Genomic DNA, 72,089 nt, shown 5'->3' on the forward strand with positions numbered 1-72,089 from the left:
GATGGGTTACGACCGGTATCTAAAAAACAACAACAAAATATGGTATGAGAACCTCCGGTTCTCAGTATGGTAACAGTGCCCAGTAATACAAGATATAAGGTTCCAAGAAGCCAAAGGCAATCCTAGAACTTCACATCAAGCATAAGATTCAAGCTTATAAAACAATTTAATAAAGTCCTTAAATGGGTCATCTATCTTAGGAAATTTCAAAACTAGCATTAACACCGCTGTCCCACAGCCTTCGCCAGCCTAACCTCCATGCAATCCCATCGCCACCGCCTACCGAGCCTCCTAGATCCCAGTAGAATACACAGATATATGCAAACAAGTAATACACAAATAATATTCATATATAGCAAGTAAATCAGGAAGCAAGTAAGCATGTTATACACTTAGGCAATATAGGCAAGTAAACAAAGCAAGCAACCGTATAGAAAATGCACATGATAAATGCCTGTCCTATTGGATGTGATATCACATTATCGGTTGAACTATCAATTTGACACATTCCCATGGGATTATTGCCTTTCGGTCATGAATATAAATGGGTACCCACAAGGATATCGTGACCGACACGTAGTGTCCGGCACACTCTTATGATTCTGAAAGGATGCAAGCAGAATACTCAGCCACAGACCTCATATTACCTAGGGATATAGTACCCAGCACACTTTCCAGGGATATAGTGTCTGGCAAACTCTTACCACTTACAGATCGCCTCTCAATCAGAACTAAACTTAAGTCATCAGTCTCATTAACCATACTCATTTCTCTCCGAGTCCAAGACTCGTCATAACCATCATTGGTCCTTGATTTCACAAGTTAACCATCAACTCTCAAGTTCTCAAAGCCATCACCAATATAGCACTTCACCCGTTGACCCACAACTTCAGAAACCTAAGTCTCCATCTTCTAAACCCATACAGAACTCACCAATTTAATTCACTAACATATCTCTATTAGTCACAGGGCCTAATTACTAGTTAGTAATCTTAAACAGTAATTAAAAAAATTTAGAAAGTTAGAGAACCCTTGAAAAGTGAAAAAAATAATTTTTTAGCAAAACAAGGGTCTCACGTACGTGAACCCCTGTCCCGTGTATGCACCTAGTTGAAAAAGAGTAGTTGCGTACGCGACAGCTGCTCGCGTACGCGAGTATCCTAAACATAATGGAATACTCGTGTCACGTGTTAAATTTTCGGGTATGCATGACTCAAAGTACATGCTCGCATATGCATGCTAGTGCCCGCGTACGTAAGAGCACTTGGCAGTGGCCAATGCTCGCGTCGCGTGCACTGGTCCGCGTACGCGTGCCTTATCAGACTTAGAAAATTTTTAAAGTTGCAGAAATCATATTTTTATACCAAACTTCAAACGAGCATAACTTTTTCGTTTCAAATCATTTTCCATCCATTATTTGAATGTCTTAAAGATCTCGGACCCAACTTTCATAAAAATCAAGTTTCATAAAAAATGGGAGTCCGAAGTCCAAGTTATTCCTCGCCAAAGTTTGTCAAAAATCAAGTTTTATAAAAATTAGCAAAGTTCTCTAATTCAAACAACTCCAAAACCAAACCAAATTATCCATACCCAAAAATAACACAAAACCTCATACCGAACGTTATCAACTATCCCTCATTCATTCACTATTAAAACTACTTAGTCCTCACTTACTTAAATTCTTATTAATATCCTCATCATAAAACATCATCAATACAAGCCAAACCCATCCATATCCTCATTACCTCAACTCAATCAAAATCAAAGCTCACCATTACCACCAATTGTTAACAATATCAACCACAATATTCAATACACATTATTATCCTCAATATTCATAATCAAACACCATCATAGTTCATCAAAACATCACAATCATCAATAATCATCATACAACATCAACAATTCAACTTATCCTAAAGGCCACTAGTTTATGTTTCACGAAACATTACATATTACATAGAGAAAATCGAAACTATACCTTGGCCGATTTTCAATATGCACAAATTCACCAAATCTTGAATTCAACAAGCTTTTAACCACCAACACCACTTCCAATATTCACCAAATATCAAGCTATACATACCAATATCACCACAATCAATACTAGAGTTCAAAATTACACTAAATCAAAAGGGTTAAAGGTAATTTTACCTTACCCACTATAATTTGGGGTGAGACCCAACAATTTCTCACTAATGGTTGGCACCTAAACAACCAAAATCACAAAATCTATTCAACATCTATACCCAAAAACACAAATTTTATTAGGGGCAAAGGAAGGAGTATAAATTTCAAGTTCTTACCAGAAATACCTTATTAGAACTGATGGGCTTGGCGAGAGCTTCACATGGCCGCAAACAGGACGCGAATTGAAGCAATGTAGCTCAAGTTACAAGAGAAAGAAGATGCAGATGAATAGTGTTTCTTCTTCTTCTTCTTCTTCTTCTTCTTCTTCTTCTTCTTCTTCTTCTTCTTCTTCTTCTTCTTCTTCTCTCTCAATTCTCAGCTGCTAGGGTTTATTTTTGAGTGTGTAATGAGCTGATTTTGTTAATTTAACACTCTTATATATGTTGAGCTCGGGTCCAACTTGGACCTAGTCTAACCCGTTACTGTTTTTGTCCCATTTGGCCCAAACTTTTAAAATTAGCGTTCGATTTTTAATTCTAAATATTTTTTTAAGTTTTTCTATTATTTTTATTATTCTCACACAGTACCGGACAGACTTAAGCCGGTACTGCTGGCAAAATTACCGGTACGCATTTTTATGCAATTTTCTGTAAAAAATTACATTTTTCCACTAAAAAAATTCACTGAATTTAAATCTCACCTTAAATTTTCAAATTAAGACTTCTAAATTTTAAACCTATTTTGCACAATTAATTTATTATTTTATATTATCTAAACGGTCAATTTTTAATTACAAGCTAAATCTAATATGGTTAATGCATCATTTGATCCCAAAAAATGCATAAAAACAAAAGTAACATCCATTAAGCTTTTTTGATTTGTCATTCACATGGCTTTTGTTAAAGTAACATCCATTTAGTATGAAAAAGAAACATCCTAATACTTAACAAAAGTAACATCCACTTAAATCTTTGCAAAAATAATCAGCTACTTACACGGAGAAACATGCCGAGTAGGATTTTAAAAAAAAAGGCCATGCAATTCTTAAAGAAATATAGGTATCCACAACTGCGACACAAGAAAACTCAAAAAATGTATAAAGTAACATCCATTTAGTATACAAAAGGAACATCCCGATACTTAACAGAAGTAACGTCCACTTAAATCTTTGCAAAAATAATCAGGTACCTACACGAAAAAACATGCCGAGTAGGATTTAAAAAAAAAAAAGAAAAATGTACCCAAAGTGTAACTGAATAAACACAATAAAATAAGGAAAATGTATCAAAAGTGTCTCACTCGATGACGGCATCCCATGTATATATTATCATGAATTTTCTAGGCATCTTTCTTCTATTGTCTTTCTCCCTTGCAAGGCTTTTTTGTAGGTAACCCCGCCTGCTGGAGCATGGTCTTCATACTCGGTGTTGTGAAGGGAGTTCTCACCTCTTTAAACTTGTTTCTGGATTGGTTGCGGCGTATAGGATGGTCGTTCAATGCCTTCAAAGCTTGTTCAATGAATGAATTCTTAGGACCCAGAACTATTTCGAGCATTATTTTCTTTTGGAACTCCTTTAGGATGACCTGAATGGCAAAATTGGTTGTTAGCGAGAGATTTAGAAGCGATAAAGTAATTAGTTTGAACAAAATATAAGTTAATTATAATAGTATTGTTAAATTGACCCGGTCCTAATATAGCAGATCCTAGCCTTCAGTCTAAAACTCCAAATAAATTGACTCTTGGACCATGATTATGACCAAATTTAAAATTGACCGAAAATTAAACTAAATTTAATATAATTTTAGCATTGAAGTCCCAAACCCCCTTTAAAAACAACAACATCCAATCTCTAATCACATACAATTCAGCAAAATCCAAACCCTAATAACATCAAGTAAAACCGCAGTTCCTAAACCCTAGCACAGATTAGCAATATCCACTATTAAATGAAAATAAAGAATATTCGAAACATATGCATTCCCAACAAAATAAACATCCAACAATTAAAGACATCGACAAATCCATTAATCAATCCAACAAAAATCAGAAGATCATCACATAAGAACCACTATACCAAGAATCTGAACCTTGAAACAGAGCAGAAACATCTTATTTTACTTGAAATCCTAACAATATACTAACCAATTGGAGAACACCTGAGTGATTAAAGCAGCAGCGGCGTGTGATGGTTGGCTACGAGACGCGGCGGGGCGGCGAGGCAATGTTGGCACAGAGGCACTTGCTAGGTGGCCTGGAGGTGGGCGTACAGCGTCGATGCCTTTCGACGAGAAGGGCTCCACGCGGTGACATTGACCTCAATGAGAAGCTACAGCGTCGGCACTTCGGCGATGTGGACCTCTATGAGAAGCAGCAGCGGCGAGGCTGTGTTGTGGTGGATAAGACGGCGGCTTCCTTGCGAGTGGGGGATAACTCGGTTGCGCAGGTTGTAGCAAATGTGGCTCTGAGGATGCCTGTCGGACGGTGGCATAGACTGTGGGTAACGGAGGCTCGGCAATGAAGATGGTGTCGTTGACGCCTGGAAGAATAAGAACGTAGTGAAAAGGGGATAAGTGAAAAGGTATCAGGTCAAATTTGAATTAAGGTAAATGGGATGATCTTTTTTTAGTAGGCTTTGGGGTCCAGCCCAATAGGAGTTGGTAGGAGTTGGCTGGACCCCTGTTAGTTATCTAGCGAAATTATTTTCATTTAATTTTTTAGCTAATCACTAGCTTTTTTTTTCATTGGAATGAAAAATCCAGTTCCTGGAGAGGAGCAGGCAACACTTGATGATGTGAAGGCAAAAAGCAGGCAGAGAAGAGGGAGACCATGCATGGTGAAGCAGAGACTGGATAGGGGGAGGCAACAGACAAGACAAAAGACAGTGACTATGCAGAGACTGACGATGGCGAAAGATGAAGAGGAAGGCGCAAAACTGAAGATGATTGAGAAACACACACGAGACAACGAGACAATGAGCAGAGAGACTGACGAGACAACGAGCAGAGAGACGTAGTGAAAGCGCAAGAGCTGGCGGACGTAGAGGAGCCAGCGATAGGACGATATCAACGACAATGGCTCTGTGACAGCGGCTTGAAAGATGCACACCAGCAACGAGACATAGAGAAGGTGTAGGAGCGGGCGGACGTAGAAGATCCGGCGATGAGACGATATCAGCGACAACGGCTCTATGAGAGGGAAAAGGTTGAGGGGAGGCGTCATTTCAGTTTCAGAGTGAGATAGTGAAAAAATGGGTTGGGGAGGGAATCAGAGGATGGGAGGTTTTTTTTTTAAGTTGAACATTTGAATCGGTCCAAGTTTCCCAAACCCGCACAAGGAATACAGCATAAAAGAGCATCATATATGCCAATCCATCAAATGCTGAAACACTACATTGGTTCCTTCTGACATGTATTTATGGAATATTCTAGTTGTTAATGTTACAAGTGTGGGGAGTATATGAAATTAGTCTCACATCAAAGAAAATAAGAAAGAATGAGAAATTTATAAGATGAGAGACCCATTAATTTAATATTTTCAAATTTTGAGTTGGATATGGTATTTTTTTTATCATACGTTCTCTCAATTAATTCTTTTCCATAATAGATTGTTAATATTACAAGTGTGTTTGACACCTTAAAATTTTGAAAATAAGAGAGAACTTGAAAAATGAAATAACATTAATTCACTTTCTAAAGATCAATCAATTAAGTAATTTTGACTGATAATTTTCTTTCAAATTAGAGCCCTTATAAAAGGAAGTCAAAATAATAAAAGTTTATTATCATCATTTTCTTCTAATAAGAATAATGTTCCTTCCTCTTGACATTTGAATCATGCATGTGAAAATAGACATTTTATTTTATTGGTTCTTTGATATGACATTTACTTTAAAAAAGTGAAATATTAAGAAAGTGGGAGAAAATGGTGATGATATTTTCCAAAGGCAACATTAAATTTTTCATAGGATATGATGTTCTTTGAACCGTGAATTCTCTCATTTTTATGTTTCACTAAAAAATATGCATTATTTTAGTCATTATTGTAATCATATATTATCATTTTGGTCTTTTAGATTTTTTTTTTAGTCCAAATTCTCGTATTTTTTTAGCCTTGCTCAAATTCTCTTTATTTATTTTTTTTGGTCATGAGCTCAGATTTTTTTTTGTGTTTATATTTGTGGTGGTCTGGGCAAAATTTTTATTGGTTTACATCATCTTAATTATGGTTGGATTATTTTTAAAGATTCTCTATTTGTTAAAAAAAAATTGAAGTGCTTTTATTGATGGAGCTTGCAGTGGCCTTAACAAAAAAAAATTGCAGTAATAATTTTGTAATATTATAATGTCTAAAATTATTGACAACAAAAATAAATAAATAAAATAAAATCTTGCAGTAGCGATGGATTGGGAATTTAGACTAACAATGGATTGAGAATTTAGACTAACATGTAATTTTTTGGATTTGAATGTTTCATCCTCAATTGCAATTTGAGAGTCTTCTAACTGTTATGATTTTGGGTGTGTTTAGGGTTCACGTTGAAGAAGAGAGAAGTCTGTTTAAGTGTTTTGAACGTCCCATTTTTATGTTTGGCAATTTGTTGAAACTCTGAACCGAGAAGTGTTTCCACGTCTGAAACGTACGTTTACGTGAAGCTAAAATTTTTAACTTCTGCGTTCACGTTGAGAAAGTTGACTACCGTTAGAATTAAGTGAAAAATTTATTTCTTTTCTACCAACCCTACCCTCCATTCTCTTCTATAAAAAGGATGCAAATAACCATAACTTTCACAGTAGTTTTTTGTTCATTTGTTGTGTATATTCTTTGTTCTGAATTTTTTTTCTATCAAAATTTTTCAGATATGTTTCGATTACTGCCAAGGTAAAAAATTTAATTTTTTTTATTATTTTTAGTACTCTCTTTTATATTTTGATTTTATATTTTTTATTGTATATTTTTATTTATACACTAAATATTTTTATATTATTTTTTTAGTATTTTGATGTTATTTTTTTAGTATTCTATTATATTTTTATTGTACTTTTTTATTCATATGACAACTATTGTTGATATAAATTTTTATTTTTATTAATTTTTATAATATTTTTATTATGTTTTGTTTATATAAATTCTTTTTTTTATCCTTTATTGTACTATATTTATGTTGTGTATAAATTTTTTTATTTTTTTATTTTATTTTATTCATATACTTCTTATTGTAATTTTTTTGTTTATATGATACATGTTGTTGGTTGTAATTATTATATACTATGTTTGATATAAATTTTTTTTGTTTTTATTGTATTTTTTACTTATTTTATTTTAGTTTTTATTATATACTAATGATAAGTAACAAAAGAGTCATAAATAATAAAACTGTATATTCCAAAATGATATAAATTAAAGAATAATAACGTACTAAAAAGATTATAGAACATTTTCTTTTTGTTTGACATTATAGAATGTATAGTACGTACTCTCTTTTATAATTTTATTTTTTATTGTATTTATTTTTTATTCTCAAAGATAGATATTATTTTATTATTATAAAATAATAATATTTATTTATATGATAAATATTTATATTATAAAATAAAATATTAAGATCTATTCAAATATCTAAAGTAAAATGATAGGATAATATAAAAAATTATTTAAATTCATGTCTCTTTTAGTAATTTTTCCTCTAAAAGTGATTTTAAGTAGCATAATCCAAACAACATTTATTTTATTATAATCCATTTTAATATAAAAATTGCCAAACTTACTTTTTATCAAAATCAGGTTTGCAAAATTAATTTTATACAAACTCTCTTTTACAAATGGTAATTCAAACACACATTTTATGTAATTAAACAAAACAGTTAGATTGTAGCTAAATAATTAGAAGACGAGACAAAAAGAGAAGGGTAATATTGTAATTAGTGGTTATATTGGGATTATCCTGTTTAGACAAATAAATTTTAGTTAGTACATCCATTTGGTTATAATATTTGTTTTGCCATGTATAATTAATCTTATTACTTTTAAGTATCTAAACTTTTACTTAGTGAAATGTAATATTTTTATTGAAAAAGGTGGCACAAAAACAACGTATATAATATATATTTTCTTAAAAAAAATTTAGTATCTCGGTTTTTAATAATTATTTTAAAGGATTATGAGGTCTTCAATAAAAAAATATTCTTTTTGAATTTTTGATATTTAATTTTATGAGATTGATTATTTCTTTTTTCAATGATCTCTCTAGAATATATTTACGTGATATGTTAATTACTCATATATTTTTTATTTAATTTTTATAAAAAAATAATTTAAAAATTACTAATATTTTTATAAATAAATTTAATTAATATATTTAAAAATAATTAAAAAAACTAAACAGCTATAACAATTATTCCCAAACGACAACGAAACTCTAAATAAAAAAAATATGTCAATCCTAATTAGCTCTAAATAGATAAATCAACAGTTTAATGTCACGTAAGTTTATTTCGTTAATACAAAAAAAAAAAAGAAAATATTAACTGAAAGATTAATCAATCTCATGGAAACAGGGACGGATATAAGGGGGGCGAGTGGTGGCCTCGGCCCCCAACTTTTTTTAATAGTAATAAGTTATTATGTATAATTTAATTTTTTTAAAAAATATTTAGTATTTAGTCTAATATAAATAAAAGTTCAGTCTAATTTAAATATTAATAATTTTTAATATCTAAAAAATAAGTAACAATATTAAAAAAATCTGAAAAAGATATTATTACTAATATTTTTTAATTAAATAAAAAATTTTAAATCTCATAAAATGAATTCTTTTTCTTCTTGTGGCTGTTTTTTTATTCGTTTGGTATTAATTCTCTCTGTTTCAATTGCTATAATTAAGAGATCTTTTTCAACTATGAATATTGTGAAAAATAACTTAGAAACAAAATAAAAGATGAATTTCTTGCTAATTGTCTTTTAATTATATTGAAAAGAAAATTGTTGAAAATTTTGACACAAATTCTATTATCGGTAAATTTTATGATACGAAGAATCGATCACTTCGTTAGTAAAAAGTATACACATATTTTTTTTACTTTAAAATATATTCTCTATCCGTATATTTTTATAATACATCTTATATTATATAATTTTTTACATAATTTTTAATATTATATGTGTTATTGCCCCCCCATAATATCATTTCTGGATCCGTCCCTGCATGGAAATAAATATCAAAGATCGAAAAGAGTTTTTTTCCCTCTCTTTAAGGATCTCGTTCCGAAGTTGTTTTATGTGGTAATTTTCTTCCAAAGTTAGAGTCCCATAAAAGGAGGGCAAAATAATAAAAGTTTACTATCATAATTTTCTTGGCTAAAGAATTTTAATATGGAATTTAAAGGTGAGCATTACCTGAAAATGGACGTTTTTTGTGTATTTACAGGTGGGTGGATGTCGCAGAGATGCAGGAACAACACACAGGTACGTGCTGACTCAGCACGTAGCTAACATGTTGGACACGTGTCACAATCGCAAGCAACACGCATCATGCGTGTTGACACATGGCGCTCATCCGCTCAACACGCAGGTAACGTGATTCACATGTGGCAGCATGTCAAGCAGCACGCATCTTGCGTGTTGCACACGTGGCAAACGCTGGTTGGATGGTGTTGCAACACGTAGCCTACGAGATGAGTCTTCTGCCTATAAAAACTAAAGCTCGTAACCATTTTGCTTCATTGTGAGAGAAGTGTTTTCCTCCAATGTCAGTATGATGGAAGGCACTGCAAATATAGTAGTTTACCACAACGGTGAGGTCGTACGAAATACGTATAAGGGGGTGAGCTCTGTGTGTGAGAATATGTTTTTGTTTGTGGTTTCATGCCCTATAACATTCGCGGAACTATGCTCTGTCAAAGCATAGAAGCTGATATTTGAAAGAATGTGACCAACATTCTCTACAGGAGTCTGGTTGTTGTATTTGGCGTGCCACTGGTATCTCAGTCGGCGCAAGCTGGTGTCGGGGAATGAGCGCCAGCCACAGCATACGCTCCCACACCAAAGCAAACAATAAATCAAGTGGCTCATCTATCTCCTTACAATTGTACCGTGATGCACGACATAGTGACCTATAAAGATGCACGAGACAAGCTAACCCCCAACTGTAATTCCCGATCTGATCAAAATTTTGGAGCAGTGGTAGATACTTCGCGTGGGCATATGCCGTCGACTTATCCACGAAGAGGGTGGTACCCAGCAGAAGATGTTGTGTGTATGGTGAACCCATGAAAGATTTATGTAGCTCTTGGAGGAACTACTCAATTGAGGTTCGCTGCCAAATATCGCGAGGCTCTCGGCGACCAAGAAGTTATGACTGCTATTGGTCTAATCAGTCACACCCTCTCTGTCGATCGGTAGGCCGAATAAGTGTAACACGTCCTCTAGTGTCACTGTAATCTTACCCACCAGCATTACAAACGTATGTGTCTTCGGCCGTCACCTTTCTACAAGAGCAGCTAGCATCGCGGAATGCCCTCTGATCACTCCAACTCTCGAGAGCTGGTAGAATCCGGTGGTTCGTAAGGCTTGGTTAACCGCCGGATGCCATGTCCCTGGCTGGTCAAGCTTATTGGACAATAAATTCCTATTAGCATGTAAAGTTCAACCACAAAAGAAATTAATTTAATAAATAGCAAAAAGAATAAATTAATAAATTTTTTTAACAGAAAATAAAATAAATAATAACTAAACAAATTCGAATTTCTTATTATTCCTATTTATAACATCATTTTATTAATTAAAACAGGAAATGAAATAAAAATAATATTAAAACACAAAACAACATATAATTATATATTATTGGCTAGCAAAATATATGTTTATAATTCTAATACTGATGTTGAAACAAAAAAAAAAAAACTACATGAAATTCGAATTTTTATGTATAAATATTTTTATTATTTTTCAATCTAATCATTAAAATTTAAATAACATAACAATAACCACAATATTATACCAGAAAATTTAAAAAAATACGAATCTTATTTATTAATTTAAAAATTAACAAAAATATCATATTCTAATAAAGAATAAAAAGAATAATATTCATTAATTTTAATAATCATTAAAAATATTAAATATCATATTCTAATAAATAATAAAAAATATATATACATACTAACAACACAAAAATAAAAAATAAAAACTAGCATAAGATTAATTTCGAACAAAAATTATTATTAATTATATTATTTATTTATATTAATATTTAACAGTAAATTTAGAATAATATTATCCAAATAAATAATAACAAATTATTAAACTAATGTTAACTAAGTAAATACTAATAAATTAATAAAAAATAACAAACTTATATAATTAGAATGTCCCAAATAATTGATAACATGATTTTTAGGAGACGTATAATTACGTACCATTTTAAATGTTCTAATCTCACTCTCAACCTTAAAAGTAATTCAAAACATTCAACCCAATGAATGAAACCCCAAGCCCCAACACTCCATTACCCCACCACTCTCTACAATGGAATGAAACGAAGCCCCAGCCCCACCACTCTTTTATATACCCGCGACACCAACCTTCAACCTTCACTATAAATGACGCCTGTTCCCGGAGGGGGCTTGCCTCTTGTGTCGAGACACGGGGCAACACGCATGTTCCGTGCTGCTACATGGATGACACGTGGCGCAGCGAGGTTAACATGTTACCTGCGTGTTGCTTGGATGAAGACACGTGACCTTCGCGTGTTTGGAGCCATTGATAAATGCACCTTGGCTTGATGAGCTGAGAATGTACGGTGCATGGTGATAATGAAGAGGAATGAAAATGATATGCAGCTCAGCCCCACTCCTCTTTTGTTTTTTATACACCAAGAGTGGGTCTAAAGTCATAAATGTCACATATTTTCGGAGTAAGGTTACGTCTTTGCATGGAGACAACAGACAACACGTTACTTGCGTGTTGAGCAACATGTAACCTGTGTGTTAGATTGCGTTTTTGACATCTCCACAATTCTGTAAAACATCCAAAACACAAATATTTAAATAAAACACCATTCTTTTTTTCATATCTAAAATAATTTTTGAATTCTCTTCATATGAGAATAATGTTCCTTCTTTTTGACATTTGAATAACGTACGTGGAAATAGACATTTTATTTTATTAATTCTTTAACATGACATTTACCTTGAAAAAATGGAAATATAATAGTGATGATGTTTCCAAAAGGCAACATAAAGTTTTCATAAGATATGATGTTTTTTGAAGCATAAATTCTTTCATTTTTATGTTTCAAGTAAAAAAGTATGCATTGTTGAAAAAGTGGGAAAAAAATGGTGATGATGTTTCCAAAAGACAACATTAAAATTTTCATAGGATATGATGTTTTTTGAACCATAAATTCTCTCATTTTTATGTTTCAGTAAAAAAGTATACATTATTTTAGTCATTATTGTAATCATATATTTTATTTTGGTATTAGAGATGGCAAAACTCCTCAAGACGCGGGGATCTCTGCGGGGACTACTCGGAATGGGGATCCGATTGTGAGGAATTTTTTCTGCGGGGATGGGGATGGGAGACAAAATTCTCCCGAAGCAGGCGCGGGGACCCGAACAGGGATTCCCGTCCCGTCCCCGCTATTCCCCGAAATTTATGAATTTCTTGAATTATCCTTAATAATTTATTTCTCATATATGTTTTTAGTCATTTCTCACACACACATACACATATATATAGAAACCCAAAATTTCTAATCTTTATTTGCATAACCCTTCTTCAATTCAGAGATCCCTAACGCTGTTCATACTCCGTGGTGTCCATTCTCATCTCTGTTGCTGCGTCTCCCACCTCGTCCATTGCTTTGTCCTTTGACTCCTCGTTGCGTCCCCCCATTGCGTTATTTCGAAAGAAGTCACCATCGTGTCATTTAGATTTTTTGTATAAAATCTTGCAGTTTTTGTATAAGATAGATACTTGTAACTCTATTTATATGAAAATTAATAATTAATTAGAACTATTATGTAGATGGGGAATTGAGTCCTCACAGAGAATGGGGATGGGGAGCAATATTTTCCTACAGCAAAAAATGAGAATGGAGATAGGAAGCAAAACTGAGGGCGGAGATGGGGAACAGGGAGGCATCCCCCGCCCCGCCCTGTCCCATTGACATCCCTATTTGGTATTTTATATTTTTAATTTTGGTGCAAATTCTCGTTTTTGTTTTTGTCTTGTTCGAATTCTGTTTATTTATTTTTAGTCGTGGGCTCAGATTCTCTTGTGTTTATATTTGTGGTGGTTTGGGTAAAATTCTTGTTGGTTTATAGCATTCTAATTATGGTTGAATTATTTTGTAAGCCCGAATAGCTCTAAGGCTGATTTTTGACCTGAAAACAATTTGAGAGTTGATATAAGAGAAAAATTTAAAACAGTTCCTGACAATTATTTCGAAAGACAATGAGATTCTTGACAAAAAAAAAATCCAATTCGATCTCTGACAATTATCTCGAAAGGACAACGAAGTTCCTATGCCAAAAAAAGTTAATATTATTTTTTTTATATAGGGACTAATCAGTTCCAAAAAAAAAGATTAGTGGCCGAATTGGGTGTTTTTTTTTTGAATTTCGTTGTCCTTTCGAGATAATTGTCAGGGGTCGGATAGAGTATTCACTCTTGATATAATAATATTACATTCATATTTATTTGGCCCAAAATAAAACATTTACAAAAAAAAATAGACAAAATTATTTTTTAAGATTCTCTATTTGATAAAAAAAATTTGAAGCGCTTTTATTGATAAAGCTTGCAGCCATGATAATTTTGTAATATTATAATGTCTAGAGTTGAGAGTTATTCAATTTATCTAATTAAAAGAATAAAAACAAAATAAAAACTTGTAGTAGTGATGGATTCAGAATTTATGCTAATGTAATTTTTTGGATTTGAATGTCTCCATCCTTAGTTGCAATTTTAGAGTTCTCTAACTGTTATGATTTTATGTCATTAAACAAAACAGTTATATTGTAGCTAAATAATTAGAAGACGAGACAAAAAGAGAAGGGTGATATAGGTCCTATTAGGGTTATCCTTTGAGGTTCAATCAAATTCTGTGTAAATGTATAATATGGATTGAGCTATACTGTAGACCGTGTTTATCTATTTAGATAAGTAAATTTTAATTAGTACATCCATTTGGTTGCAATATTTGTTTTGCTCTCTATAATTAATCTTATTATTTGTAAGTATCTAAACTTTTGCTTACTGAAATATGATATTTTTCTTGAAAAAGGTGGCACAAAAATAGCGTATATAATATATATTGAGTTAATATTTAAAGTGATCTTTGAATTTACAATCAAATTTTAATGTTATTTTTAAATTTAAAATTGTTCTAAATTTATCTCTAAACTTAATAACGGTTGTCTCTCAAATATTTTTCAGTGACAAAATGATGTAATTAGACGAAAGTCACGCTGGACTGATAAAACATCGCCGTTATCTTTTTGGTTTTTAAATAGAATAGAAACGACTTTATTTAGGGTATTTTGAAGGGTTTTAAACATTTCGTCATTGAAAAATATTTCAGGAACAATCGTTGTTAAGTTTAGGGACAAATTTGAGACAATTTTATGTTTAGGGACGACATTGAAGATCGATTGTAACTGTAAGTTCAGGAACCACTTTGAGAATTAACTCAATATATATTCTCTTAAAAAAAATTTTAAGGGTGAATATCCACCTCGGTTTTTAATAATTGTTTTGAAGGATTATGAGGCCCTTAATAAAAAAAATACTCTTTTTGAACTTTTGATATTTAACTTTGTGAGACTAATTACTTCTTCTTTTAATAATCTCTTTAAAACATACTTACGTTACGTGATATGTTAGTTATTAATATATCTTTTATTTAATTTTTATAAAATTATAATTTAAAAATTACTAATATTTTTTAGTTTTATACAATAAATTTAATAAATATATTTAAAAAATATTAAAAAAAATTAAATAATTCTGACAATTATTTTTAAAAAACAACGAAACTTTCAACAAAAAAATCTATCAATTCTAATTGACTCTGAATAGATAAATTAACAGTTGAATAATATCATGTAGGTTTATTTTATTAATACAAAAAAAATAATAAAAAAATTAATCAATCTAACAGAAAGAAATAAAGATAAAAAATCGAAAAAGTTTTTTTTTTCCACTTAAGGATCTCGTTTCGAAGTAATTTTCGTGGCTGTTTGCAATTTTTTTTTGGAATTTAATTACAAATTATGATGCATGGACATTGATGCGAATACGGGACACGACACGATACAGGACATGTCGACACGTGAATTTTAAAATCTTATAAGATACGAGGACATGCATATATATAAAATATAAATTATTTGTTAGATAAATCGTAATGATATTTTGATATTTTATTGATATTAAAATATAAATTAATTTTTGTAATTATTTTTAATGTCTTATTTTAATTATATCAAATATTTAAAATATTTTTTGTTTTAATAAATAATAATATATATTATATCTAGATTTATTTCAAGAATATATGTTAAGAATAAGACTGAACATGCTAATACGTGATAGTATTTAGGTGTGTCTAAACGTATTTAAAAAATAATTTTTTATTTTTAATTAAGATACAGTCAAACACAACTGACACACGTATCGAACGAATATCAATAGTATCAATAAGTATGGTGTCCAAAATGTATCCAAGCCCGAGCGAAATGTGCTTGCTTCATAGATTAGAAACCAAATTGCTAGCCAAGCCAAACAATCCCCGTGAAAATTCTTATCCAGAGAGACAACACCACAAGGCTTAAGCTTCGCACTCAGCAGAGTCACTACTCACTCACAGGGTCAGCTTATTTGGGCATGGCAACATCATTCTCTCCGACTCCCACACTACCCTCTGTCCGCTCCTCTATCTTCCCACAAAACCCTCCCAAACCCCTCCTTTCCCTTCCAGGTACCTCTCTTCTCTTCTCTTCTATTCTCCTTTCACATCTTCATCACTTCCTTCACACCCACAAACAAAAGAATCTTTTTTCTTTCTTTCTGCAGAGTTCTTTCGTGGAGGCTCCAATTCCAGCTGCGTGAAACGCTCATGGGCCTCTTCTTCAAGCTATGTCACTCTCAAGCTTTCCAATGCCTTTAGAGTCTCTGCAAGACCCTTACTTTCCAAAGGGACCTTGTTGCATAGGAGGTAAGTAGAAAAACCTAGTCCTGAAGAGTGAAGACCCTTACTTTCCAGTTCTTTATTTGTTTATTTTTGTTTTGAAATGATTATGTGGCTCCAAATTGGATTATGGTGTTGTTGAATGTCTCCAGAATGGGAATTGTGAGGGCTGCAACTATTGAAGAAATTGAAGCTGAAAAAGCTGCCATTGAGAAAGATGTCGTAAGTCTCTCTCTCTCTCTCTCTCTCTCTCTCTCTCTCTCTCTCAATGAAGATTGGTTTTTTGAAGCTTTTGAAGCGAAACATATAATGTGGGTGGTTGTGTGAATTTTTGTTGAATTTTTTTTTATGATATATAATCTTTTTTTTATTCTGCTTCTTTTATCCATGTGGGTCCGTAGAAAATCAGAATGGAAAGGAGCATTGAAAGTGTTCGGGCAAATTTCAATTCCATAAGGACAGGGAGAGCAAACCCAGCAATGCTTGATAAAATTGAGGTATGCATGCAATGCAGTTACTCTATTTTCTTTTTCTTTTTTTTTACTCATTGTGCTATTAAATTATAGAGAGATGCTTAGCAGCTTAGCGATTTTTTTTTTGTTTATTTTTTAACCCAATTTTGGCTAATTGGGTACTGTTTGATTTTTCAGTTATATATCACTTATGCAGTGTTGAAAACATTTTTTTGTAATCCAAAACAATTCACATCATATGATTTCTTTCATTTAAAAAATTTCAGAGGGAGGTTTAGGAAATATCTGTATGTGGAACTCCATGACTTCTATTCTATCTCTGTAATTTTCATTATTATATATCTCGGCAACTATTTGAATTATCATAGTCCATTGCTAATAACAATCTATGTTATTTTGATACAAACTTCACAAAATTTTTGGATGGTGAAAAACGCAGTGAGAACATTCTATGTGTATGTTTTGCATCTTTGTTACAAAGCCGCATGTAGGTTTACAGAACTTCTCGACATTCTAATTTGTCAGTAATTGTCACTTTCTCTTTGTTGCATAGCCCTTGCATTGCAGCATTTTATTAATTATGAACAAAACTTTTCATTTCTCAGTTTCATTTGTACTTCATCTGCTTGTCACATTGTTATTTAGTATTGCTAACAATTCTACGGAACCTACATTGAGGAAACTGCCACACCAAATTGGCAACTTGTACTTTTGATCCAACCCACCACATTGCTTATACCATAACGCATTATTTATACGATGAATTAGATGTCAATGTATTCATCGATAGTTTCTTTCTGTAGATGAGCAATTTTATAACATGTTTTTAGGTGGAATACTATGGAAGTCCAGTTAGCTTGAAGAGCATTGCTCAAATTAGCACCCCTGATGCCAGTTCTCTTCTGGTACAGCCATATGACAAATCAAGGTATGTTGTGTACTTCTCCATGATAAAGGAGAATGATTGATTATTGTTGAATTAGATAAAAAACATTAATTTGACCTTATCCATGTTATTGTAACAGTAAAGGGGTTTTTGTTATGGTCTATGTGTCTTTGTTACTTCATGTACACTCTGTAGATTTTATTATATTAGTTTAGAGCGAGAAATGCATATTAGTGCATACAATCTTGTTTGAGGCATTCTTCAATCACATGTATATGTTGTGTGTAGAGTATTTCTTAATGAATTCCTGGTTCTTTGTATTGTCTTTCAGCTTGAAGGCTATTGAGAAAGCCATAGTCAGCTCTGATGTTGGTATGACTCCAAATAATGACGGTGAAGTGATAAGGTTGACTCTCCCACAATTGACATCTGAAAGGAGGAAGGTATTTTCCATTTCCAGTTTAATGAGATTCCTTATCATTCCCCATTCCTTATGGGAATCATTGTATACATGGATTCAATATAATATTTCTAGTTGGTTCTTCAATGTTTATTCAATTATTAACAAAATGACAAAGCATTACCACTTTTGTAGCCACGAGCCCATGACCCATGAGAAAAGTGAGTTCTTGAGGGAAATGTTTACTGAATATCCCACCATAATTCCAATAGAATTGTTTTAGTTTTCAATTTATATTGTTTAATGAGTACCGATGTTATATTGTGTATCTTTATGCATATGTTCTAGGGAATCTTATGAAGGTCAAATTGAACATTTGAACTTTATGTGATCTCAGAAATTTAAGCTATATTTTCTTGCTTTTCTTTCTAGGAACTATCAAAGGTAGTGGCTAAACAAGCTGAAGAAGGGAAGGTACATTTGCACAAATTTTAACTTGAGATAATGAATTTCCTCTTGTTTGTTGCCAATTTGAGGGGTACATGGGGAATGCTAAGGCTAACACTTTTAGTGGAAAAAATGGGAAGTCGGTCACACAACATTTCTCTTATTTTGATATACCATCACTTGCTGACTTGCTATGCAAATCATATAATTTCCCTTTTCTCATTTTCTTTTCCCCCAGGTAGCTTTGAGGAATATAAGAAGAGATGCATTGAAAGCTTATGAAAAACTTGAGAAGGTTTGAATCCTTGGATTATTCTCCTTTCTTGATTCTCTTTAACAATTTCTCCGTTGCTTTTCATTCTTACTTTGCTGCTTGATTGTCAGATTTCAATAATTTTTCATCATTTTCTTGAAATTTTATTATAGGAGAAAAAGCTTTCTGAAGATAACGTGAAGGATTTGTCAAGTGATTTGCAGGTAACAACTTGATACCATAAGCATAGATTATTATGAACTTTTAGTCTAGTTAAACTTCCCTGCCATCTCTCTTTTTTCTTTCTCTTGGGAGCATATTAATAGTGTCCAATGGAAAACAATCACAAATGCAAACCTCAAGGTTCAAGAAACAATGTAACCAAAAGAATAATTCCTCTGCCTTCAAGAAAAGGAGAGTAACGAGGGGTTAGATTATGCTGGATATGTGCATTTTGCAACCTTTATAGAGTTATGCCTGTCCAATGCAGTGGGAATACTCTATAGCTATCAAAGGGTTGAATTGATCCTTTGGAGATTGCAGATACATGACCATTTTTATGAATTTTATTTTTTCATACCAGCAATATCTGTTATATTTTTGTGCACGTCACATGTCTGCTCAAATATCCATGTTGGTTTTCCATTAGCATGGTTATTTTCCTCCTCTATTTATCTATTTTACAGGTACATGGTAAATACCGAATTTGTAAGACAAGTTTTATTATTGAGAAGTACAAAAAAAACAGATAGAGATAATTTTAGTTCTTTTCTCACAGAAATTGTGTTATCTTTTTGCAGAAGTTGACAGATGAGTATATGAAAAAGGTTGATACCATCTTCAAACAAAAAGAAAAGGTGTCGTATATTTTCTTTCTACTCATATGCTCAATTATAGCATATAGCATACACAGATGATCAAATTAATGAGATTATAGCACAAAAGACTTATACAAGTCTTTGTATAGGAGTAATTTAGTAATTACTTGTGTGATTTACCTTTTTTTTTTTTCTTTAAATAAGTTTTGTGGTATTAAATAGATCTATATAGTGTATTAGCATTTTAAAGTTTTATACAAGTTGCTTCATTTGAATTTGTTGACTCGCTTGGGTGCCTTAGACATGCAAGTGGACAATGTTAATAAGTTGATGGATCAATGTTAAGCTTGTGTTCATACAATAATCTCATTTATCTGACTAATAACTTCTTCTCCTCTCCTTCAGGAATTGCTGACAGTTTGATGCTTCAGTATACAAAATATATTGGGATCTCTAGAAGGTCAAGTTTTGTATATGCTTTCCTTTGAGTTGGATAATTGATGGCTGTTTATAGTTTTATACGACTTATAAAGAACAACTTTTGAATTGAATATGAACATTTTTTTAACTTGGATAATGGTGAATCAATGATTCCGCGTGTCATTTTAATTAGGCCCTTGTAGAATATATATGCTGATTTTAATCCTAATGGAGTTCTTTATGAATTTTGTTGAGTGTGAACGGGTAGATTCTATAAGACTACAATCCCAATTTTGTTAGTTTATATAGTTTTAGATTCTAAGAAATTCCTAGGTGCTTTGAGTAGAGAAAAAGTAGTTTTGTCCATTTATTTTCAGTTTTCCAATCATCTAAGATTTACATTAAAAATATAGTTAAAGTAAGAGGCATGAATGACCTAAGATTTACATTAAAAATATAGTTAAAGTAAGAGGCATGAATGACCAATAATTCCAAAGAATTTGACACTGAAATGTATAAAACTTTCAATTATTTTGTTCTTACAGAACCATTTAAGAATTTCTCATTTTTTCTTTTTTTTTTTATTTTTTTTTTATTTTTAGTGTGTGGCATAAGGATGGGTCATATGCTCATATTGATGTGGTAATAAACTTTGGTACAAAACTTTTAATTATTTTGTTCTCTTTTAGGATCATCTAAGAATTTCTCATTGTAAATTGTTTACGTTTTTTGGTGTGTGGCATAAAGATGGGTCGTATGCTCATATTGATGTTGCACATGGTCGACTCTCCAAAAGACATGAGTTGTATGGGTTTCATTGAAATCCTGTGATTCATGCCATTTATCATACTTTTCTCTCCGAATTGAGTAAACAAGAAACAGCAATGCAGATGTAAATTTTATGGGATGTGAGACATGTTTTGTGTTGCTCTACTCGATTTTCATTTCTTTGTCATTTTCTGTGTATATATAACATTTATTGAGAGGGTAAGTCTAAGATTGGGCATATCTTCGAAATAGCATAAATAATGGAATTGATTTTTACTTGTAGCCGTTGAAAAGATGAGAATAAAAATAAGGGTAATATTTAAAATCAGATTTTAAAGAAATTTTTTTGTTGAATATTTTAGTCTTTTATAAATTTAACAAAAATACTATGTATATACTAAAAATAAATAACTGATTTAGTAGTTGATTTTTTTGTATATATATTTAATATGGTAGTAAATTTAATTACTAAAACAATTTCTAAAAAATCTTAGACATACCTATGTTTTTATTAAATAATGATAAATCTGTTTTTATTATATAATGATAAAAATTGATTTATCAATATTTTTTAGAATAATTTGACATATCACTGATTTATTTAATAAAACAAAAATTAAAAAATAATTTAATAATTAAAATTAATTTGAGAGCTAAAATGTTTGATAAAAATTATTTTTGAAATGGTTTTAAAAGGTAATAAAGTAAAAATTAAGGATGTGAAAACCCTAATTTTGGGTACGGTAAAAGAAGTGTGCTTGCTTGGATTGAGTAGAATAATAATCCAACTATTTTTTCTGGGTCAACGAAGCCTATTAAAACCTTTTAATAAATTCAAATAATGTAGAAATTTTAATCGAAAAGAGAAATATCAAAAAAAGAATACAGTATGTCAAGGCTCTAAAAGGAGCTTCTGTGGGTACCAAGCTGCGAAATCAGAAAAATGCCAAAGCAAGTTCATGAGATTAAGAACTTTATCGTAGATGAAGCTTAGTTCAGATAATAATACATGTGGTGTGTTGTGTGATACTTAGGATTGAGGGGTATTCAATTCATTCACTATGTGTTTTTGAATATTGGTATAAAATAAAGAATACAGTATTGTGAGTATTGTACTATATATTGCCAACTTATCTGTGTTCACACTTTATTTAGGCGTGAATAAAATTTGAAAAAAATAATATATTATTATATGGATAACTTATGGGTCAAAAATTGTTTGGAAGAATTGTTTTTTTTAAAATTTAAAATGATAAGTTGATAACATAAATCGTAAATGTAAAGTGATAAATAACTTAGTAATAGTGATAAAAGATTTGTAAAATGATAAGACATACAAATTTAAATGAGTTATATATTAATATTTAGGAGATTATTCTATACTCTTGTTTTTATTTCTATATTGGCATTATCACATGGATATAAAAAAAACACCCAATTATTATTGAATGTCTAATTGGTTATCCTTCGAATTTAGTGAGATCAAGGTAATAAGGTCAACAAATCTATGCGCTACTAAAATTACTAACACCAAACAATGAATCTTATTTTTTCTATTGCTTCAAACTTATATGTTTAATATTTTATTTTGGGTTTATACTTTCATACTTAAGTTAACGAAGCTGAATATTCATTGAAAAGAGTTTATTCATGAATTAAATTAATGAACGAAAAAAATTCATCAATCCTGTTTAAAAAAAACGAATGAGTAATTAGTCCCTCCCCCGAATGGATATAAGAGCCTCCATATTTACTATCATATTAGTCAATTAATTTCTCATGATTTCATAGCATGCAACAAATTAAAGTGCTTTTCCTTTTTGTTTCTTTTTATTCTTTAAACTTTTTGTTTACTTCCTTGGAGGCCAAAGATATTAGAATCTTGTGAGCGGTAGAAAGTTGATCATTGTTAACATAGAATAACATTTTTTCATTAATTAAAATAAAATTAATGAATAAAAAATAAAAGTCACAAACCTAACAATCTAGCATTATTATATTTAAAAAAAACATATCTCTAGAGTATTCCATTACAGCTCGAATTCTTGCAATAGAAACGTTATTAAATAATAATAACTTCGTCATCCCAAGTTCAACTTGGAAGTAAATAAATTAAGAAAACAAAGCATTATATATAAACATAATAAATTAATAAAGCATTATATATGATATAGTACTACAATTAAATATATCATTGTTTTGCCTCGTAGACTAATTAAATATTAAGCTTCTTAATCATGGCGAACTCCTCGATTAGCAACGAGACAAATTCACATTCCCGGAAGTCTTCAATATTCAAGAATGAAACTCCAACGTGGAACAACATATCCTTGACACGTAGACATGTAAGTCCAAATAAAATTAAATTAATGTTTTTCTACTTTTGTCTTTGAAGACAACTTGAATCCAACACACATAATTAAATAGAAAGATTAGATTTCTTTCTTTGGTTTAATTATTTGTTTAAGTTGAATGAGTGGGTTTGTCTTAACCCACTAATTATATTTTATTGTTTTTCTCATCGGTTGTGCATGTTAGTTAAAAAAATAATATAGTAACGAAACTATAGCTTAGGTCAAAATACAATAAGCTCAATTATCTATTTTATTAATTAAATTCTTACATTAACATCCCAAATCGCGATTGGTCATGTGCAGGTGGATTGAACCCATTAATCAATGATCAAATCTCATTGAAGGTGCGCATAAAACAATTTTTTATATCTTAATCATGAGGGCATTACCAATAAATATATTCCATATAGGACAAGTGGAAGAGGGTGGATCCTAGGGTTTCTTAAAATATCATATATCTTATTATTTTACTATAATTAAAAAGTGTCGGAAAGCCGATGAAGGATGCTTTTATTAATTCTTTTTTCAATTTTATAATTGAATCATTTGTATAATATAATAATAACATATAATATACTATGCAATAACGTGTACTTTTTTTTGTTTTTCTTTTTGGAATAAAATATAGCGTCTACTTTATTTTAGCTTTAGAAAAATGTTATTTGCTTTGATTTGCATCACTCTTGTATTAAAATAATACCCCTTTCTCTTGTCCAAGAGATGCAAAATTAAATATTATTTTTTATTGGAGGATTATTTAACTATTGCCTAAGGCATCTTTGTGCATGGATGTATACATGCTTTTGATCACTATGACATATGGTGTATTTGTTTTCTTTTGTTGTATGTTCAAGTTACTTCAGATTCAACCTTTTATTCAAGTAAAAGGGGAAAATAAAGAAAAGAGAGGAATAATATTATTCCCAACCCCAATATATATTTTTTTTGTTTATTTAATTTTGTCACCAAAAGAAGATAGACTGTGGGACAGGCTTTGCCCCCGTATAATAAATAACTAAAATTATTTAAAACTAAAAAAAAGCCTATGTATCATGTGGACTGAATGGAAGGCAGATACTATATATTTGAATTAAAGAATGTAATCCGCAACTCAAATTAATTTTATATGTTTTTTTGACCCAATGGCCTACAATCGAGTTCCTTTTTCTAGAAGAAATAACTAAATGTTTCTACAGGTTTTCTCGTATATTTTGATTATTTAATTATAATAAGATGATAATGTTATTTGACTATAGCGGTATATAATTCGTTCATGGTGACACATAAAAAAATTTTAATTTTATGATAAAAAGAAAATTAATATACATATTAAAATTCAGTCAAAATTATCTTTATATATTTATGCATAATAATTAATTTATGATCTACATATATTTTGGTATAAAAAAGGTACTTATTCTAAAAATTTATTTTTGGTAATTAGTAATTGAGTCAAAAGAGGGCTTCAATGTATTTTTAGTAGTTACCAATTATCAAAAACAAAGAGTTTACAACTCTTAATTACAATTATAAATGTCATTTAATTACAAATTTTTCTTTAATTAAAAATACTTTTATAAATGTTTGGTTATTATATTAACGGTAAAATAAGTGTCAATAAAATATTGTAGATAGGGTTTCTGCCTTTTTTTTTTCTTTTACAATTAACTAGCTTTCAAATATATTTTGATTTTTTTTTTTACCATTGTTAGACTCATTCTTAAATTATCTTTTTTAAGTAAGAAGTATTACATTTATTATCAATTAAATAAATCTTAGTTTTTTATTTATTATATTTTATATTAATAATTTAGATTTAAAATTTAAGATTCATAATTTAAGATTTATAATTTAGAATTTATGGTTTAGATTTTAAAAAGCATTAGATTTCTTATTTGTTTTGACACGTGTTAGCATTTACCAAATTATTGATACAATTATTAATTATAAGAATGCTAAAACTTTTTATAATAATTAATTGTTTATAAAAAAAAGTACACAATTAAATTCAGAATACTAAATAGTAAATACCTTTTAAACAATTAGTAACTATAAAAAATCTATTAATGGTCGTCAAAATTTATATTTTCTTTTGTGTATATTGATTCTATTCTATTCCACAATCTTATATAGAATTATAGACGAGGTATTACAAAATTACAAGTCTGATATAGTTTTTATTTATAAGTGCGAAATAATGATTACCTATTAATTAATTTTTAGAGTTGAATTAGGACTATTTAATTTGATTATAATATTCAAACTCATCTGATTCAAATTAATTAATCTATTTACAAATATTCAATTCTAAAAAGCATAATTTTTATACTATTTATAAATACAAAAAATTTCTCATCAACCCTAGTTTGGACTTGCTCAATTCCAATATAGTTGTCATAGAAAGCTTGGAAAAGCCTGAAAATTCATATTTTTCTAACCATGTGTCAAACCAAAACAAAGAAAGTGTTGCCACCTTCGCCAATGTAATATGTATAAATAACAAATATAATTCGTTCGTAAATAATAGGTAAATAATCAAAATTTCGTTCTTAAAAAATTATTCATTTTTTAAATTATTTTTTAAAAGTTTTTTAATTAAATTTATTATTTAAAAATATTAAATTAGTCATATTTTTGTTATTTTTATTATTGATTATATCAAAATTTATTAATGTGACATGTTAAATAATATCACACTAATTATAATATACATCTAGTAATTTTAATTGACTGCTAATATGATAAATTTATAAAATTATATAAAATTAATATTCAAATTAAAGATGATCTTGAATTATTAAAATTTTTTAATTTAAAATTAATTTAATCTAATTTTATAAATTTATTATATTAATAATTAACTAAGATGATCAGATATATATATTATAGTGCTATTTATCATATCAATAAAGTTTAATATTATCAATAATATAAGTAATTAAAGAACTAATATATTAATTTAAAATTTTTAAAAAATTAATTTGATTAAAATAATTTTTCGTAAATTAAAACTTAAAAAACGGATTAGAGATAAATTTAATCATTTATTCTAAATGATATGTGAAAAGAGAAGGGAACAAAGGAAAATATCTAGAGGCATGGAAGTTGGAACTTGGAAGATACATAAGCTGAAAAATGAAAAAAAAAAATACTAAGATTGTGTTTGTTTATGAGAATGGAATATTAAAATAGAAACATTAAATCGTATTTGATACATAAAATATAAATAAAAATATTATATTTAAAAATATTAAATTATTGTATTTTATGTTCATTTTAACAGAAAAAATATTAAGATACTAATAAAAAATATAATTTATTTTTTATTTTTATATAATTTTTATTAATTTTTTATAATTACTTGTTTATTATTGTATTTTGTCTCAAAATTTTTAAATAAAAAAATTAAATTTTTATAATTTATTTTAATTTATTATTAAATATAAAAATATAAATTTTATATTGTTATATTTTACGTCTTATTTTGAATATGTTATCCTATTCTATTCTTAGAACTAAATACCGCCTAAAAGACATGAGAGGAAGAAAGGAAGGGAAATGAATGGTGATTGATGGTGAAATCGGTGGTTTCCTTCTAAGAATGAGGAGTGAGTCAAACTCATAATATTGTATTAATTAGCGACACTATTTTTTCTTTTTTTTTTTCTTTTTTTAAGTATTTTATTTTATCATATTCCCTTTTGTGGGACCATGCATTCTTTGGTGGGGCCACGAAATTGTTAGGGGTTTGGAAACCATAAACAAATTCAATGTTCAAGTGGAGAGAAGGGACCCATCGCACTTTAATATCCCATGTAACACCATTATTCTATGTTGTTTCGTAATCCTAATTACTATATAATAATGGGCAATGCTACGTAACCAAAATATTATAGATAATAAATAAAGGTATATAATTAATAGTATTTGCGTTGATAAGAGAGTGTGAATTACTCTCCTAATTTAATTGACGTAATTAATTTCTTTTTATCATTAATTATCTTTCCTTATTTAATTATACAAAAAGTTAATTCCAAATTTAATGTGAATCAAATTACAAAAATTTCTCCTTCATTATTATTACATGTATTTATAATTGTATAATTTTTTTTCTTCCAAATAAAAATTTCAAATTCTTATATTTTTAATTAAAAAAAAACTCAAATCACCTCAATACATTTTATAAAAAATAAATATTTTAAATTTGATCAATTTTTATTTATTAAAAATTAAAAATATCTAAAATTATTAGTTCATGACCTGCAAAATAAAATAATAAATAATAATAAATTAGCACCAATTTATTGATTATGGATATTATATATATAAAATTATAAATATTATACGTATAAAAATATGGATGTTAAATTAGTGAATTTAACAACTTCTGGTATACAACTCATATTTTACATATAGGTTATTATAAAATAAAAAAATTAAAATTAAAAAATAAAATTTAAAAAATAATTATTAATTCGTCGTATTAAAATCAATAAATAAGTATACATATGAATAGTAAACAAAAAATATTAAAATTATGATCCTTTGGTGTACATGTAAGATAATTTGAAATATATAACAAGACACAGTTTAAAATTTGGTAATATTAATTGTAAAAATTTGTTAATTATAAATATTATATGTATGAAATTATGAATGTTATGAGTATGAAATTATGGATGTTATTAATATAAAATTTTGGATGTTATGTGTATCTTAATTATGGATGTTATGTGTATGAACTTGTGGATGTTATGAATAAATTTGCCAATTGAATAAATTAATTTAGGTATTTGACATTTTTTTTTCAAATCTAATTATAGTAAAATTTAGAAATATATGTGAATTAAAATAAATCATTTTCACTTTGAAAAACATGAAATAAATTTTTAAATTATTAAAGACGGTGATTTAAAAAATTATACGTTGATTTAAATGTATAATGTCTTCAAAAATAAAATATTAAAATATTTTGAATCATGATTTATTAGTATATATGTAAAATAATTTGAACTACATAATAAAATATAATTATTATTAATCTTTATTGTATTTTTATATATAAAAATCAAATTATAAAAAGGAATATTAAGTATTGATTACAATAGTGCCTAATAAAAAGGGATATGATTTTCTAATTAATATCATTAATTAGCATATTTGATAAGAACGGTGATAAGTAGAATAAACGGTGATAAGTAGAATGATAAGAGAGTGAAGTAAAAAATAAAACTGTTATTAAATGATATAAATAAAGTAAAATATGAAAAATTTTGGCTGATTATGGCTGAAAAATTTTGGTTACCAAACTTTTTCCATAATAATATATAATTCTCCAAAAGAAAAACCCCAATAACCATATAAAAGTGTTTGCCTAAACAATTATATATGATAAGGATGCTAATGATTAAAAACTTTAAAAGAGATTTTTTTTTTAAATTAAGATGCATAAAAAACCTAGCTAGTAGTTTTATCTTTCTTATAAAAGAAAATTGCAATAAAAACCGTAACAAGTATATATATAATTATTTTATTTTAAAATATATAAATATATTATTTTATTATATTTAATTAAATCTCAATTAATTTTTTAAACCTTAAAAATTTACCTTTATTAATTTAATGACCTGTAAATTGTTAAAATTTTGCTATTAATATATTATTCATATATTAAACTATGTTATTAAGATATATAAAAAAATGATTTTTTTTATATATAACTAAAAAATTTTTTGTAAATAAATAAATATTATTTATCAAAACGTGCAATTTTGGAAGAAAATATATTTTTTAGGTATTAAATAAGTATTTTTTTGTGCCACTCACAACAAACGTTGCTATTATTATTTTTTTCTAAAGATATATAATTGCACTGCTTTATAAAAAAGAAATATATTATTTATTATCAGGACAAAAACAAAAAAAAATTATTTTATTTTGTTAAACACTAAATACTAACGAAAAGAAAACTAGTAAAAAAGATTGAAAATTCACAAACAATAGTATTTTATAACTTGAATCATTTTTTGTTAAAATTTTTTTGTTGTTTATATAATTACTGTTGCCTTCAACTTTTCACATTTAAAGATCTCTAAATTTTTTTGCCTTTCACAACGCCCAACACGGATATGCAAAAAGGGCCATAGAAGATTGTCCTCTTTCAATGCCTTTACTTACCGTTTGTCACTAGACTACAAACTCAATGGTTCCATTTTGCACTATAGCATTCACAAAATGAAAGGAAAACCAAATCTCAAGAGTGAGACCGCATTGCACCAAGGCGTAAAGAATTGTTTCATTGCCATTTCTGCATCTTTGGTACATTGCTGAAGTATATGAGAATTTTCAGTTGATCAAATTGCCATACAGGTAATTTTTTATGGGCTACTCTCCACAAATTTTTTTTTTACTTTGAATGATAATTTTAACCCCCAAATTGATTTTCAGAGTGTGAAATTCGTCATCATCGTTGGAAAGTGCTCAACTGGTGCATGAAAAAAAATCATAAGCCAACCAATACCCCAAGGCCACATCGTACTACTTCCTCTTATTCCAGGCCCGTTCAAGCTTGTCATCACCGTCGTCATTCAGTGGCAGGGAGAGAATTCGCGAACTGAGCTCAAGAGAAAAAACTGCTTCAACTAGCTCTTATTCCAACTTTCATCCACTATAAGTAAATCATGTATCCAATTGATGCCTGTTACTGGATTATTGTTGTTATTGAGTATAAAAAAGTAGGATGGAGGTAACCATGGGTCCTCCCAGATACGAACATTTGTGCCAGATTTTATACTCCATTTCAAATTTTTTTTCTACCATTTTTTTTCTCCAGTAGACTTTGCCAACCCCAAAAAGGTTGGTTTTCTTTATCTGTCAAAAGAGAGTTAGTAGATCTATAATATTTTTCTTTACGCACAAGTAGCAAATTAGGTTTAGTCGTAATTCGCCAAAACTGTTTACCCAACAAGGCTAGGTTCTGGGCCCTAAGATTCTTGAATCTCAATTCACCTTTTTTTTTGTCTGGTCATACAATCCCAACTAACCCAAGTCATCTTTCTCTCTATTCCCTTCTGACCCACCAAAATTGTCTTAAAATCGTGTGTATGTCTTCCACTAGAGAATTTGGAAGTTTGAAACATGAAAGCGTATATATTGGAATAGCTTTTTCGATAACTCTGATTAAAACATATCTGCTACCTGCTGATAACAGATTTCTCTTCCAAGCTTGAACTCTTTTCTAAATTTTATCCTTTATTGCACATAATGTTACCCTTTTAGATCTCCGAATAATAGAAGGAAGGCCTAGATATTTATTTTAGGCTCCCACATGCTGTATATTAAGTAACTCTGCTAGCTGTTATCTTTTGGAGAGTGGCGTGTTTTGACTGAAAAAAACTACTGATTTGTGGAGGATAACTTTTTGCCCGTTAAGCATCTCATATTCATTGAGTAGAAATAGGATATTATTGCATGATTCCTCATTAGCCTTCCCAAATAGGATAGAGTCGTCAGCAAAGAGAAGATGATTGGCTGTTGGAGACCTTCTGTGAATCTGAATCTCCTGAGTAGACCTGTTTTGTTCTACCTTGTGTAACAGATAGGATAATTCTTTTGCACAAAATAGAAATAGATAAGGTGACAAAGAATCTCCTTGCCAGATATTCTTTATTGGCTTAAAAAAGTCATAAAGTTGACCTTCCACAAGAACAGAGTAAGAAACAGTAGTTACTAGTTCTCCAATCCAAAAAATCCATCTGGTTTCAAAATCCATTCTCTCCATGATGAACCATAAAAAACTCCACTCAACTCTATCATATGCTTTACTCATATCCAATTTAATAGCCATTTCACATTCCAATTCGCACCTCTTAGTTTTGAGGTAATGCATACATTCATGAACTATTAGAATATTGTCAGAAATTAATCTACTCTTAAAAAACGCACTCTAGTTTGGACTTATTAAATTATTCATAAACTCCTGAAGTCTATACACCAGAATTTTAGAAATAATCTTATAAAAGATTAAGGATAAGCTAATAGGTCTGACCTGTGACAAGTCTCTAGCATCCGAAATCTTAGGGATCAAGCAAATTTGTGTATAGTTAAATACCTTGAAAATTTTGCTTCTACCAAAGAAGTTCCACTCACAATGTCTCAATAAAATTGAAAAAATCGTGCTATGTAGTCATCCTCACCTGGAGCATTTTGAGGACAAACGCTGAAAGTGGATCTCTTGGTTTTTTCCAAAGAGATTGGTCTCATTAGCCTCTGGTTCATGAAAGTTGTAACTGGAGGACTGAAATCGCTGAATATTTTCTTGAAATAATTTTCAGCCACAAGAGCAATATTCTATTGATCTGAAGCCATTTCATCATCGCTCCGAACTAGTCCCCAAATTTTATTTTTTTGATTTTTAGCTTGAAATTTTTTATGAAAGAACTTTATATTGCTATCCCCTTCTTTCAACCACTTGCATTTTATTTTTTCTTCCAAAATTTTTTTCTTTTGATAGTTCTTCTTCTAATTTTTCTCTACCTCTAACACCTTTGGCCCATCAAAATAACCCGTTGTCCTCAACTATTCTAACCTAAGATTTAGTTCTTCAATTATCTTCTTAAAATTGTATTTGTTATGATGCTGCTACTGCACTAGATGGTGTCTACAACACTTCAATTTCTGTGTCAAAACGTACATAGGTGAACCATTAACTTCTATACTCCAAACTTTTGCTATCAATGCCCTTATATCTTCTATCTCATACAACCTCTCCTAAAATTTAAATCTTCTTTTGGTAGATTATCTTGAAGTATCCAAATCAAGTAAGAGAGGAGTATGATCCAAACCATTCTCCGATAATTTTCTTACCACCCCATCTATATAAATCTCCTTCCAAGCCATTCTAGCCATAAAACGATCAAGTCTTTCCCTAATTAACACCTCTTCAACCCTCCTATTTGACTTTGTGAACCGCTGTCCTATTATCCTAAGATCAACTAATTGTTTAAATGAAACCATTGAAATTTTTAATGGAGGCATCAGACCTCATATTCCCTCTCTCATTTTATCCATAATTTGTAATTGCATCGAAATCACTCAAGATGATAAAGCTACCTTTAAATTGCTGAAGTCGAGAAGAGAGTTCTTTGAATTGATTGATTCGAGTCAGTTCATTAGTGCTTAAGTAAACTCCAACAAATTCCCAACTCACATTCTTATTCTCATATTTAATCGAAGCAATTATGAAAAAGAGTTTTAAAACAGAATGTGTACCTCCACATGATCTTTCTATGCTAGAGTCATTTTTCCTGATATTCCATTTGAGTCCACTAATATGAAACTTTGATAGCCGCATGATCTGACTTTACGTTCCACCATTTGTGATTGGTTTTTAGTTTCACAGAGAAAAATCACCTCGGGGCCATGGAATTGGCACATCTCTTTAAGATTGTGGACTGTCAGAGGTCTCCCCAAACCTCGACAATTCCACATTAGGAATCTCATAGTGCATTGGGTGCCACTGAATAGATGTCACCCTTCACCATCTCTTGATCCATATCTCCAATAACTCCTCCCTTAAATGATTCTGAAACTATCTCCAGTTCATCGTCCGCCCTTCTTTTAGTCCCGAATAGCATCTCAATCATTCCATGGTTTGATTTAGCCATCTATTTCAACCTTTTATATTTGATGGAGTATTCAGCATGAGGAGTACTTGGCATGCGATTTTTAGTTAGGACCTATGTGTTAGCATGCTTCGTTTGGAAACTACTTGTTACTTCCAATTGAATCTGATTCGAGCTTATAACCATAGCATCTTCTATACTCCTATCATTCTTCTTTTTTTCATCACATCTTTCATTCTTGACAGGACTCTTGACTCCTTGATCGTATTTTTTTTTGTCTTTGACACTCAAGATTAAAAATCCACCTATCAGACAGTTTGGGAGCGATTTCTTTCTGTCTTTTTGCAAAGGGGTTGACCTGTTTGAAAGCTCTTTTCTTCCTTTCTCCCTTCATCCTCCTTAGTCTCCATCCTTATACCAATTTGATAAGCTCTGATCCATTCTCTTATCTTATCTTTCTTTAATTTATTTTTCTTTATATCCTCAAAAAATATAATACATATTTTGTAGTCATGGCCTATTAATTGCATTAGTACGTATATACCGTCCCTAGCCTTTCATACCGAATCGCCACTCCAATTGTAGACTTGTCAGGACCAACGACCTTAAGAGAGCTTTTTACAGCTCGATTTCCATCAATAACCACCCTTACTTTGTTGATACGTGTCTCTCTCACTTTTAACATCAAACAGTCCCACATCCATCACCTTACTAAGCTCTTTACCAAGCTTTCAATCAACCTCCAGTGATACGAAAATAAAAGATAAATAAGAAAATAAGGATTCAAACTGAATAAAAAGATACATTGAAATTAAAATAGGAACAAAAAAGATAAGTTGAAATTGAGTACAAAGAGAATCACTCTACTTTCTACCCAATTTCTTGACGCAACAAGAAAGGGACTCCTCAACCTAACTTGTCAACGCCATAGTTTGGAAATTGAATCGAAGGGACTCCTCAACCTTCTATTCAATTCCCCGATGTAACAAGAGAGGGACTCCTCAACCTCAATTGTCCACACCATGGTTTCATCACGAAACCAACAAGGGGTTTTCAAACCTCTAAAAATTCGATGCTACGACTACAATAGCTAAGGAGGTATTTATAACCTCTTATTAGGTTAAAACAAAGAAAACCCTAAAGCCCATAAACATAAGGCCCAATCTAGTAATTAAATAAACAAAATCAAAATACATTAAATAAAATATTCTAAAAATGTAAACTAAAATATCTTCTAAATAACTCTTGAACTCTTCATATCACGAACATTTGAAGCACGTATCATCCAGCATCTTAAAAGTTTCAGAAACCCCCAAAATTGGACCCTTATTAGTATTTTATTTATTAATTTTTTTTCCACTCTTTTCACTCGTTATCAAAGAGGAATTGGAATTGATTGTGATCAATCTCCTTTACTCAAACCCTACCTACTAGTCTCCTCCAAATAACTTTAAGCGCCCCTCTATGATTCCAATTGAAAAGAATTTATCAGTAAAAAATTTTTTAACGAGACTATTAATGTAGTTGTAAGTAATCCCCTTTATATCCTCTTCTCACAATTATATTACATCATCTCTCTTAATTACTCAAAGGAACGGAGCCAATAAATTTTGTTCACTTTCTGCCATGATTCAGGGAGATAATACTAAGAGAAAAAGATAGAGAAGAACTTGCGTTATATGATGATTCTGGATTAGGGATAAAATTGTGGTATGTATAGAAAACGTTGACTTTGATGACACAAAAATTCTGTTAAATTAAAAATTCTAGCAAAATAATTTAAAAGAGTACGTGACGTTGCTATTATTTCTTAAAGAAGCTATTACTAGTATTTTATAGTTTTGGTCTCCAATTAAATTAAAATGCAGTATGAATATACTATGATAATAAAAAATTGAGTAAAATAAATTTTTGAAAATTTACACTTTGAATAGATTAATTCTTAAAAAAATATTAATAAAATTTTTGAAAATAGCAGATATAAATACTATCGTTAAATTAGTTTATAGAATTAGAATAGAAGATTTTAATTTAAACTAATTTGTCCATATTTATTATCTTAAAAGTTTTTATTGATAATTTTTTAGAGACTAATTCATTCAAAATATAAATTTTTAAAAATTTATTTATTATTTTACTCCAAACAAATTATTGGTTTCTTATATTCATGAAACCCATTTACATTTTATTGAACTAGTTTAATACATTAAGGATGATTATTATTATTATTATTATTATTATTATTAGGATTTAGTTAATATGTATTTTTAAAACACATAATAAATTTATTATTAATAAAAAATTTTAAATATTTTTATTTAATAAATATAAAATAAATACATTAAAAGTTTAAAATTTGTATATTTTTAATAAAAAATTTTAATTCTTAAAATTAATATGTGTCTTCTGGGCTCTAGCTACAAAATAAATAAATCCTTATTATTATTATTGCCACTTGTTATGTGGTCAAAGGGTCACCGAATGCATCATTATACTTTGTCATATCATCCTTTTTTCTAACACGTAACATTAATAAATACATGTATACGAATTCGATCAAGCTAAGTGGCACACTCTAACACTTACATTTTTTTTTTCTATTTATCCATTTTCAAACATTTTCCCTCATATATATTTTTTAATATTATTCATGCTAACTTCTTGATTGCAACCTGGTGTTATCACTTTCCAATTTCCGTTACAAAATGGTCATAACATCATAATGGGATTGCTTCAGACAATTAAAAACATTTTTTTATAAATATAAAAATATCAGTTATTATATATTTTTTAATGCTGTATACAACAATTAAAATAAATTTTTTTTAGTAGAAGAATAAAATATTTTGCAATAAATAATTAAAAACTCTTTCATAGTAAAATAATTAATTTTTTCATTAACATGAAACATTACCTACTAATTAGTCAATATTGTATTCCTATGCATGTGGTATAATTGGTGGTTATCAATATACTTAAAAAATTCAACTTGTCCTATAATTTATTCAACATCTTTTTATGAGTATTTCCGGGTTTGGATAGGTTTTGAAATAAAAATCAATTTAATTTGAATATATAATTTGTTGTTATTTAAGTTTGATTTAATTTTTCAATCTAAAAAATATTTTGTAGTTTAGTTTTCTATCTACATATCCAGAGCTAAAGAATTCATTTAAGGAATATAATGATTAAACTACTTAATAAATTAATTAAACTAATAATTGATTTGAGAAATTTTTTCGTGTGACTTGAAAATTGATAGGTAATTTATACCATAATAATCCAAATACGCAAATCCATTAATTTTTTTATTTTGTTAGTTATGTAAAATTAAATAGCATAAATAAAAAATATGATAGTATTTGGTTTTATATATAATCAAACAGTACAAAAATTAGAGAATTGTATAAATTTCATGAAAAGATATTATTGAATAAAAACAAAAATTCAGGTACAAACTTGTTTCGAATAAATTTATTATATTCTCTATATATTCTATAAAAATGACTTTTTAATTATATATTATTTTTTATTTTATAATTAACTTCTCCACATTAGCATGGAGAAGAGAATTCACTGTGTTGCACTTCTTTATACTTATTTTACCACAAAATCTTTTATTTAGATAGATATTCTCTTGTTTTTTATTATTTTAGACTTTTTTTTAGCTGCAACCTAATTTATTGTTTCTTTTCATTGATCGCATTCGTTTTTGAATTTAGGTCTTGTGATCCATTATTAATTAAATTTGTTAGAGGTCTATTAACTATCCCTCCTTTCAATGCAACCTTGTCTTTAAGGTCGATTTCAGAGAACAACCTTAACAACTCTTCTAGATCCTCCCAAGTGGGGTCATCATGTGAGGCCCCCTCCCAATTGATCAAGACCTGGATACGATCCCCTCAAGAGTAATAACTGAGCAACGATCCAGAATTTTCTAATGGATGTGGTTACAAAGAGGATGGTAATTCAGGCGACGATGGGGTAGTGGTAGGTGATTTTTTCAGAAACGACTTTAGCTCTAAAACAAGGAAGACCGAATATAGGGCATAAGAAGGTGGCAAGTTTAAACGGTATACAACTTCACCAATTCTATATGTAATTGGGAGGGATTATAGTAGCGTTTTTGAAACTTATTGTAGGACTTGTGAGTGAGTGATTGTTGCTTGTACAGTTTGATCTTTGACAACACTCAATTCCCAATCTAAAAGTGTTTCTTGCGTTGGTGTAAATCTGCTTGTTTCTTCATCTTTGCTTGCGCCTGTTGCAGGGAACAACATTGTTTTTTATGTAAGACTTTTCGAACTCTCAAAAACTCATTAACTACGACCACACTAGTGAACTCGGGCAGGACTCGCATAGAAAACCCTTAAAGTGCCTCATGGAGTGACATTTGTAGCGAAGAGTGATAGGAGCTGTTGTAGCATAGCTCAGCCCAAAATAGATAGGATAATCAATGTTGAGGGTATGAATGGGTAAAGACATTGAGATGCTGCTCCTAAATTCGATTCACCACTTTCGTCTGGCCATTACTTTGGAGATGGTGGGCAGTGTTGTAGTACAACTTAGTTACATTAAATTTGAACAAACTCTTTCAAAATTTACTGAGAAAAATGGGGTATCGATCAGACACTGTGACGATTAAAAAGTCATAACTTTTAATCACCGAATTACTGAACACCCGAACAGCCTCCTTGACGGTAAATCCAGACTTCAGGGTAGAACAATAGCAAACCTTAGTGAATCAATCCACGATCACTAGGATTGTTGTGAACCCAGTTGATTTGGGTAATTGCACAATAAAATCCAGAAAAAGCTCCACCCAAAGACTTTCTGATACTAGCAGGGATTGCAACAACTCCTAAGTTTATCCAGCACATATTTTGCTAGTTGACAATCAGTGCAGTGTTTAATGAATGCTGGACATCTATCTTCATCTTTGGCCAAAAGAAAAGCTCTCCTAACGACTTATAGGTCTTTAAGACTCCACCATGTCCTTCCCGAACTAAGGTATGCAACTTTTCTAAAAGTAACTCTCGCAAACCTGAAAAGTTTGGTATTCAAAATGATTTTTCACTCAATCAAACATTGCAAAAACTTAGAAATTATGAGGAAGATGATGAGAAGATATTATTAAATAAGAAATGAAATTCAGGTACAATTCTGTTTCGAATAGGAAAATACTCAACTGCAATTCACTCTACTAAAATGACTCTCTAATAATATATTACTTTGTATCCTGTAATTAACTTTTCCAAATTAGCATGAGGAAGATAATCCTCCTATCGTACTCTTCTATAGTCTATACTCATTTTGTCACAAAATTTTTTATTCAGGCATATGCTCTCTTATTTTTTATTATTTTAGGTTTTTCTCTTATTATAACCTAATTTCTTATTTTTTTTATTGATTGCATTCTTTTTTAGATTTGAGTCTTGTGGTTCATTATTAATTAAATTTATTGGAGGCCAATTAAAATATCTACTATAAAAAAAATAAATTATACAATATCTTATTATAAACCAATTTAATCATGTGATGTATATGTTAAAAATTATTTGTTACTAAAATAATTTCTTACCTATAATATATATTATAATAAAATATGTATAAAAAATTTGTAAAATAATATATGATATATATGATAATTTTTAATTTATACTTAATTTTTGTTTATTATTTTAAACTCCATTGTTTTGAGTTTTACCCTACATGGCTATATTCTGGTATGCAACTAGATTTAATAAGTAGTTAAATTTAATTTCAAGAAAGGTGATAATACTACTACTCTTATTTTAATAATGTTATTTTTTTTATAAATTTATACAAAATATAATAAAAAAAATCATATGAAAAATAACATTGCAAAAATTAAAAGTGGCATTAATGTTTCTCAATTTCAATTAAAACATGTTAAATTGTTATATATACACGTGTTTTGATATTTTTTGTATACGAATTCTTCGTTTTTATTTCCTTAAAAAACTATGTAATGCATAATCATGAATTGACTAATAACAAATAATCTAATATTCACTGGTATTTGATGAGTAGCTTGTTTTTAAAATAATGGAAATATTCCCATGTCATCATATTGTGATATATTTTAAAATAAGTATATAATAATAAGTGAATAATGCAAATAATCAATTCGAAGTGATTGATAACTACACTAGTTATAGCCTTAAAATATAATATTATTTTAATATCGTATTGAAGCAGAATGATTAAGAAATGGAATAAAAAAATTGGAAAATCTCAATCTTGACAACTTAAAGAAGGCATGGAATAAGGATGGTAGGTGCATATGAGATTTCTTTTTACAATAAAAAGTAGAGGAAAAAATTTAGTCCAATAAGGATAATTTAATAGGGATTTAATTATCCCTGTTACCCTAAGGTTTTTTTTTTTATCTTCTTTATTTTTCATTGTACACCAAAAATAAAAAAATAATAGAAAAAATTAGTCTGTTAGATGGTGATAAAGATAGTAACACTAATTCAATTTATTGAAATTGTCTTCCATCTTGGGCTTTCAATTAGGATTATAGCCTAATGATTTTTATGTGCCCCATATACATTGTTGTACTCTCGTTTAATTGGTATAAATAAATTAAATAAAATTTATGAAATCTCGGGCGAATTAACAGGAAGGAACACTACTAAATCAAAATAAATAAATTCAATTTAATAGGAATACGTTTTTGAATTATCCAGTTTATGATAAATTAAAGCAAAAAAATTCAATTTATGAAATAAATTAGACAATAATAAATTAATACAATAAACTTTGATTTATGGTTGATAATGCTCCAAGTAAATCGAATATATTTTATTCGAATTACTATTGATTCCGCTTTAAATAAATCGAATTTAATTTATTTGAATTATTATATAGGTTTTCGAATTCAGTATTTTAAGTTTAATTAATTTGATTTGGCTATGAGTATTTTCTATATAAATACAACCAAAAAGTCACTATTATTATTGATATTTTTAACTTAAAATAAGTTCTAATAAAAATTTTAATCACTAATCATTTTGACATTTATAATTTCAAAATCTTAACAAATTTCTAAATCACTATTTTAACGGACATTTATAGTTTAAAAAGTATAACTAATGCTTGTAATCAAATAATTTAAGCAATTTAATATTGCTAATATTTTAATCTATCTTGAAGAAAAAAAATTTTACTAACTTTTTTATTGATGTCACCAGTAATACAGACAATTCTTGTCCAATCGATAGATACGATTCAAGTTGTCTTCTATATCTGCAGTTTCAAATTTTATCGTGTTTGTGACTTCAATGTTCTTTCTCGCGTGAGTTGTTGGTGGGAATATTGTGGCTATAATTCAAAACAAGCCAATTCGAATTCTATACATAAAGTAGTATACGAATGTTAAATCGAATCAAATAGAGTCGATTTATGTTGTTTTCGTTAGAGGATAATTTGAATATATTTTATTCGATTTACCTAGAGTTCCTTCATCTATAAATTAAATTCAATTGTTTCGATTTACTATGGGTTGTAAATCAAATTCAATTGTGTATCGATTTACTATGATCTATAAATCGAATTCTTTTGCTTCGATTTATCATGTGACGCATGAGTTTAGAAGCGTATTCCTACTAAATAGAGTCTATTGATTTCAATTTAGTACTGCTCCTGCTAATTTGAATCTAATTGATTCGATTTATATTGAGAAAGTATAAATCTTATATATTCAATTAAATCGATTTACATAAATATACAAATAAAACACATACATACAACAAATTTCACTTTAAGATATCTATGTAATTTTTTTTCTCAACTAATTTATCTGTATACTTTATCCTAAAATCTATATTTTGTATGAAAGACCAAACTTTGTTCATCTTCATAATTTGTTGGTTTTTTTAAAGCATTCCTCACTCATAAATATAAAATCAGCATAATTTATTATTTTTTTATCAATAATTATTTAATAATATTTAAAAATATTAATTAAAAATATAAGATTAAACGGTTGTACTAAAGGTATTAAATAACTAATTAAAAATAGTAGTTAATATAAATTAAAATTATTGATACTTAACTATTTTTTTCATTGTTTAATTTGCTTAAACTTTATGTCTTCAACTTTTAATGGAAATATAAATTTCTGAGTTATATATTATTCAATATCGGACATAAATCATTTTTTTAAGCTATCGTTTACTATGAGACACATGCATGCACAGCTTTGAATAAATTGTAGTATTTTAATTTTATTATACTCTCTTGCTTTTTCAAATGCATGTTATTAATACATAAAAAAGTACATATATATTGATCAAATACCGATAAAGTACACACCTAAAGTTTAATGATGATGATGATATATAATATATAAATATAATGATGATGGAAAATCCCTAAGAAAATTAGAACTAATTGAAGTATCTATCGTCTTTTGATATACTTCTAATAATATCTTCTTAATTATTATAATGCTGTTATCTGTATTTGTTAATTTAACATATACTATTATTTTATCTTAACTATGAAGTTTCCAGCTGTCTTGGCCTTAACATAGACATATCTTTCAATATTAAATTAATTTTTTCTCCGTTTATTATTCCATCTTGAAAATAAGTGCTTATTGCTTTAATTATGTTTTGTGCAATATTTTTTTCTGGTTTGTTTCTTGCCCCTCATAGTAATATTCCTCATTGATATTATTTTATGCCAATTCCATACCAATTTGCTTCAAAGTTTTATTTGATGTGACCAATTGCTTCAAGTTTAATAAAGAAGACACCATTGTTTGAATCTTTAGTTTAATATGTTTGACTATAACCTATTTGGTCTTAGTTCGAATGAATATACATTTTCTAATGAGCAGTGCTTTAACTAATTGGTCTTTATTAAAAAATATCTCTCACAGTTCAAATTTAATTAAATTCAATATTTTAGATACTCAATCTTGTCGCAGTTGGTATTACTTATTTCTAACAACTTAATTAATCTATTATTAATTTATTATAAATTAATTTAAAAATTCCTCGATGTTCAGCAGTAGTAGTACTACCCTTGTTATCTTTTTCTTATATATTATAAATTAATAAATTAATAATATTATTGTTTAATATTTACCCCACCCCAACTGCACCCCACTACGACTGGGCTGGTGTATGCTGACGCTTGCAAATACACGCGCATCACATACGCGTGTGCACCGAAGATGGAAAATATATTTTATTTAAATTTTATTAATATATATTTTAAAAATATTAAAAAATATTTTATTAAAAAATAATTGTTGTATTTTTAATGAATTTTAGAATATAAAAATTTAAAAAATTTTCTATTATTACACTCTTAAAATATATCTTTATAAGAGAATAACTAAATTATTATTATTATTATTATTATTAAAAAATAATAATAAAATTCTCTTTTTTTATAATGTCGCTTTATATATAATTTTTTATATTTTATATTTGTATGAATTGGTCAAAAATAATAATGATATCATCAAAATTTGAAAGACAATATTTATTTATTTATTATTATTATTATTATTATTATTATTATTTGCATTAAACATTTAATTTTAATAAAAAATTTTACATGATAATCTAAAAAATTTTAATTAATAATTTAATATGATAATATCCAATTAATTATCTCTAAAAAATTTATATTAATAATAGTATAATACATTACAATAAAATTAAATTCTTGCATTAATTGTTGTTTTGACTTTTGACTCTTATAATTACATGTGTGAATTACTTTAATTTTAGTATGCTTTAATAAGTCAAAATAGTTATCATAAATAATAAATGTGACAAACTATTATTATTATTATACAGCATTTATTATCATTATTATTATATTAAATAATTTTCATATCTAATATTATTATTTTATTTTATCCAATAAATTGCTATCTTATTTTATAGAAGATAAAAAAGGAAAGACAATCTATAAATAATGAATTAATAAAATAAAAAAAAGTAAGACATGGTCACTTTATTTCGCATTCCATATTCTATCAGACAGCAACGTCACTTGCCATGTTGGCACCGTCGAATGATCACCGTTGGATCAAAGTATAATCCAACGGCATAGAGAGCGCCAATATTCTCATCAGCAGATCCTAGCCCTTCGCAACGAGGCCATCATGATGCATGAATCGTGAAAGCGAAACATTTAACCATTTTCTCTTTTTCAGACAAAAAGAAAATCCAATTTCACTTTTTTCTAATAAAAAATATGGAAAAAAGGAGAAGGTCAGATTATTATAGTATTCAATAATTTCCCATTTAAATAAAATAAACAAAAAATTAGATTTTAAAAATGGAAAGAAGAGAAGAGAAATGTTACACTACACTTTCATAGGAAGAAGCCACACAGCAGAGAGAGAATAGAAGAGAGAGAGAAGAGAGAGAGGAGAAGAAGCTCAGCCGATCGCCGCCGTGAAAGGTGAAATTCCGGCGACGCGCCGCCGTGAATTGGAAGATATTTCTCGGCGAGGTTGATTACATGAGAGAAGAAGTAAGCTCATGGAGAGAACTAGAGAATCGAAGAGATCAGCCATGGCGTCTTCCACCGCCGCCGGCAACGGTTTCCACAGACGCAGTAGGCATCGAACCATCGCTCTCAGGGAGTCCTCAGGTATCAACACCAGGATCTTAGTCTCCTTCATCATCATCTTCAGCTTCGCCTTCTTCTTATTCTTGTTTCTGTGTTGTTCGTTCTCGAAGTGGTTTTACTGTTCGTTTTTCGCAGAGGAAGGTGTGAACAAGAGAGGGAGGAGCAAGAGATTGAGAAGCTCTCAGTCGCGCAGGGAGGAAGGCGACGAGCACAGCACCGAAGAGAGCGTCGGAAACGAGCAGGACGACGACATAGTACAGCAAGACGCCGGAGCTACTGCGACAGGTTCCGTCAATACGACGTCGTCGTTCGCCGCCTCCGATCAAATTCTTCGCCGGAGCTACGTTCCGCCGCCGACGCTAAAGGTCACGGACGAGATGATCGGCGTCGCGGTTCCGAGGAAAGCTCGTTCAGGTTCTTAGAATAACTATTAACTAACTCTTCGTTTTCGATTTTTCACTCGCTTAGTGTTTTTATATTGTATTTGTATTTTTTTTTTCATTTGTTGCGTGCTTGTAGCATCTGTGAAAAGATCGAACGAAAATTGTGTCTCTGCAAGTGGCGGCGGCGGCGACCGGAATTTCCGGCAACAGTCGAATTCTCCGGTTGAGCCGGCATCTCCTTCTTCTTCGAGTGTTTCTGTGAAGAAAAAGATGGTCAGCGGAAGCTTCTTAATTTTCATTTTTCATTTTCAATCTGTTTGATTTTTCTGGAAAAGAAAAAAGAGAGAAGAAAAAGTGAAGTTTTGAGGCGTATGTTATATTATGTTGCAGAAAGCGATTGGTGATTCTTCTGAGACATTGAAATCGCAATCATCAGATATTGAGATTGAAATAGCTGAGCTTCTTTACGGTTTGAGGACTTCCAAGAAAAACGACACGTCGTCTTCTAAGGATGCTGGTAGGTTTGATCTTACAATTATTTTCCTAAATCTTTTGATCTTTTATGTTTTTATTATTCTTTTTACCTGAAAATTTGAATTGGAATTTATTACCAGATAAAAAGAAAGTGGAGGAGTGCAACAGTTCTCATGCTTTAGTACCTTGTAATTCAACAACAGCAGAGTTGGTTAGTGTTCAAACTGAGCAATCTGCAAGTGTTCATTGTCACGGTGGTAATGCAGTTGTTAACGAAAGTGGATCATCAGAGGCTCCAAATGATGTCATAGGGGAAGATAAGAATTCAGGTGCCGAATGTGGTGTTTTCACTGATGGAAGATCAGCCTCCCCTGTGAGGGAAAAGCCGAAGTGGCTCACCGAGCTGGATGTTGAGAAACAGAATTCAGCTTCAACTAAAGTGTGAGCACCAATGACCAATAATTTCTTTTTCTTTTTCCTTGTTATTGATTTTTCTTTTTGGTACATGGTTTATGATAGGAAGCAATGGCAATGTTTGATTTCACTTAGTGGAAAAAGGATTAGTTGATAGCTGAATATGATTATTGGAATAAGTGATTGTTGATCCCATTTCCTTGGTGCTGAATTTTTTTTAGGGTACCTACTGTTCCGGGGACCAGTGGCCAAAGAGTAGGCAAGTTTGAGATTGATCTGATGGTGAGGATCCTTTTCGTGTTAGCATTCATTCCGATTATACTGTTTCCCTTGGTTTTTTTCTGTCAAATATCTGAAGATAAAGTGCCTTTTGAACAGGCTCCTCCTCCTGTGATGCCATCCCCTGAAGATGACTTATCAAAGGGTGATGTCATACCAGAGACTAAACCTTGGGCACTGAATTTGGAAAAGGTAAGATGGTTGCCTTGTGATACTGAATCTAAATTATTTCTGTTAATTTTTTCCCTTGGCTCATGCTTCAACTTGTCCCAATTGCTGACGCAGAAGAGAGAAGATAGCAGTGCGAAGGTTGAAGACATGGAAAAAACATTTAAGAGAGAAAAAACTGCAGATGAAACAGAAGAGGCAAAAAAGGTCACACTTAGAGAAAGATGTGATGTGCTAAAACATGATTTGGAGAAACCAAACAATGTTAATGATACAAGTCCAAGCATTAAGTTAGAAGAGCAGAATAGTAATAAGGAACAATATACTAGATTATCAAATCCCAAAGTTGAGAAAACTGGTAAATTTTTTATTTTATTTTATTGTGACTTAATATGTGATTACAGTATATGTTCACTCTCATTCTAGCCTATTTATTGAATAGAAGTCTCTTAATGCCTTCTCTTCAGCTCAATATAGCTCAATGCCTCTATCAACTGCTGGATCGGGTCATCCAAACAGTCTCTCTTCCGTTGGGTATCAGATCATTATCCTTTTGTTCATTCTGTAGTCAAATTTTACTTAATGTTTGGTTAAAACAATAATGTCACTTTTCTAAAGGTAAATAACTATGATTGCCAGATGCACAATGCCTTCAGAGACAGTTTTTAAGATGGACAAAGCCACAGGATCATCGACAAAGTTTGAGGTATTAGGTTTTGTCACAGAATTTGTTCTTCTAGTCATATGTTTTCTTTTTTATTCTTATAGTTTCTCATATACCAATATCATTCCTATTTATATGGAGTATAGTACATAATTCCTTCAAAATTCAAACATGCAGCATGTGAAGGAAGTTCCTTCTCAGCCACAACCAAAGAGATGTGCAACCCATCATTACATTGCTCGTAACATCTTCTTACACCAGCAGTTCACAAAAATGAACGCCCTTTTGGCACCATCTATTGGCTCTGCTTCGCTGTGTGGCACAAAGCCCAACAATCCCTCGGCAGAAAGTTTGGTTATTGGGAAGCAATCTCAGAAACACCATGCAGTACAGGGGAAAGGGTCATCTGCCACAAGTGATTCTAGTCTTACGGCAGTTAAAAATTCTAATAATGCCAATCCAACGGATTCAACACAAAGGATGCAGCTCGTGCTCCAGCAAGGTTCACGTCCTGGCTCAACTAGCAATCTAGTGGTATGCACTTGTCTTCCAATTGCTTCAATACAGTTCAAAAATATGATGTTATCTATTTTACTGATTGCACAAGTAACCCTTATCTTGAAAAGTTGCGTGCTTTAACTTTGAATGTAGCATGCTCCTGCTTATTTACTTCCTCCGGGTCAGCATCAAGCATCAGTAGCAGCAGCTACAAGTCAGGCAGGTTTAAATTCCACCACCGGTGCTTTGTCATATAATAAGTCCCATAGTTCAGGTGCCAGATCTCTTGCTACCTCTTCAACTTTGCCAGCAGTAGCAGCTTCAATGAGCTTTAGCTACCCAAATTTTTCAACCAGTGATACTCCGTATGTGACAATAGTTCAAAATAATGGTTACTCATTCCCGTTTTCGACCTCATTGGCTGGGGCTAATGCAGCAATCAGAGGCGCAAACCCTGCACAGGCACCACAAATACTCAATGGGACTTGCTACCCTTCTCAATCAATTCATCCTCCTCAGCATCCACAACAGCACCCTCATTCACAAGTACTGGTTCCACCAAGTTATCCCAATCCAAGCACATCGAGCAGTTCATCATCATATAAGCAGTCACAGGGTGCACAGTTTAATGGCAATAGCATTTTGACCTCTCCACCTATGCAATCACAACAGTCACAAAAGCAACACGCCTCGCTGTCCCACCATCTCAAGCATGAAACTGAGGTTAACAGAGACAATGCCTCATCTGTTGTGAATCGAAAATCTTACCCACAGAAGAACGTGCATGGACACAACTTCACAATTCCAGCTCAGCCAGTGAACTTATCTTTCCGGCCATCTGTAATTTCAGACAATGTCGGTGGAAACAGCCGGAATATCAGTGACAAGCAACAACAGCAACAGGCTTCTAAAGGCGGAGTGGAGACTACACCATCTCAAGCATTTGCAATATCATTTGGTGCATATAATGGGACAAACGTTCCTTCAAACCTTAACTTCTCAGCTGTGGGACAGAACCCCATGATATTTCATAGCCTGCCTGATATTTCATGGCAAGGATATCAAGCTGCAAGTACACCTCATTCTACTCAGCAAAGGCCTTATTCAATAACTGAAGGGAAGAGTGGAGGTAGTTCTTCCCATCAAGAAGATGAGAAGAAAATCACTCATGGAAAATCATCAACCAATTATGGACCAACAACTCTTGTTTTTGATAATTCATCAAAGAATGTTAACTTTATGTTTTCTCCTTCAACCGGAAACTGGCCTAATTGCACTGTTGCTTCAAGTTCAGTAACAAGTGTGTCTTCAACTGCAATAACAAGTGCGCCTCTTTCTAGTAATGCCTCAAGTTCTCAAGAGCCATCATTGCTTCATCTTCAGAAGCAGTATGGTATTCAACAGTCACAGCAGCAGCCTGCTATGGCTACTTGGTATAAAGCACCATCCACCAATATCAATTCGGCTACAAAGTTTGCCAATGATATCCCTGTTTTCACACAAACTCAAAGCAAAAGTTCTACCCAAGCTTCTAACTCTAGGAGCTCAGGAAGAACCATGGATTCTCATCTTCATCATGCACCTGTTATAACATCTAATGCTCCAAACCTCAAAAGTTATTCTCAGGAGCAAGGAAGAATTTCACAGGGTCGTATGCAAATTTCATTTGGGGGAGATTACACAACCCCCCTGCCACCGCAAGGGCAACTAATCAGTAACAACCGACCTGTGTCTACAACAGTTGCAGGCACTCCACCTAATGGGGGCAATTTGATGCCAAATCCAGAGGGAAGGAAAGTTAGTTCATCGATGAACACTTCATCAGTGAACACTCAATCGCAACAAACTGATAATTCTTCTGCTGGGAGTGGTAAAAAATCTTCTCCAGTTTGTGGGAGAAATGTTCCTTCAATTTTAAGCTCATGCCCCAGCCAACTATCTGAGCTAAAGTATTAAGAAAATAAACTGTGTTGTACACCAAAAATAGAATTAGTTCTATAGAATCCCCTTGGAGGACTTGCTGATGTTGCTTCAAGCTCAAAGTGCAGTAGATGAGGGGTTACCTTTCCTGGTCTCGTGCATGCATTTGGGATGCAGGGTAATTTTGAAGGCACAGAAGATTTTGTTTCAGACGTGGCAATGTAGTTGAGGTACATGTTTATTTGAAAAATTCACTCTTGCACATATGATTGGTGGTTACTACATTTCTCTGTGTTGTAGGAATAGACAAAAACAGTTGGTGATAGTGCAAATTGGGATGCATTAGGCCTACAATTTTGAACTAGTTGGCACTGCTATTTTGGCATATTTCTTGGTTGGTTGGTTGGTTGGTTGGTTGGCTTAGAAGGGCCTTACATTATCAGGGGGTTCTAAGTAGTTTGACATATAAATTCTATTATGTAAATAAATATTATGTTTTTACTTTAGTTCCATAGCAGGAAATGTACTTATATTCATTTTTTAGTTGAAAAAAGCCTGCAATTATTTCTTTAATGTTCTTGATTTTTGTTATGAAGTTGCAACTTTGAGCCCTGAAAACTCTGAAACCCTGTTGGCATTAAATGCAACAAAAAAAAAAATTATGGTTTCTACACACCCATATTACAGTAGAATAATTTAATAATTTTTATGTACTAATTTACGTGAACCTCTGATTAATAAAAATTTTAAGAAAATAAGTTACAATGAATAATCGTTATTGTTGCAAGTTAATTTGTATCATAAGATACTTTTTAAATTTTTATCAATTGATATTGTAAAGTTGTTTTATATCGTCATCGTATATGTGAAAAATAACTGATAGTATAATAATATATAAAATATTTTTCTATTTATAATGAATAGAAGTCAAATCTATTTATATTTTATAAACAATGAAATGGAAAAACACATAAAACTTCTACATTATGCATGATTTCTTACCGTGAGCACTGTAATGTTATTAATTTATTATACCAAGCATTAAATTTTAGAAAATATTGTAATGTACCTTTTAATTTTTATATAGATCTTGCTAACATGTTTTAAAGACATATTTTATTAAAATTATTAGAAAGATTATATTTTCAATATATTAAATATATAAAACTTAAAATGTTTATATTATTATACTATTAAAATATTTTATACTGGGGTAGGGGGAAGTAGGTGCCACCTTGGCATTGTTGGGATGTCCTGCCATGCACAAGGCCCGGATTTTGGACTGAGACAGACTGAATATAACAGTTCTTTCCTTTTGTCGTTTGAAACAGAATCAATCAAAGTTTGAGTCATCATGTATGCAATAATGTGACACAGTGACACACTGTCCTACTTGCATAAAACTGATTGATAGGAGATAGCAACTCTACTAATCTAGCATAATTATTAGGTATTCTTGATGTCATTAAAAAAAAGTGCAGGGGAAAAAGGTTTGAGGTCATTGTCCGAGGAATTTTGCAATGCGCATAAAACAAACAATGAGAAAAGAAAGAGGATTTTCAAAGATGATAAGTTACTCTCACGCATATATCAAAGCAACAAGGTGAAAACGAAAGTGTTACAAATATATTTTGCACCCGTTGGCACGAGAGAGATATTTACCTGAGAGAATCGAATTTAATTTTGATGTATCAGATAGGGTCATTAAAATAGTCGAGTTTGTCGGATTAGTTTGTTTAATCACTTTAAATGAGTGGTACATTTTTTTTCTTCTAAAATTAAGTCATTGAAAATAAAATGTTCAATGGACTTCACCTTATTAACCCGTAATTAAACGGGTTGGCACGAAAAATAAATAAGGATAAAGTATATTTTTTATTCATGAAATTTACTAAAAGTTTTAATAATATCTCTAAATTTTAACTTGTTTTAAATTTATCCTTAATGTTTTCGATTTGTATCAATTTTATCCTTATCTTTAAATTTTTTTGTCAAACTATGGTCAACATTAATTTTTTCCAATAACACCCCCAAACCCTATTATTCTCTTTCATCATCATCTCCAAACTCACTCAGCAACAGTCCCATCCGACCATCCCTCACTCCCTCTCTGATTATCTCTTATGCCGTGTAGTCTACCTCCAGAACAACTCCCTCTCCAGCCACCTCCCTCCGCCGCTCCTCAACCTCACCAACCTAACCTCGCCAACCTCCAGCTACTCAACCTCGCTCACAACCTCCTCTCCGGCACGCTCTTCGGCCACATAACGAACTTCCTCTAGTACCTCGATTTGTCTTGCCACATATTTTTCAGCGACGTTCCAATGAACTTCTCCTCCAAATCTCAACGCCAGCTCATCAACTTGTCCTACAATGACTTTTTTGGAGGGATTTCGGTCACCATCGGAGCTCTAAAGAAGCTCGAGCATCTCTGGCTTGACTCCAACAACTTCCATGGGACCTTACCTTCAACACTTGCAAACTGAAAGATATAACGCCCCATGAGAAGAGAAGGTTGTTGATTCCCAACATGATTCCAACGAAGATGATAAAGGTAGAATCTTTTTGTTGAAATTTTTGAGAACATGCTTGAAGATATGGTACCCACAAAGAGAAGAAAGTAATTGAGAATCAGAAGGGACATGTACCTCTTTTATTTGTTATGGAGTTTTGATCTGTTGTTGCATGGAGCTGTTGTTGTGTTTTGTTGTTGTTGATGTTGCCATTGCCAATTTTTTATTTTGCTTCTTCTTCTTAAATGTTGATGGATTCAATTTCAAGTGCTTCGTAGTACTTGTTGGTTGGAGCCATGGTTAGGGATCGGTGATGGAATGTTGGGTCTTGTAATGGAGTCTTCTCCATGAAAGAGAGAAGGAGGATTTGATATACATTACTTGCGGTGGCCGGAGTTGGGGCGCAAACGGCAGCGGGGATATTGGGTAGTTATTGTTCTTGATGATGATGAAAGAGAGTTCTTGATGATGATGAAAGAGAATAGGGTTTGGGGGGTGTTATTGAAAAAAATTAATGTTGACCATAGTTTGACAAAAAAATTTGAAGATAAAGATAAAATTGATGCAAATAGAAAACATTAAGGATAAAATTGAAACAAATTAAAACTTAGGGGTATTTTTGAAACTTTTAGTAAACTTCAGGGACAAAAAATATACTTTATCCAATAAATAATTTACCAGTTAGCCTGTTAAAATTTTTTTATTCTTTTTTTTTTATCTACAAAATTTAACAAAATTTTTAACAATCTCATTCAATTACCTAAGTTTTGACTAAAATATCTTAAATTCCAATATAATAACTTACTATTAAAAAATGTAAAAAATCCAAATTTTATTTTAGTTCAAAAATTGAATTTTCTATTTTTTAATTAAAATGCATATTTAGATAAAAATTTTAAAAAATAAATGAGTCAACCCGTTAAGCTCTGTGAGCTTTTTCTTAAGAATTATTCTCTACATACAATTGTGTTTTTCATACAAATTTTTACAAGTTATTTATATTCACGCGCTTCATATCGTTAATGCGCATTCTTCTTCTTCTTCTTGTTACTGCACGTTCTTCTTCGTTATCGTTGTCATCAACACCACATCTTCTTCCTCCTCCTCTTCCTCATTCTTTTTTTATTGAAATTTCTTCTCCTCCTTTCTTTTTCTCTTTTTCCTCCATCATCAGTTATCTCATTGTTGAAGATAATGAATAATTCAGGTTCAGATTGTCAATTGAACCAGAACGAAATTGATTATTGTTTTGAATCCAATCAAGTGGCTGAGGTGTGGTTCAATTCAGAAGAAAAAAATGTAGCATTAGAAGAAATATTTTTCTGTATTTGCAGCAAATTTGGGTGTAACATGAAGATATTTGGGTGTAACATGAAGATATTTGGGTGTATTTTAAGAATTTTGGGTATATTTTTATTCTGATAAGTTCTATATAATTCAAAAATCTTCCTCTTCTTCCTCCTCATCTTTTATTGCTTCTTTTTTTTCATCATCAAAACCATCTTCTTCTTCTTCTTTTTCCTTATTCATCTTCTTCTTTTTGTTTTACTTTCTTAAGTTTCTTCTTGTTTTACTCTCTTAACAAGAATAAAATCAAACAAAAAAGAAGAAGAAACACATAATGCTGTAAAATTACTTGGAAGAGAATGAACTAACATTCATTTAACTAAAAAAAAGAAATAAGGAAAAAAAGAAGAAGAAAAAAATGCAGCATTAGAGGAAATATATTTCTGTATTTGCAGCAAATTTGGGTGTAACACGAAGATATTTGGATGCAACACGAAGATATTTGGGTGTATTTTTTAAGAATTTTGGGTGTATTTTTATTCTGATAAGTTCTGCATAATTCAAAACTATTTCTCTTCTTTCTTCTCATTTTCTGTTACTTCTTCTTCTTCATCTTCTTATTTCATATTCTCATAATTCTTTTTGGGAGGAAAAAATCAAACAAAAAATAAAAAAATACATAATATTGCAAAATCAATAGAATGAGAATGAGAGAAAAAATGCAGCAACAACAGCAATAAAAAAACGATAATGAAGATGAAACATGTGAAGAAAAAGGAAGAAAAACGCAAAGAAGAAGGAGAAGAAGAAGAAGAAAGAGGAGGAACGCAACGCGCGCTATGAAAATCGTTGAGTAGTGCGCGTGTTGACACGCTCATATGGGTGGGCGTCCTTTTTATTAAGTTTGGCGCAATTTATATGACTTGTAAACCAAAATAACTTGTATGTGTAGCACTTCTCTTTCCTTAAATGGGTTGGACTTCTATTTAGAATTTTATATTTATATAATTGCTCCGCCTATTTAAGTTTGCAGATTTTCAATTCAGGGTCAATCCATTTGATGCATATACTATCAGGAAAAATGAGTTTACACAACAACTAATCACGGAATATAACATGACATGAGATACATAGACGGATCAAATTTTAAAATAATAAGACATGAACCCAAAATATATGCATACATATTTTTAAAATAGAGCATATTAGTTATTCACAAAAAAATAACTATTAGTGTAATATATATTGGTGAACTCTGCTAAGGAGTCAATGAGTAATCTTGACAATGCATATAATAAATTTTAAATTTAGCCTAATACAAGAAAAAAAATTCAAACAGTTATTTCAAAAAAATAACCATCTCAATCCTAATTTACTAATGGAATTTATCCAAACATTCTCTTCCCCTAATCTCTGCTATCTCATCCTCATCAATCATCCCACCTCTTTAGCATTAGAAGTTTCCTCATCGGCCATCAAACAACCATCCAGGTAGTTATTAAAATAATTATTCAATTACCTAGTGAAATGATCATCCATCATTTATTAATTGTATATACTTAAATTACTCAAACAAAATAACCATCTAATTAAGAAATAAAACAACCATCTCCATACCTAGTGAATTAAACATTCAGCATCTAAATTCGTCCGTTGATGTATATACCTTGAAGACGTAAATGGAGCGAAATCCAAAAAAATCAAGTTAACCGAAAATCTCCACAACACCATGAAACAAAGCACTTGCCTTCTTGATATCTTGAATCCGATACACCAGCCTTCTCGCCACATATCTTTGCGTCACTCCACCATGAAACTGTTTTTAGGTTTAGGACATCTGGGAAGTACGCTGCACCTGGCCACACTTGACCCAAGAAGGGATCCCCATCGTGCTTGATGAAAACATCATTGGCCATTCCTCTTTGGTATACGCCATAGCTTGCATTAACGGCAATTCCGGAATCAACGATCACAACGTACTTCATTCCAATGATGTGTATCTTGTCCAAGAACTCTAGAAGCTTCGGACGAGGGTAGTTCATTGGGTTCAGCGTGAAGTCCTTCTTCCCATCCATGTGATCGTCGTCCGTCCATATCACATCAAGTGGGATTTTAGCGGGTGTTGCAGCGGCAAGGGGGAGGTACCGATATGGCTGCGGATGGATCTGTCCCCGCCACAGATGAACACGTGCACGAGGCTGGCTTCGGTGTTGTCGGCATTCTCCTCCGACGGCGTTGGCACGGTCGGCGTGGAGGGGTGAAATGCCAAGGGTGAGGCACGAGAGGGAGGGGATATCCGGCGGTTAATATGAGATTAGAGTTAATTTAACTACTAATTCTAATTTTTTAAATTTCAAAATTTGAATTTAAATAATTATAAATAATTAATTAAAAATATAATTTTTAATTTTTAAAATATATTTTTTTAAGTCTATTGTACACATTGTTCACAAAAGTCATTGGTTTCTCATATTTTTTTTATATTAAAATATAAAATATATATTAAAAATAAGTTAAACAATACAAATACAGCCATTGAACTATAACTTAAATAACATAGTCTTTTCATACTCACTTAGAGGTTGCGGGTTCGAATTTCTCTATCTTTGATAAAAAACAAAAATACAAATACACGATAGTTGATTTGATAATTGATTTTCTGTGTATATACAATATTTTTGTTTCAATTTATAGGCCAATCAAGCAATTATAAAATTTAAACTACCAATATTCACTATTGTCAATATTTAAACAATTAATATTAATGTTTTTGAACCTTACAACACTATATGTACATCACTACATTGTATTTGAAGTGCCGATGAATTTAGAAGAGAAAAATCAACGATTTAATACAGATTTTACTATTTTTAGTATGACATGTGTGCTAAATCTGTCTAATAAGTTGACAAAAATCACCAATTATCGAACCAAACATCAAGACGTAAATTTAGTCTCATCAATATTTGTACAAGTAACAAAGGAGTTAAGAGGTTCAATCTTAACCGAATCATGACACCAAAATGAAGCAAAGAAATTCCAACAGAAAATTCAAAGTTCTCTCTCAAACACAACCCCAAACAAGGTGCCGAATAAGACAATGTTTTGAGGTATTCAAGTGGTGGTAAGAACTCCATTGATTAGTTTTTTGTTTTTATTTTATGTTCTTCTTATGCTTTTATGCATTAGAAACATAAGAAACTAGGAATAAAATTGGATATATTATTATTATTTTGGATTAGTTTTTTGGTGACTATTATTTTGGATTAGTTGGGATTATTAAATTCCTTCTGAGATTCTAGAGCTCATCATCCTTTGGCAAACTAAACAAAAATCTGTGTTTTATACAAATGAAAGGTGCATTTGTTTGGTGACACTCTTTATTTTCTGTATTTTATATAAAAAATTTAAATATAAAATATTTATTTCTATTTCTTTAGTTTAAGGAAAAAGTGACGATGAAAAAATATCTAATAGTGTTCAGAAAATATATGTTCCATATGGAAAGGTGATTCTTCTCTCCCTTGATCGGATTACAGTGGGAAATTAATAAACGCTAATGGCCTAATTGTTATCTATGATCTCTTTCTTCCCCAAATAACACTCACTATTCAGGAGTTCAACTCATGAAGAATCTTAATATAATATAATAATTAAAAAGTTATATTGCAAAGAATCTTGGGATATATGATCACATGTCAATAATTCAATATTTAACCATCATGAGACATAACTAAGACTACTTTCATTATTTTTTAATCAAGAATCACTAAGACAATTTCTGCTAAAAGAGGGTAAATAAAAACCGACAAAAGAGTCGATCCTATTTGTTTTATATACTTTGTCATTATTTATTGGCTTATAATATTCCTCTCCGTGATTAGAGTAATCTTTGGATATTTTGTGCGGAATAAAATAAAATACAATGTAATAAAATAATAACTTACAAGAACGGTTGGTCTCACTATAGTTGGTAATTAGTAGGGGTGATAACAGGGCAGATAGGTAGAGGCGAATTTTTACTCTATTTAATTTTATTTCGTTCTATAATAATTTACATAGTATTCATCTTATTTCTATTTATAAATAATAAAAAGTTGAACCTTAATTCGTTTTTATAGGTATTCTTCCCGTCCTATCCGTCTCTATAATTATTAAAATTTAATAATTAAGTAAAATTACATTTCAAAATTTATATAACTATCATCACATACATAACATAAATTAAAATAAAATTTTAAATATGATACAATATTATTAGTTATTTTACTAATTATTTTACATATATTACACATATTATATATTAAAATTATATATATACTAGGACAGGTATTACCTAAATCTGGCTCCGCCTACTCCGGTAAAAACCCGTCCCGAGCGGGTAAGAGCAGGGTGAGTACTCGCGAATTCGGGTGGTATTGTCATCCCTAGCTAGTATTTGGTATTCATGAATGATCTTCTGAGCAATTTTTTTTCGTTTGTCTCTAATATTTCGCAACTCGACAGCTTAAAGATTAATCTATTACAAATTTAAATTTCATTTTAGAGTTTACCACAAGCCAAATCAATGAATTGCTGCATAATCTCTGATATTTACTTAGGCAAACGAATAAGCTAATTATTCGACCAATTCAAGTTGGTTAAACTGTTGAGCAACTTGCAATATAAGTACATGTTATTTTATTTATAGGTAAAGTATATTTTTTGTCCCTAACGTTTAGTTTTATTCAATTTTATCCCTAACATTTTTAATACATCTAATTTTATTTGTAATATTTTTTTATTTGTGTCAAAACTATCTTTAAAAATTTTTTATTTTGTCAGTAACATTTTACATGGAATTAACATCTAAGAATAATTTTGACAAAAATTAAAAATATTAGAGATAAAATTAAATATAATTAAACATTAGAAGTATTTAAAAAAAATCACAAACATAAAAAACAAAAAATATAGTTTACCCTTTATTTATTTATTGTTAATGATATTTTGTTAACCAAATTATTCATCAAAGAGAAATTTTTGTCTAGATACAATTTATCACCTACTCTTTTAGGTACTTCAATTATTGTTCAATACACCAAAAAACAAATAAAAAAGAATTATATAATACAACTTGCGTTGGTATCTCTGTAATCTTACACCTGTTAAATAGTATTTTGCATAGTTATGACAAATCATATCTAAATCGTGACCCTTTATATATATATATATATATATATATATATATATATATATATATATATATAACAAAAAATATGCAGTCCAAAGGATCTCATTTTATTTTTAATTATAGTTTATTATTAATTAATTATTTTATTAGTCTTTATCATTTTTTTGAATTTATAGTTAAATCTTTATACTTTTTAAAAAATTTTCAATTAGAATTTTATATTAATTTTAAATTTATAGTTAGATTATTGTTGACAATAAACAAAAAGGATAATTTATTTATATAAAATATTATAGAAGAATTAAAAGAGTCTGAAAATAACACAAATATCCAATACAAAAATAATATAAAAATACTCACAATATAATATGACAGTAACAATGAACAAGCAAATATATCAAGTAAAGCAATAAAAAGAGCACACCAATATTTTAACGTGAAAAACTCTCTCAATGTGAGTGGTAAAAATCACGAGTCGTCTAAACTAATAAAATAACTCTATTATAATTAAATATGAGGTACAAGAGAGTCTCAAATAAAGCACTAATCGTCCATACAATTAGCCAAAACACTAAAGCACTAAAGCTTACAAATTAGTAATAAGAAGATGAAAAATACCCCAAATTAGAGCTGTTGTTCGAAAGCTATTTTCTCCCACTATAGATTTTCAATCAACATCTCCACCGTTCAGAATGAAGAACAAGATAAGATGAAACTGCAGTCCAAATTTCAAACCAATCCAACGATGAACGAATGAGAAACTACTGTTTAAAATCTATTACTCTGTATAAAAACAAAAATTCTATTTTTCCTCTTCTCTCTCACTTTGTGGTTGCTTTCTCTCACTCTCTATTACCCAAAAAAATTCTGATTAGGGTAGTGACACAAAGGTGCAAGGAGACACCCAAAAAATTGGTCTTGGACATCACAAAGGAGAGAAAATGCCCAACAAATCGTCCCCTTCTCGATTAGGTGGAGGTTCTCGCCATCCCGGCGATCAAACATGCTTCAAGTTTATCTCTTGACAATGCTTTTGTCATCGTATCAGCACCATTATCATCAGTGTGAACTTTCTCAAGTTTCAACAACTTCGAATTCAACACATCCCATATCCAGTGATATCTAACATCAATATGTTTAGATCTTGCAATAAAAGTAGAATTCTTAACAAGATGAATAGCACTTTGACTATCACAAAATAACACATGATGATCTTGTGTTTGAAACCAAGCTTTCCAAGAAACTTCTTCATCCACAACAACTCTTTACATGCTTCAATTGTTGCAATAAACTCTATCTCTGTGGTAGAAAGTGAAACGCACTTCTGTAACTTTGACTGCTATAAAATAGCTCTCCTTGCAAACTTGACTAAATAACCTGAAATAGACTTTTAAAAATCAACATCTCTTGCCATGTTTGTATTATTGAAGTCAACTAGCAAAGATTTTTCACCATCAAAGCTCAAACTCAAGTTAGTTGTACCTTTTAGATATCTCATAATCCATTTAACAACATTTTAATGTTCCTTACTTGGATTAGAGAAGAAACGACTCACAGTACCAACCGCATGAGCAATGTCTGGTCTAGTGCACACCATAGCATATAACAAGCTTCCAACAGTTGAGGCATAAGAAATTTCATCAATTGCTTGTTTCTCCTCGTCAGTGAGTGGACACTGCTTGGTGCTTAACTTAAAATGAGGATCAAAAGAATTAGCAACAGATTTGGCATCATTCATGCCAAACCTTTGAAGCATCTTCTTTATGGACTTCTCCCGCGATAAATAAAGCTTCTTGAAATCTCTATAACGAATAATAGTTATATCCAAAATCTATTTGGTAGGACCCAAGTCTTTCATAGCAAAGAACTTGCTCAATTGTTTCTTGAACTCATTAATCCTCAAAACATTCTTTCCTACAATTAAAATGTCATTCACATGAAGTAAAGGAATGATAAAATCACCATCAAAAAACTTTTACACAAATATACAATGATATGAAATTGTCTTATGGTAACCATGCTCTCCTACAACAGATTTAAATTTCTTGTACCATTATTTTGGAACTTGCTTCAAACCATAAAGACTCTTCTTAAGCTTGCACACAAGGTCTTTCTTTTCTTTAACAACAAAGTCATCTAGTTGCTCCATGTAGATTTTCTTGTCCAAATCACCATAAAAAAATGTTGTCTTCACATCTATTACTCAATCTCCAGATTAAGCTGCTAATCCAACTACAGCATGAATGGATGACATCTTCACAACAGGAGAAAAAATCTCCTCAAAATTAATACTTTTTCTCTTACTAAAGCCTCTAACAACCAATTTAGCTTTATACCGAGACTTAAAATTGTGTTCTTCATTCTTGATTCTGAATACCCATTTGTTCTTCAAAGTTCTCATACCTTTAGGTAGTTTCACCAACTCATAGGTATTATTGTCAAGCAAAGACTTTATGTAACACCCTGCCACACTAAGTTTTACGCTTAAGTCGTAAAATAGAGGTGGTGTGGTATTACGACCTCTAAAATAAAATGAGTACATATAATAGCAGAAGATTTATAATATGCTAGGAGCCTTGAAGAATAGAGGAAACAAAAATCGCGAAATAAAAGCGCAACGCTCAAGGAACGAGTTAACTTGCGTACTAAGAAAACCATAACTATTAAACATAAGATAATAGAAGTGGAAATAGAGTGCCAAAGATACAAAATAACAAGCTCCTAACTCAGCCTGCAAAGTCAAGACTGGCCGGAGAATATTTACACATATATACATACATATCCAAAACCCAAAAGGACACATACACAATCCTGCCTCTCCATAAACCTCTAAGAGGATCAAAAAGAATAAGTCATGCGGAGAGAAAGCTAAGTACATATATATACATCATAGCATAACAAAATATCCTAGTAACCATTCCGCTTCAAGAGTCCAGACGCCTAATGAGATGCCTCTCGACCTGCATCTGAAAAACAACAACATAGTATGGAATGAGAACTGGAGGTTCTCAGTATGGTAAAGGTGCCACACACATAATATATAAGGTCCTGGGAATGCCAGAGGCAATCCTAGAATGCCGACACTCAGATTATAGAGCTTAAAGTATTAAACAGAAGCCATAAAAGGTGGTTTCCTAAAAATATTTAATCCTAACTTAACTTAACCTTAAATCTAAGTCCTATACTGCCATTCCTCCATACCTCCAACTCCATCATGCATTTTCACAAACAAATAGACAGATAAAGGCAAACACAAGAAGATTACAACTACTGCAGGTAACAGATACACATTTAGCATGGCAAATACAGATAGGCACACCCAATTAGAGCACAAGCAAGTAATTCAAGTAATATGCATATGATGCATGCCTGTCCTACGGCTGATAAGGCTCGTCTGTCGGTTATCCAGCCAACCCGACAAGTCTGAATTGTACTTAGACTGTCCCCCGACGTGCATCTCCAAGAGTCTATGCATAATTTTTTTTCAAATAATCAATAATACTCAATGGGGGTAACATTCCCGGGAATTTATATAGTGCCCGGTCACACACTTACGTCGTAGGGTCAACAGAGTATCGAGTTTTCAACCTGGTACACGCGGTGGCAAGCCACGGCACTTAATCCAGGGAATCTCGTATCTCAGATTATTCAAATTCATAAGCCATATAAATAATTCAATTATAATTCATCAACATCAACATCATTCTCAATCGCATTTCATTCATCATCATACATCAATCATATACAATCCTTATCCTTCATTATCACACCTCCAATTCCGTCCATCAATAGTTCCAATTCAAAACATAATTCATTCTTTTCTAAATGAATCAAACTTAAAACATGCTCATTTTCTTAATAACTCTAAATCAAACCATATAACCTTTGAATCTAAATCTTTTTAAATAATCATATAAATGAAATCTCTAATCTCTAATTTTTATAAAATTTCGGCAGCATCTCCTCTAAAACTCGGACTTTGCCACCCTGTTCGGGTCCAAACCTGTATTCTTTTTAATTCAACATTCCCTTCCTCATTATCATAACAATCTCCACAAAAAATCTACCTCAGATCAACAATTAAACTCATACAATATTCAAATCCAACAACCAAAATTCAACTAAGAATCATAATTCACAAATCCTAGGCTTTTAACATAAAATACCTCATTATCACAACAACCTCCACAATAATTATACCTCAAATCAATAATTCACCGAATCATTAATTAATCAACAAGCACCAAACCAACCATGTTCATCAACAATAACATTCACCATCCAAAGTTAATAACTAATTATTCAATAAACTTCAACCAATTATATTCATCGACAAATTACTAAATATTAAACATACACCTGCATTTCAACTTATCCTATGGTCATCTAGCCTAAGTTTTCACAGAACATTATATATTAAATGCAAGAAACCTAAACCATACCTTAGCCAATTTTCACGTAACGACCAAAGCTATTTATTCAAAACCAAGACAGCCCCTCAAAACTCAACTAATCCGCTTCCTCTAAGTTCCAGTATTCACAATTTCAAGCTCCAATTATTTATTCATAACCTAATACACATTCATAACACATATACATCCAATTTAATACTCAAAGCTCAAATTCAATGAAAATAAAATAGAATTATCATATCCTCACCTTACCCAAGCTTCACATAAGCAAGAGTGAACGTTTCTCTCAAGCTAATTGGATCCTAAAACATCAAAAATCAAAGAAATTCAACAAACTCGAAAATTGGGGGAAATGAAAGGCTGAAGTGAAATAGCAAGTTACCTATGAAATTGTTCTGGTAGAAACGTAGAGCTCGACGCGGTGAACGCGTGGCCACAAACGGTGTGGCGATCGGAGCTCGGACGGAGAAGTTACGGCAAATTAATTTTACCGTCAACGTATGGTTTCTCTCCTTTCCTCCCCTGGAAAGCTTCCTGCGTCGTTATGAAAGTGGGGAGAAGGAAGAGCCCGTGGCTCTCTTTTTAATTGCTGGTCCGGTTGGGCCCACGGGCCTGGTTCAACTGGTTCGGCCCGTTCGGTCCAATCTTGAACCGTTTTCTTCGAAATAGGTGTCAAAATTCTCATTTCAATGAGCTCTATCCTAATTTGATATAATATTCACATTTCTAATCCTCCTTATTAAAAACTAATTTATTAACTAATTATCTACTAATTTAACCGGGGTTTACATCCTACCCACCTAATAAAGAATTTTGTCCTCAAAATTCAGGTTCAGTTACCTGAAAAGAGATGTGGATAGTCCTTTCACATATCTGATTCGAGTTTCCAGGTATGTTCCTCGATACCAGCTCGTCTCCAAGCTACTTTTACCAATGATACTTCCCTTCCTCGTAATCGTTTAACACTGGTGTCATCAATCCTCACCGGAATTACTGGGAGTGTTAGATCTTCTCTCACTTGGATTGGTTCTGGTTCTAGAACATGACTTGCATCAGGAGTATACTTCCGAAGCTGTGATACATGAAATACATCGTGCAAATTCGAAAGGTACGGCGGTAAGGCAATTCTATAAGCCACTGGTCCAATTCTCTTCAGAATCTCAAACGGTCCAATATAACGGGGATTCAGTTTCTTAGTCTTAATAGCTCTTCCCACTCCAGTGGTTGGTGTAACCTTCAGAAAGACATGTTCTCCTGCTTTGAATTCCAAAGGCTTTCGCCTCTGATCAGCATAACTCTTCTGGCGGCTCTGGGCTATAAGCGTTCGACTACGAATCTTCTTTATCTGCTCAGTCGTTTCAGCTATCATTTCAGGCCCTAATAAACTCCTTTCTCCAGTTTCATACCAACATAGTGGAGACTGACATTTTCTGCCATACAGAGCCTCATATGGAGCCATTCCGATGCTCGCATGATAGCTATTATTATAAGCAAATTCTATTAATGGCATATATCGATCCCAGCTCGCCGGCTGGTCCAAAACACAAGCCCTTAGCATATCCTCCAAGGTCTGAATAGTTCTCTCTGACTGACCATCTGTCTGAGGGTGATATGCAGTACTTAAACTTAACTGAGCTCCAAATGCACGCTGAAAAGCTCCCCAGAACCTTGATGTGAAACGAGGATCCCTGTCAGATATAATGGTAGAAGGCACGCCATGCAACCTGACAATCTCTTTAATATACATTCGAGCCAATTCCTCCATTGTACAACTTATTCGGATAGGAAGAAAGTGAGCTGATTTTGTTAGTCGATCCACAACCACCCAAATAGCGTCACAACCAGATCGGGTTTTAGGCAAACCTATCACAAAATCTATTGCGATACTCTCCCATTTCCATTGTGGAATCTCCAAAGGATGAAGGGTTCCTGATGGTCTCTGATGCTCAATCTTAACCTTCTGACACGTTAAACATTTAGATACATGTAATGCCACATCATTCTTCATCCCTGGCCACCAGAAAATCGCTTTCAGATCTTGATACATTTTAGTGCTCCCTGGGTGAATTGAAAACCCGCTCTTATGAGCTTCCTTCAAGATTCTCTGTCGCAGGTCTCCAATATCTGGCACAACAATCCGGTTCTTGAACCTCCATAAACCATCCTGACTTTCTGACACTCTCCACTGTTTTTCTTGTTCAACTGCTGGTAATACCTTACGTAATGCTTCACTGTCTCGATGAGCCTTCAGAAGTTCTGATTTAAAATCACTAGAAATTTGCAACTGACTCAAACACAGGATTCCAGATTCTTCTCTAATTCCCAAATTCAAACTTTGAAATGCCATTAGTAATTCTTCCTCCCGTAGCATCATCCAAGCTGCATATAAAGACTTCCGACTCAAAGCATCCGCCACAACGTTTGCTTTTCCTGGATGATAATTCAATTCAAAATCATAATCTTTCAGAAGCTCCATCCATCTCTTCTGACGCATATTCAATTCTTTCTGCTCAAAAAGATACTTCAAACTCTTATGGTCTGAGAAAACATGAAACTTAACACCATAGAGATAGTGCCTCCAAATCTTTAAAGCAAACACAACAGCAGCAAGTTCTAAATCATGTGTCGGGTAGTTCATCTCATGCGGCCTTAACTGCCGTGAGGCGTATGCTACAACATTCTGGTGCTGTATCAGAACGCACCCTAGACCCTTTAGTGATGCATCACAATACACTTCAAACGGTTCACTTGGTTAAGGTAATACCAATACAGGTGCAGTAGTCAACCTGTGCTTCAATGCCTGGAAACTCTCTTCACATTCCGGAGTCCAGATAAAAGGCGTATCCTTCCTAGTCAATTTAGTTAAAGGTAAGGCGAGCTGTGAAAATCCCTTAATGAATCTACGACAATACCCCGCCAAACCTAGGAAACTCCTGATCTCTGTCACTGAAGTTGGTCGCTCCCAATTCATCACTGCTTCTACCTTAGCAGGATCCACAGCTATCCCCTGCTTACTCACCACGTGGCCGAGAAACTTCACTTCACTCTTCCAGAACTCACATTTAGATAACTTAGCATATAACTTCCTATCTCTCAGAATTTGTAGCACAGTTCGCAAGTGATCAGCATGCTCCTCTTCAGTCTTAGAATAAACAAGAATGTCATCAATGAAGAAAATAACAAACTTGTCCAGATACGGTCGAAAAATCCTATTCATATAATCCATAAATACTGCCGGAGCATTAGTTAACCCAAAAGACATCACTGTATACTCAATGACCATAACGTGTCCTGAAATCAGTTTTCGGAATATCCTCATCTCTAACCCTTATCTGATGATACCCTGATCGCAGGTCAATCTTAGAAAACACACCGGCACCCTGTAACTGATCCATTAGATCATCGATTCTAGGCAACGGATATTTATTCTTCACAGTGATCTTATTCAATTACCGATAATCGACACACAGCCGCATACTCCCATCCTTCTTCTTTACCAGTAACACTGGCGCTCCCCACGGAGAAACACTTGGTCGGATAAAATACTTACCCAACAGATCTTCCAGCTGAGCCTTCAGTTCAACCATTTCTAAAGGCGACATCCTATAAGGAGTAATTGAAATTGGACCGGATCCAGGTACCAACTCAATTGCAAATTCAACCTCTCGGTTAGGTGGGAATTCATTAATATCATCCGGAAACACATCTGGAAATTCACATACAATCGGAATCCGCTCTAAACTCTGATCATCACCTGATACTCCCGCAGTTAATAACATAATACCCTGACATTCAGTTCCAAAACAGTTTACTATCATAGAATTCAAATAGTGACTATTCACCACAACCGATGCTCCTGACCCTTCCGGCATAAACTGTACTGACTTCTCAGAACAATCAAGCAAAACATGATTCTTGGATAACTAATCCAACCCCAAGATGAGATCAAGACCAGTCATAGGCAAACAAATCAAATCATGCACAAATTTACGCTGTTGTACTCGAAAGGGAACTTGTGGACATCCTATCCTAGTCACCATAGCTTCATGAGTAGCGTTATATAATTTCAAATCGTAACCTAAAACCACCATTCTCAATCCTAACTCATGGGCCTTTTCAAATGCAATAAATGAATGAGACGCTCCTGAATCAAATAAAGCATTTAAGATTTTACCAGCCATTTCACAATTACCTCTAATCAGTGTCTCAGATCCCTCAACACCTCTGATAGAAGTGGTGTATACTCTCCTGGCTGCTGCACCCTACCAGTCTCATACTTCTTCTTCTCCGGGCAATTAGTGGCCATATGTCCAGGCTGTCCACAAGAATAGCATACTCCAAGTCCGAATCTGCACGGAACTCCAGGGTGATACCTTCCGCACTTCTGACAATTCATATCTTGCTGTGGCTGCTTCCCAAACCTTTTTCCTTGACTACCATTGGTATTCGGCCTTCTGTAATTACCTTGACCCTGAGTCTGCTGCGGAACAAAGCCTCCACGCTTGAAATTTCTACCTCTCGGAGCAAAGTTCCTCCCTGAAGGCCTCTGAAAAGGCATCCTCAAACTTCTTTTCTCTGCTGCCGCCTTCCTCAACAATCCTCAGCCACCCTACTCTTATTCACCAATTCAGAAAACACCCTGATCTCCATTGGGGCAACGAAGCTCAGAATATCGCTCCGAAGACCTCCCTCATATTTAATACACTTCCATTCAGCAAAATCTTCAGGCGCACCTTGACAGATACGAGAAAAGCGACATAACTCCTCAAATTTGCTGGTATACTCAGCAACAGTCATCTGTCCCTGCTTTAACTGCATTAAATCAAGTTCCTTGGCATTTCTGGCTGAATTAGGAAAGTATTTCTTATAGAATTCTGTTCGAAAAACCTCCCAAGGAATTACAGCACCATCAGGCTGCATAATACGTCGTGTTCCCTGCCACCAATACTAAGCTTTACCTTGCAGCTGATAAGTTCCAAATTCAACCCATTGCTCTTCAGGAACCTGTTGGGCCTGCAACGCCCTTTCCATAGCCTAAATCCAGTTATCTGCATCAGTGGGATTTGAGGTTCCCCTAAAAGTCGGAGGGCGAACTTTCAGAAATGTGGCAAGTGTCATAGGACCATCCTCATCATGATTATTCCCATGATTACCCTGATTTATCTGATTACCCAGTGCCTCGGCTGTTGCCTGCATAGCTGCAGTCATATTCTCCAGGGCAGCCATAAAGTCTACTGGATCAGTCCCTATGGAAGCAGGAGCAACGGTGCCTGTCCTACCTCTACCTCGCCTGCGACCGCGTCCGCGAGTCGACATCTGGTCCCTAAACACACCAAACAAGTGATATTAAGTTGATCAGTCTCAATATCGCAGGTCTAATGCTTTAAGTTCCAAATGCATGCTCACAAACGTTTATGCCATATATATCAATCAGATATCCTAATAGCACATACACACATATACAGAGAGTGCACAAAAGTACAATCAGTCCGTCTTTCAGGCTCAATAGGAACGAACTGCTCTGATACCATAATGTAACACCCTGCCACACTAAATTTTACGCTTAAGTCGTAAAACAGAGGTGGTGTGGTATTACGACCTCTAAAATAAAATGAGTACATATAATAGCAGAATATTTATAATATGCTAGGAGCCTTGAAGAATAGAGGAAACAAAAATCGCGAAATAAAAGCGCAACGCTCAAGGAACGAGTTAACTTGCGTACTAAGAAAACCATAACTATTAAACATAAGATAATAGAAGTGGAAATAGAGTGCCAAAGATACAAAATAACAAGCTCCTAACTCAGCCTGCAAAGTCAAGACTGGCCGGAGAATATTTACACATATATACATACATATCCAAAACCCAAAAGGACACATACACAATCCTGCCTCTCCATAAACCTCTAAGAGGATCAAAAAGAATAAGTCATGCAGAGAGAAAGCTAAGTACATATATATACATCATAGCATAACAAAATATCCTAGTAACCACTCCGCTTCAAGAGTCCAGACGCCTAATGAGATGCCTCTCGACCTGCATCTGAAAAACAACAACATAGTATGGAATGAGAACTGGAGGTTCTCAGTATGGTAAAGGTGCCACACACATAATATATAAGGTCCTGGGAATGCCAGAGGCAATCCTAGAATGCCGACACTCAGATTATAGAGCTTAAAGTATTAAACAGAAGCCATAAAAGGTGGTTTCCTAAAAATATTTAATCCTAACTTAACTTAACCTTAAATCTAAGTCCTATACTGCCATTCCTCCATACCTCCAACTCCATCATGCATTTTCACAAACAAATAGACAGATAAAGGCAAACACAAGAAGATTACAACTACTGCAGGTAACAGATACACATTTAGCATGGCAAATACAGATAGGCACACCCAATTAGAGCACAAGCAAGTAATTCAAGTAATATGCATATGATGCATGCCTGTCCTACGGCTGATAAGGCTCATCTGTCGGTTATCCAGCCAACCCGACAAGTCTGAATTGTACTTAGACTGTCCCCCGACGTGCATCTCCAAGAGTCTATGCATAATTTTTTCTCAAATAATCAATAATACTCAATGGGGGTAACATTCCCGGGAATTTATATAGTGCCCGGTCACACACTTACGTCGTAGGGTCAACAGAGTATCGAGTTTTCAACCTGGTACACGCGGTGGCAAGCCACGGCACTTAATCCAGGGAATCTCGTATCTCAGATTATTCAAATTCATAAGTCATATAAATAATTCAATTATAATTCATCAACATCAACATCATTCTCAATCGCATTTCATTCATCATCATACATCAATCATATACAATCCTTATCCTTCATTATCACACCTCCCATTCCGTCCATCAATAGTTCCAATTCAAAACATAATTCATTCTTTTCTAAATGAATCAAACTTAAAACATGCTCATTTTCTTAATAACTCTAAATCAAACCATATAACCTTTGAATCTAAATCTTTTTAAATAATCATATAAACGAAATCTCTAATCTCTAATTTTTATAAAATTTCGGCAGCATCTCCTCTAAAACTCGAACTTTGCCACCCTGTTCGGGTCCAAACCTGTATTCTTTTTAATTCAACATTCTCTTCCTCATTATCATAGCAATCTCCAAAAAAAATCTACCTCAGATCAACAATTAAACTCATACAATATTCAAATCCAACAACCAAAATTCAACTAAGAATCGTAATTCACAAATCCTAGGCTTTTAACATAAAATACCTCATTATCACAACAACCTCCACAATAATTATACCTCAAATCAATAATTCACCGAATCATTAATTAATCAACAAGCACCAAACCAACCATGTTCATCAACAATAACATTCACTATCCAAAATTAATAACTAATTATCCAATAAACTTCAACCAATTATATTCATCGACAAATTACTAAATATTAAACATACACCTGCATTCCAACTTATCCTATGGTCATCTAGCCTAAGTTTTCACAGAACATTATATATTAAATGCAAGAAACCTAAACCATACCTTAGCCAATTTTCACGTAACGACCAAAGCTATTTATTCAAAACCAAGACAGCCCCTCAAAACTCAACTAATCCGCTTCCTCCAAGTTCCAGTATTCACAATTTCAAGCTCCAATTATTTATTCATAACCTAATACACATTCATAACACATATACATCCAATTTAATACTCAAAGCTCAAATTCAATGAAAATAAAATAGAATTATCGTATCCTCACCTTACCCAAGCTTCACATAAGCAAGAGTGAACGTTTCTCTCAAGCTAATTGGATCCTAAAACATCAAAAATCAAAGAAATTCAACAAACTTGAAAATTGGGGGAAATGAAAGGCTGAAGTGAAATAGCAAGTTACCTATGAAATTGTTCTGGTAGAAACGTAGAGCTCGACGCGGTGAACGCGTGGCCACAAACGGTGCAGCGATCGGAGCTCGGACGGAGAAGTTACGGCAAATTAATTTTACCGTCAACGTATGGTTTCTCTCCTTTCCTCCCCTGGAAAGCTTCCTGCGTCGTTATGAAAGTGGGGAGAAGGAAGAGCCCGTGGCTCTCTTTTTAATTGCTGGTCCGGTTGGGCCCACGGGCCCGGTTTGGGTCCGGTTCAACCGGTTCGGCCCGTTCGGTCCAATCTTGAACCGTTTTCTTCGAAATTGGTGTCAAAATTCTCGTTTCAATGAGCTCTATCCTAATTTGATATAATATTCACATTTCTAATCCTCCTTATTAAAAACTAATTTATTAACTAATTATCTACTAATTTAACCGGGGTTTACACTTTATTTCTTCTTGCATAGTTTCAAGCCATTGAGCTTTACTTCCATCTTTAACAGGTTCTCTGTAACATTCAGGTTCTCCCCTATTAGTTAACAAAATATACTCATGTGGAGAATATCTTAACGACGGATTTCTTTCTCTTGTAGACATTCTGAGTGCATTTGCAGAAATTTCTAAAGCTGGTTGTTCATCATGATCATTATCACCAACTTCATCAAGCGTCGGATCAACTGTTCCATCTTTACCTACACCTGTATCATGCTCATTATTATGAGTTTCAACTCTACCATCTTCCACCATAGGCATAGAGAAATTAATATTCAAATTAGAAAAATCATCACTAGGCTGAACCATTGACTTCTCTGTATTATCAATATCTTTCAATATTTGGTCTTCAACAAAGACAACATCTCTACTTCGAATCACCTTCTTGTTAACAGGATCATAAGATCTGTAACCAAACTCATCCATGTCATAGCCAATAAAAATACACTGCTTAGTCTTTACATCCATCTTGGATCTCTCATATATAGGAATATGAACAAACGCTTTGTATCCAAAGACTTTTAAATGATCATAAGAAACATCTTTACCTGAACATATCTTTTCTGGCACTTCAATTATAAAAGAATACATGGTGTCTGGTTTAAGACATGAGCAACAGTGCTCAAAGCTTCATCCCAAAAGATTTTGCCAATCCAGACTGTGACAATAAGTACCTAATTCTTTCAACCAATATTTTAGTCATTCATTCAGCCAAGCCATTCAACTGAAAAAAATTATAATGATTAATCAAGTAATTTAACTTTTATCATTTGTGCATATCTAATTATAAATGTATTTGTAAATTATAATGTATTTCGGACTCGACACCTGGTTCTTTCGTCGAAGCAGTACTGACTCAATTACTCGGGTCCAGACTATCATTACGATTCAAATCGGTCAGCTGACCACAAATTCTCAACCAATATTCAAATTCAAATACTTCTTTTATCTTAGCAAACAAAATAAGATAAGATAATATACACAAATTATATAAGGAGTCAGGTACATTACACATTTTTAACTCTCACTTATATCTCTCAGATTCATTTTGTTTTGAGCGTCGGAGTGTCTTTGCAAGTACCACTCCTGCTACTATAGAAGTCCAATCCTGTCACCATTAAAGGTCGACAAATACCACCTCTGCTACTCTAAAAGTCCGATCTCGTTACCATAAAAATGGGTTAAGTATTTTTTTTCGTCCCTAACCTTTTTTTCTTATTAAAATCATCCCCAACATTACAAAACGTTAAAAAATCGTCCTTTTGTCCATGAACAATATTTTGTGAACAATTTTACCCTTAAACAAAAATAAAAAAACTCCCTAAAACAGCAAACTATGCTGTACCCTTCATCTTCCTTCTTCTGTCTTAAAAACTCTAAGGCCTCATCCAACCTGCCACCCTGCACAAGACCCCTTATCCAAATCCCATAAGCATAATCCCAACCTAGTACCCTGAATCCCCAAACTCCCTAGCCAACCTAACAGCATGAAGCTCCTTGCCACCATCCACCAAGCCAAACAAGAACCCTTCAGCTTTATCCAACCTCCCCTGCTTGCACAAACTCTTCATAACAGGCGCATTGGTATACCAATTCTCAAAATCCCTTATCCTAAACAAAAAATCCCAATTCTTCTTCTCTCTTTCAGCAACAGTAACAACCAAATTCAGCAAATTCAACAATAGCAAATTCAGCAGCAACAACAACCACAAAATAAATCAACAGCAAGATCCACAAAATAAATCACTAGAAATTTCAGATTTAATAATAATTCAACAATCATCAATGACAACTTCAGATCCAAAATCAGCAATCACAGAAATAAAAAAGAATTAAAAAAATGATATTTATGTTCTTTAAAAAAAGGAAGAACGAAAAGAGGAGGAACGAAGATGAAACGATTGAAGCAGGAGGAACGATTGGGGGTTCCGAGCATCCGATGAACTGAAACGGGTTGGGGGAATTGGGATTCGGAGAGGTTGAGGATTATGTGGTTAGAGAAGGAGGATAGAGGGAGTAGAGGGTTGGTGATGCCGTTTTCCACCATTATGAGAGTACGAAAACACACAGAAAATTATAAATCGCCAAGTCCTCTCCTTGCTGCAGGTCCTTCACCACTCGCTTCAGTTCCACTAGCGCCTCTTTCTTCTTCGCCTCTGCCTCATTTTGCAGAT

At 31.9% G+C, this 72,089-nt stretch overlaps 2 protein-coding genes and 1 long non-coding RNA gene across 6 annotated transcripts; all 3 read left to right on the forward strand.

Moving 5' to 3' along the window:
• Positions 1-15,857: 15,857 nt before the first annotated feature.
• LOC112726886 (ribosome-recycling factor, chloroplastic) lies at positions 15,858-20,205 on the forward strand. The gene is made up of 11 exons (XM_025776417.3): positions 15,858-16,112; positions 16,208-16,349; positions 16,475-16,544; positions 16,724-16,819; positions 17,626-17,723; positions 18,013-18,124; positions 18,514-18,555; positions 18,767-18,823; positions 18,955-19,005; positions 19,582-19,638; positions 20,005-20,205. Exons 1-11 carry the CDS (start codon positions 16,019-16,021, stop codon positions 20,020-20,022), a joined length of 837 nt encoding a protein of 278 aa, XP_025632202.1. The 5' UTR covers positions 15,858-16,018; the 3' UTR covers positions 20,023-20,205.
• Positions 20,206-20,619: 414 nt separating this feature from the next.
• Positions 20,620-21,066, forward strand: LOC140176977 (uncharacterized). Its single transcript, XR_011868326.1, has 2 exons — positions 20,620-20,661; positions 20,767-21,066. It is a non-coding gene; the product is annotated as an uncharacterized lncRNA (long non-coding RNA).
• A 21,939-nt stretch (positions 21,067-43,005) lies between these two features.
• On the forward strand, positions 43,006-48,766 carry LOC112726887 (protein TIME FOR COFFEE). Of its 4 annotated transcripts, none has more exons than XR_011868327.1 (13): positions 43,006-43,414; positions 43,529-43,807; positions 43,913-44,049; positions 44,167-44,293; positions 44,391-44,691; positions 44,886-44,946; positions 45,043-45,135; positions 45,229-45,469; positions 45,579-45,645; positions 45,751-45,817; positions 45,953-46,309; positions 46,427-48,423; positions 48,494-48,766. XR_011868327.1 is itself a non-coding variant. In XM_025776419.3 (12 exons), the coding sequence occupies exons 1-12, from the start codon at positions 43,303-43,305 to the stop codon at positions 48,227-48,229; spliced, it is 3,645 nt and encodes a 1,214-aa protein (XP_025632204.1). In that variant the 5' UTR covers positions 43,006-43,302; the 3' UTR covers positions 48,230-48,766. The 4 variants fall into 4 exon arrangements, 2 of the variants coding, with proteins under 2 accessions (XP_025632204.1, XP_025632203.1); XR_003165475.3 differs by having other exon boundaries at positions 43,118-43,414; positions 43,504-43,807; XM_025776419.3 differs by having other exon boundaries at positions 46,427-48,766.
• Positions 48,767-72,089: the final 23,323 nt, after the last annotated feature.

The sequence above is a fragment of the Arachis hypogaea genome, chromosome 12 (genome assembly GCF_003086295.3).
Source record: "Arachis hypogaea cultivar Tifrunner chromosome 12, arahy.Tifrunner.gnm2.J5K5, whole genome shotgun sequence".
In the NCBI taxonomy this organism is placed as follows: domain Eukaryota; kingdom Viridiplantae; phylum Streptophyta; class Magnoliopsida; order Fabales; family Fabaceae; genus Arachis; species Arachis hypogaea.

Bases quoted from the DNA above. Each gene is read 5' to 3' on its own strand.
- LOC112726886 (XM_025776417.3), top strand. From the start codon at position 16,019: ATGGCAACATCATTCTCTCCGACTCCCACACTACCCTCTGTCCGCTCC. The intron at 16,350-16,474 runs GTAAGTAGAAAA...GAATGTCTCCAG, and splicing joins GGGACCTTGTTGCATAGGAG to AATGGGAATTGTGAGGGCTG. The intron at 16,820-17,625 runs GTATGCATGCAA...ACATGTTTTTAG, and splicing joins CAATGCTTGATAAAATTGAG to GTGGAATACTATGGAAGTCC.
- LOC112726887 (XM_025776418.3), top strand. From the start codon at position 43,283: ATGAGAGAAGAAGTAAGCTCATGGAGAGAACTAGAGAATCGAAGAGAT. The intron at 44,294-44,390 runs GTAGGTTTGATC...ATTTATTACCAG, and splicing joins GTCGTCTTCTAAGGATGCTG to ATAAAAAGAAAGTGGAGGAG. The intron at 46,310-46,426 runs GTATGCACTTGT...CTTTGAATGTAG, and splicing joins GCTCAACTAGCAATCTAGTG to CATGCTCCTGCTTATTTACT.